The sequence below is a fragment of the Perognathus longimembris genome, chromosome 6 (genome assembly GCF_023159225.1).
Source record: "Perognathus longimembris pacificus isolate PPM17 chromosome 6, ASM2315922v1, whole genome shotgun sequence".
NCBI classification, from domain to species: Eukaryota; Metazoa; Chordata; class Mammalia; order Rodentia; family Heteromyidae; genus Perognathus; species Perognathus longimembris.
In genome coordinates this window covers 4,556,201-4,627,776 of record NC_063166.1, presented here as the reverse complement: position 1 = coordinate 4,627,776, position 71,576 = coordinate 4,556,201, and the positions used below count along the sequence as shown (strand labels likewise).

The 71,576-nt window shown below is 45.3% G+C and overlaps 2 protein-coding genes across 2 annotated transcripts in view; both read left to right on the top strand.

The window, feature by feature from the left end:
- Adgrf4 (adhesion G protein-coupled receptor F4) overlaps nucleotides 1–10,366 on the top strand; it is an 11,744-nt gene extending 1,378 nt beyond the window's left edge. The window contains exons 3-8 of the mRNA XM_048347540.1: nucleotides 1,827–1,978; nucleotides 3,045–3,296; nucleotides 4,768–6,147; nucleotides 8,757–8,798; nucleotides 9,239–9,298; nucleotides 10,319–10,366. Coding sequence (XP_048203497.1) covers nucleotides 1,827–1,978; nucleotides 3,045–3,296; nucleotides 4,768–6,147; nucleotides 8,757–8,798; nucleotides 9,239–9,298; nucleotides 10,319–10,366 — 1,934 coding nt within the window. The remainder of the gene's footprint in view (nucleotides 1–1,826; nucleotides 1,979–3,044; nucleotides 3,297–4,767; nucleotides 6,148–8,756; nucleotides 8,799–9,238; nucleotides 9,299–10,318) is intronic.
- A 17,786-nt stretch (nucleotides 10,367–28,152) lies between these two features.
- Nucleotides 28,153–51,936, top strand: Opn5 (opsin 5). Its single transcript, XM_048347299.1, has 6 exons — nucleotides 28,153–28,282; nucleotides 32,397–32,516; nucleotides 37,073–37,243; nucleotides 40,262–40,596; nucleotides 48,315–48,556; nucleotides 51,876–51,936. Exons 1-6 carry the CDS (start codon nucleotides 28,153–28,155, stop codon nucleotides 51,934–51,936), a joined length of 1,059 nt encoding a protein of 352 aa, XP_048203256.1.
- The last annotated feature ends 19,640 nt before the right edge of the window (nucleotides 51,937–71,576 follow it).

Genomic DNA, 71,576 nt, shown 5'->3' with positions numbered 1-71,576 from the left:
TCTCATAAAGCAGAGTGAGATGAAGAAGATGGCGGTGATGCTCGTCTCTCTACATAAATAGGAAGTGAACGAAAGAGGAAATCCTTAGGAGTAATATAATGAAATAATGTGGCTCTCACCCAAGCACCAGAAAAAACTGAACTATGCACAGCCATGGTCAGGTGTACTTTTGATGGCAAACACATCCCTCTATAACTATGGCACTGGGGAAGCAGAGGTGAGAAAGGTAATTAATCTGCACAAGTAGGCATGACCATATTGATCCACACGATGCTGAATATTTACACACAACCATTTAGATGACCTAAGACTTGGAAGACACTGCATCATCATCTCCGGCTAGATGTAATAATAACTAACTTGCAACAAATAGTAGGTGTGCTTGGTGGCTATCAAGGAAAAGAGTGAGCCCACTGGTTTTCTTTTTCCGGGAACAGAATCATGCGCAGAGCTGTCCAAGTCACGAACACGGGCACACCCCTGGACTCTAAGTCCGTCGGCCACACCAGTTATGGAGTTCAGTGACTTTAGAGCTCTCAGCATCATCTGCTTTCTAATTTTGCTGTCACTGTGATATGACAACTCTCTCAGGATAGCTCCAATGACCTTATTCGTAGACACCCCCTCACCCCGTCTTCTCTCCTGCTAATCCACTCTGTTACATGGGTCAGATTTCAGGTGCCATTAGTGTTTGTGTTATTGCCACACAGCTATTCCCACTCATGTGCATACTGTCTTTGGCTGCTTTCACAATAAAAAGGTCACAGCGGAGTAGATTCTACAGAGCTGCATTAAGAGCCGCAGAGCCTTACCTGTTTATTCTCTGGTTTAGGTGGCCATTCTTAGAAAATTAAAAACAACAACAACATATGGAAACCTAATTAAATTTAGATTTCAGATAAACAGTGAGTAGTACTGCATGGGTCATATAGACACGACTACACGATGCATTACTTAGCTGAAGTTTACCATCCATCCACATTCTCTTCAGATGCTGTGTTTCCAAATCTGCTTCCTACTGACATTGGTTTGTAATGCGCACATCAGTCCTCAGAGTTCGGGTGTCATTCACAGACAGGCGGAGAGCAAGCAGCGAAGGGCATGAAAGTCCCGTCCAGTGTTTTTTAAACCAAAGCTGGCTGTGATACAGTTCATGGAGGAGACAGTGGTGGGAAAACCTGGCGCATGCCCGAGCGCACCCTGCCCATGTGCAGAATCCATCATGCACATTAAACAAAGCGCGCGGACACAGAAACACACATGAAACCAGCCCAGGGGTTGACGAGTCGATGAAAGCATCCACCTTACACTGTCACAGTGGCTCAGCATTTGCTAATTCAGTGTTCATGATGACTGAAAAATAACTCTGGTGAATGGTAAGTGGCCATATCTGAAAAGAAAATTCGTATTTGAAACAGGCCCCCTGTATTTTATCTTCACCCCGTTTTCTGCAGGAAAGCTTGTTGGTTCCTATTGTATGCTACTGTCGATAACAAATCTCGTCATCATTTTCTGGTAGCTCCCATGCTACGTCTTTACGACTTGAACCTTCCTTCTTGTCCTCCCTGCCGTTCCCCCCACTTTGGGCCCTCTGAGCAAGCCCGTCTGATGTCACATGCCACTTTCCCACATGCTGCTTGCTCTGCCTGGCCTCCGGCTCCACCCGCCACCCGAGAGCTCCGGGGTTTGCAGTAGAGATGGTGGAATGTCACTGTCAACCCCCCGGGGGAGCCAACCACAACAATCTCCAGGATGAGGTCCATGCCCTAGTTAGGCGGTGGGCACGCTCATCATGTCTCTCACTTGGTTTTGTGTTCTTCTTTCAGAGAGATGCCACGGGCCCTGCGTCTCCTCCTCCACCTGCAGTCAGCCCTGTGCCAAGCACTTTCGAGGACACGTCGAGTTTACCTGTCATCAAAACAAGTGGCAAAAATCCACTGAGACGTGCACCAGCCTCTCCGTGGAAGCACTTTTTAGGGTGATGACACATTTGCGTATTACTGGGGATACCAGCTAAGACCCCCCGGGAGGTATGGGGACTCTTTCATTCTGATCCATTCTGCATGACAATAAGTCTCAGGAGAGGGCTTCAGAACATCTAGACTGGGTGGAATACACCTCTTCTCCTGCCATCTTTCCTTTCCAGACTCTTCTCTCCCGGATCTTTCCACTGTTCTTCTTCTGATGTGTTTCCTCGAGGGAAGGGGACTTGAGACTTACACTAGTGTTTAAAGTAGTGCTTAGAAGTTAAATAGGCGCTTTTTATTTTTGCAGTAAAATTTGAGCCCAGGGCCTCACCCCTGCTAGACAGGTGTTCTCCCGTTGAGTCATGCCTCCCACTCTACTTTGTGCTAGTTTTTTTGCTATGGGATTCCACATCCTGCCTGAGTTCATGCTTGGATTCCATTCACTTGTTTTATTCTTCCTGTTATTTCTGGGGTAATAGGCAGGGTCCGCTCCATCCAGCTTTTCTCTGTTGAGATGAAGTCTTTTGAGCTTGTCTGCTGGGGACAGGCTTAGAACTGTGATCCACCCAGTTGAAACTTCCGTGTAACTAGGATGGCAGGTGCCTGTCATTTTGCCCAACCCAGCTCTGTGGTTCGAAGGGGTCTTTGCCTTACAGACCTGAGCTGCTGGTGCCCAGCTAAACTGTCACCTTCAAAAGTGAATTCATAGGCTTCTTGTACCAGTTAGTAACCTATCCATCTAGAATTAAATTAGAGATGATGTTTTTCCCTGGTGCTTTCAACACCTTGACCAAAAGAGAGATGTGATCGGAAGGGAACTGTAATCAGTGAATACAAAATATCTCAGTTAAACTATCCACTGTTACGTCTTTCTATTGGGCAATCATTTCTTCTCTCTCCTTTCCTTCTCAGCAGCCAACTTGCCCTTAGGGCCACTTCCTTCTCTACCTGCCTCCTCCATGTGCCTCGTCTGTGCATTTATTTAGTTTCCTCACTCTCACATGTGTTAGGTACACAGTCAGTTGTTGTTTTTTAAAATGACAGCAAGTTTGGTTTTATTTTATTTTCAAACAACAGGACTCAAATGATGCATCACGCCTGTCCTTAGCCTCATCATCGATTCCCCTGCACCTTCTTGACTTTCGAGCTCCTCAGCCCATTGAGAATGTCACCCAGGGAATCCAGAAGAACTGCCCTCTGGATTACTCCTGCATCGTCGATGCTGTGACGTCATCGGAGACCACGTCGGGGAACATTGCCTTTATAGTGGAGTTACTAAAAAACATTTCTGCGGACTTGTCGGATGATGTCACTCCAGAGAAAATGGAGGTATTTTAGTTAATGTTATTAAACCCATTTCTTTGTTTTTCCCCTAAAGATTATGCTTTAGCTGTTCAAACTGTACTTTTTGGGTAAAAACCAGGACAACCATACTGTAGCAACAACCACAGATATTCCACCTCAGTGTTGCACCTGGACTCTTTCTACTTCATGGAAGAATTCAAGAGATGAGAGGATTTCTAAAAATGTATAATGGTAACTCGAGTCGACTCCAGCGTCTCCAAAGGAGTGTTCTGTGGGTCCCAGCTGTGCAGAGAAATGTTCATGGAGAGGCTGGGTTTCAAAGCAGACCTGCAGCCCAGGGTTAAACCAAGTTAGCAGGTGTCCGCATGTCAGGACTCTCCCGTGCCTTGGGTGTGCTAATGAGCACTGTTATCGAAGGGAGGGATGGAGGGGTTCCGTGTGTGGTATTTCTCAGGCTTAGATTGACAGAGAATCTGCTGCCCCGCCCCTCGATGACACGGTAATTCACCCCTCACCTGAGAAACGGGGCTTCTCTGTCCTGCGATTTAGAAATACTGCCTTGGATACAATAGTAAAGTCGGCAAACAAACGTAGGTGTGACACATACATGCGTATATATGTATGTGTATCCGTATGCATGTGTGTATGTGCATATATGTACATATAACATGTGGATATGTGTCTATCACAGCTATGTACACAGTAATCCAACTTTCTTTGTGGATTTATAACATACAGTGTTGACCAAGCATGGCCAAAAAAAACCAACAACACCAAAAACCAAAAAAATTAATGTAAGTTCCAGAGCACGTGCTGCACAGTTCAGTTCACGTGGAGACCCTCCGAGTCAGCCCCACCTCGTCGACAATTGTCTCCATAAAACCCTGGCCCTTAGCAGTGTGAAAATCTGCTTTCCCCCTAGCTAATGGTCTTCCCGAACCTGAGGTAAATGTTAATGTGCTCAGAGTTGGTGGCTGGTGGCAGGTCTTTAGTGGAAGGCAGGTGGATGGTTCTAGGGGGTCAAAAGGACCCCACACATTTGCACTGCAGCACTTAATTCGACATGTTGTCAGGGCAGATGGCTTTTCCTCAGATGTAGCCGCCTTGGAACAATATAGTCATGGATAGCAATAGCATATTGCTTTATAGGAACCTACCACACACAGGCATTCATATTATACCACCCATAGCATATCACCTCTCATGTGATCTACAATACCGTCTATGTATCTAAGTAGTTATGTGTCTATGCATCCATGTATCTATATACTTATCCATCCATCCATCCATCCGCCCGCCTGTCCATCTCAGCAATGGGTGACATCCCTTCCCTACTAATGTCAGATTCGAACACGTGGGGGATGAGGAGGTAAAGATGAAAAGCAGGGGGGACCGTTGCAGATCTCATGATGAAGGCGGGTGGGATGCGTGTCTGGTAACACCACAACGAAGCCCCTTCCTGGGGGCCACTCCATGCTGCTTCTCTCCACCGCAGAGCTACAGCGAGCTGGCCAACCACATCCTCAGCCCGGACGCCCTGGCCAACTGGACCTTCCTGCCGGCGGCGCGCGGGGCGGGCGCCGAGGAGCTGCTGGCGGCGGTGAGCGCCTTCGCGGGGCGCCTGCGGCTGCGCGGCGGGGCGCCCGAGAGCGCGGTGGAGCGGCCGTTCCTGCGCGCGCGGGGCGCGGCCCTGCCCGGCGCCCCCGACGCCGCCCGGGGGCGGAGCTTCGCCTTCCCCGCCGACGCCGCCCGCCCGGGGGGCCGCGAGCTGGGGAGCATCCGCCTCCCCGCGGCGGCGCTGCGCGCGCTGCCCCCCGGGCCGCCGTCCGCGGCCGTGGCCCTGGCCTTCCCCACGCTGGGCGCCGTGCTCCCCGGGGGCCCCGACGGCGCGGTGCTGGCGCTGGCGCTGCCGCGCGGGGCGGGGGAGGCGGCGCCCGGCGGGCCGCGCCACGTGCTGCTCACCTTCCCCGAGGGCCCGGGCGCGCGGGCGCGGTGCGTGGGCTGGCGCGCCCCGGGGGGCCGGTGGGACCCGCGGCCCTGCCGCACGCTGCGGGGCGGCGCGGGGCGCGTGCGCTGCTGCTGCGAGCACGCCGGGGCCGCCATGTCCTTCTCCGTGCTGCTGTCGCCGCGCTCGGTGGCCGAGGAGGCGCTGGGCTACGTGACGCGCGCGGCGCTGGGCGCCTCCATCGCCAGCCTGGCGCTCTGCCTGCTGGTGGAGGCCGCCGTGTGGACGCGCGTGGCCGCCTCCGACGCCGCGCGCGCGCGCCACGTGTGCCTGGTGAACATCGCCGCCTCGCTCCTGGCGGCCGACCTGTGGTTCCTGGTGGGCGCGCACGCCGACATCCGCAGCCACGCGTGGTGCGTGGCCGTGGCCTTCCTCAGCCACCTCTTCTACCTCGCCGCCTTCTTCTGGATGCTCTTCAAGGCGCTGCTCCTCGCCTACGGCGTCCTCGTGGTCTTCCGCACCGCGCTGCCCTCGCGCGTGGCGGCCGCGGGCTGCGCCGTGGGCTACGGCTGCCCGCTGGCCATCGCGCTCGCCACCGTGGCCGTCACCGAGCCCCGCGGCGGCTACGTGCGCTGCGACGCCTGCTGGCTCGACTGGGACCAGAGCCGCGCCCTGCTGGCCTTCGCCGCGCCCGTGCTGGCCATCGTGGCCGTGAACCTGCTGGCCGCGCTGGCCGTGGCCGTGGGCGCGCAGCGGCCGGCCCTGGGCGGCGCCAAGGCGCGGCTGGCCGCCCGGGCGCTGCGCGTCGGCAAGAACGTGGCCCTGCTCACCCCGCTGCTGGGCCTCACCTGGGGCTTCGGCGTGGCCACGCTCGTGGACGGCGCGCCCGCCGCCTTCCACCTCGTCTTCGCCCTGCTCAACGGCCTCCAGGTGCGTGCGCTCCCTCCCTCCCTCTCCCCCAGGGCCTCCCCTCTCCGGCCCCCTCCTCCCCCTCCCTCCCTCCCTCTCCCCCCCCCCGCCCCCCCAGGGCCTCCCCTCTCCTGCCCCCTTCTCCTCCAGGCTGTCAAGTTCATTTCCCACAGTGCCTGGCCAGTGTCACCCCCGAAGTGGTCCCCCCCCCCCTTGTCCCACCATTTCCGTGCTTCCCCTTCGCCCCCCCCCCCCATCAGATCAACTTTGATACAAGACAAAGGGCACAGAAAGTAAAAAAAAACAAACAACAGAGCCGTGACAAAGGGGAACAAACCAAAGGGAAAAAGAAAAGAGCCACAAGCAGAACAGCACACCACCCCTCCTTTCCATTCCTGGAGTTGGCTGTGCTCAGCAGCATTATAGGCCTATTTGACTGTAGTGTCTCTCCGTCTGTCCCTGGGTGGCCGGGTTGGACTTAGCCGATCAGTGCCTATGGGTGAGAATTCCCTTCCTTTCCTCTTCCCTGGCCTGTGTTCTTCCTGCAGGTTCAGTGCCAGAATTAACCTCTCCTTAGGAAGGACTGCTCTTGGGTGAGGGAGGGGTGAAGCTACACTGGCACTGTGCCTTCAGGCATCATTTTATCCTTTCTCAGTAGCTTGGGAGCTTGGGGGAAATAGCCATTTTTCAATAGGATGACCCTGACCATCGGATGTTAACTAATCAGGAGTTCTCCCACCTTGCTATTCCCTGTGAAATACGTGCTGTAAGTCCTTCGTCATGGCAATAGGCCTCACTGTAGGCTCTGGGGTTAGAGGAGAGTCAGTTTTGATCTGCAAAAATAAAAACAGGGATCTAAAATGAATTCTATTGTCTTTTCCTACTCAACCACACAAGGGTTGGCAAGACTGCCTCAAAGTTGTTTCACAGTGGTTTTATTCCTTCCTGCTACTGAGCTTGCACCTTTTGCAAGGCTGTCATTAGCCAGATTGTTTTCTGTATCTATAAGTAATAGAAAATTTGGCATCTCTGTAATCTTAATTATGTTTTAATTAGGGGTTGGGAAACTACAGCCTGCCAACTGTTTTTGTAAATAGGGTTTTTCCTGGAACACACTCCTGTTTGTTTGTTGACCTTTTCTCGTTGATTGCCTTTGAGCAGCAAAAATACATTTCAGTAGTTGCAGTAGTGTAGATCCTTCAAAGCCTGGAATATTCACTATCTGTACCTGGTGGAAAAAGTGTTCTGGCTATTGCTTTAAGTATCCTAACTATTTAAACCAATCGGCAAAGATATTTCCATTATTGTGTCACTAGTACTCAAAGGCGTGGTTCAGAAGGTAAAACAGCCTGGTGGTGATGCTTGTTTGTTTGTTTTTCTCTTTTCTTTTTCTTTCAGGAAGGGTGACAGCGGGGTGTGGAAAGGGAGGGAGGAAAGGAGAACAAACCCAACCACGCAGTTCAGTAGACACTATGTGGAAAGTGGCCTGTTGTGACTCGTGGGCAGGGTTGGGAGGGGGAAACTTGGAGAAAGGAAAGGGTGACGCTGTCCAAAAGAATGTACTCATTCCCTGAACTGTGAGATGGCAGCTCCTCTGCACAACATCTTAATAAGAGCCATGGAATTATTTTTTAAATAATAAAAACACATACGTAAAAATGCCAGGTCCAGACGTTTATCGATCAGGACTCTGCTCATCGTTCTTTGCTAGGTCTAGAGCACATTGATTTTCGTTACCCTCTTGCATTATTGTACAGAGAAAACTTTGGCCTAAGCCTCTCTTTTTTGTTTCCTTGGTGTGCTTTTGTTTATTTTAAACTCAAAAGCTCTTAGATTCACGTAAATTCCCCCACTCTTGAAGATATTGTAGTGACTAATGACAGTCTCATCATTTTTTCCCCTCTTACTTTACAACTTAATGAAGCTGCTGGAAATTGTTGTTCTGTAGTTTTTTGTTCCCCCCCCCCCCAGGGAATTTGTGTTTTTCTTTTCTTCATAGGAAGAAAAAGGCCCAAACAGTTTCAGTTACATGGAAATCTCTCTTCTCAGACTTGTATATTAAAAGACATTGATTTCTGGCCACTTGACCAGGCTTCTTTATCCTTCAATGGCATGGAAACACTCTTGACCAACCAGATTTTTTTTTGTAGATTTCCCTGTCTTTTATGCAGAAAGTTCTCCCACCAGAAAAGAGCCTGGAGCTTCCGATTTAGAGAGTGTTAAGTTCACCTGTAGGAAGCCTAGAACAGAAGGTTCCTTCTCCTAAGACAGTTTCCATGATCACGATTTTTCAGTGTCAAGGCTACTATGACACGTGTATCACCAGGAAGATTAGCTACGTAAATATCTGGGGAGGAAGCGTAACACTTCATCAAGTCAAAGACTGGATGTCTGTAGTCACTTATTTCACAAACCCCCAACAACCCACATGCTCCGTCCCCCGGGGTGGCCCTCACCCAGGGGTGGAGGGAGACTCGAAGGGCATACCCAGCAACGCACCTTTATTCCCGTCTGTGGGTCCGTATTGGGCGCATGCTGCCTTCAAGGTTCATGGAGGAACAGGGTAAAAACAACGGCTGGGATGCTGTCTGAAAAGCGGCCCCTCACGGTTGTGTTGTGTTTCCCCACAGGGCTTCTTCATCTTGCTGTTCGGAACCATCATGGACCACAAGGTAATTTGCATCACTGCTGACATTTCCTGCGGGGGCTGGAGTGGTTTTGACCGGCATGGGGCCCCGGGGCAGCTCGGGGTGTTCAGGATGATGTGGGCACCAGCCCGCGGGCCGGGAGAGAGGTCGAGATTTCTGGAGCGGGCAGGGAGAGCTGTGCCTGAGTGCTGTCCGTGAAAGACTAAAGCCATGGTGACAGTGCAGATCCGTCCTACATCGAGCTAGAACTGCAGCTCGGCTTTCGCCCTACGGGTTACTGTTCACAACCCAAAACCACTGTTCATCCAACAATACGCTGTCCCCAGCGGGAGGAAGTGTGTGCTTTTTAAACCTGAGTGATTCCATCTGATGTCGTCGGCCCCCGAGATTCAGGGGTGGAGTCGGGTCGGGATTCCCGTGGTTTCCCTGGCGTCTGAGGCCCTCCCACGGTCGTTGCTTTTCAGATAAGAGATGCCTTGAGGATGAGGATGTCTTCGCTGAGGAGGCGGAAGGGGGCAGCGGCGGTAAGTTCCCGCTCACCTGCCCACCGCGCCGGAGGCTCGGCGTTTCCCGTTACGCAGACCCCAGCAAGGCAGCTCAGGACTCAGGACTTGCGAGCAAATCGAACGGAGGCATTCTAGGTTCACTGATTTCCTTGTTTTCTCAACTTGAAGTATTCTGCGTCTGCTGAAGATCGGAATGCACACTCTTAAAATGCGTTTATTTTTATTGTAAAGCTGATGCCGTTGGTAAAGGGGTTGCAGTTACCTAGGTCAGGGAGTGAGCACATTTCCTTTGGAACAGTGTCACCTCTTCAGTCCTTTTCGCCCAGGTTTTTTCCCTCCTGACCCCCCCCCCCCACGTTGTACAGTTCATTTTCAGCACAGCGTCTAGTGAGCGTTGCTGCTGCGTTTGTCCTCGAAAATCCCTTTCCGTTCCACGTGTTGAGGGCTCTGCCAGCCCAGGACTCTCCCTTGCATCTGATAACCATGAAGTGACAGATCTTCCAGAACACTTTTGGCCTGGCCATCTGTCTTTTAAGACACAAGCTGTAATTGCCCACATTTCTGTATTATTTGGAAGATATTTTTTCAACTGATAGATTAACATTAAGATCTACTGCTTAGAAACAAACTATTTAAGTACTATGAGAACCACCATTTACAGTAGGATATTGCTTGCTTAGTTGGACCTTTAGTACCACAGCTCATCAGTGTTAAGACAGGCTTGCTCTTCACCTTTTGACAATTCTGAAGTTGGAATGTATCTTGCAATCAATTAAATATGTCATTACTTAACCGACAAGCTCTGCTTCTTTTTCTTTTTGTAAGGCATGAAAATAAGGATGTTGCTCGCAATATAACATCGAGTGACATATGATAATTTGATTCTCTGTGGCCATATCAATTTGGGAGCTTCTTTCTTTATGTCTCCATTTTCTCATGTTTATCCTCAGGCAGGCTGTGTATAAATACCAATAAACATCTTTCCTTTGTCCCAGTATCATTATTCAATGTCAACTCTGCCATTTCCCCCCCATTCAGAATGCATCATTGAGTCCAACCAATGGATCAAGATTAATGAATCATTGAGGGTGAAAATGTGAGTATTAAACACCAGGAGAAGCTTCCTTTGTGAGTTGCCTTGAGTCCTTTACTGTTCCCCTGAGACTGTGCTTGCCTGTCACCTGATGTGGGGGTCAGGGGCGAGGTAGGAGGGTACCAGAGGAACATACCTTTTCAAAATGGACACTTCCTTAGTGCCTTTTGTGCTGAGATGGAAATGTGTCCTTTTCTCTAGGCCTGTGTTCCTTGCGTTCACACGAGTAGATATGTGTGCTTTTATTCCGTGTCCTCTGTGAGAGGATGCCCTGATACAGAACGCACCTGATCTGACGCCCTTGCTCACACACCTGAGTTCCATCTGTCCCTGGATGGTGACGCGTATCATGACCCCATTGTTAACAAGGAGGACTTGATTGAAATCACAGAGCAACAAGGCCCGCCTCTCCCTCATGGGGGAGGGCGGGGGAGGGGGCAGCATCCTTCCTAAGTAAGTTGTGGGCAGGGTTGTGGCCAATTAGCTGGCTACTCACAACCACGCCCTGAAACTGACATCCATGTCGGTGACACCAGGGGGAAAGAATAGCCAGGTCACTACAAAGGGAGTGCCACTAAGCTAAGAAAGGGTCACCGGAAGCATGAGTAGTCGCAGGTAACGGGCAGGGGCCATCAGCCTTGGTAATGGTTCTGTTCTGGAGAAGGTTTCTAGTCTTTCTGCTCTGGTATAAATGAGCGGCAGAGGGTTTATCCCCCCTCACTATTTCGCAGAACTACACACTCTTTTGCATCCCTTCCTTCTCTGAGTTACGGACCAACCATTTCTTGAACGAGGAGTTAACAGAGTGGTTAGTATAGGGTTGAACCATCTCCTGGGGTCAAAGACACCAGGTTGGAAGAGCGATGAAGGTTCCTCTTGCGTTGCAGATCCCACCAGCCTGCACTGCACCGGGTTTAGGGCCGGGGGAGAATGGTGGAGAAGGCCCGGGGCAGATCCTGAGAGCTAGGGGGACAGCTTGCGGGGTGACGCTGGCCAGCTCCACCAGGACCCTGCATCTCGATTCCTCATCTGTCAATCAATCACCATTGCACACGCCTCCCAGGATGCTTGCAGGATGAAATGTACAAATCTTTTAAAACCAACCCAAAAAACAACACCAGCTGTGCTGATGTCCACGTTGCATTCTTACAACTAACAAGCGTTCCAACCATTCCCTCCCCCCGGCCCCCCCCCCCCCCCCCCCGGGATGGAGAGGTGCTCTCCAGAAGGAGGATGTGGCAAACATGCTGGAATGCGCTGGTCAGCCAGGCCTGGGAAAACGCCCTCCCAGGAGGGAGACCTGAGCTGAGGAAACCCGAGCATGACATTTGATCTGTAGGCTGTGAAGAGGTGTCTCTGGTTGGCCTATCCAACACTTGACAAGGATGGCTTCTCTTCAGGCCTTTTATAGCCTGGCTGCCAAGCCCAAAGGCTGGTGAGGCCCTGCTGGATTTGCTCTGCTTTTTTTGGTTGTTGTTGTCCTATGATGTGTGTGTGTGTGTGTGTGTGTGTGTGTGTGTGTGTGAGAGAGAGAGAGACGGGCCTTGAACTCAGGGCCTGGGCACTGTCTCTGAGCTGTTTTCGCTCAAGGCGAGAACCCTACCACTTGAGCCACAGGGCCACTTTCCGTTTTTTTCTGAGTAGTTAATTGGAGATGAGAGTCTCACGGATTTTCCTGCCCAGGCTGGTTTTGAACCACGATCCTCAGATCTCAGCCTCCTGAGTAACTAGGATGACGGGCGTGAGCTGCCAGCACCCCGCACGGGGTCTGTTTTTTAGTTCTGAGGGTACTGACTCTGTGGCCTGTGGCTCAGTTATCTCCTTCTGCGTGGCCCTCTGTGTTTTGGGGCTCCAGAGTCAGGTCCCTCTGTCAGGGGGAGGGCTGGGAGTAGGGATAAGAGTGTGGTCGGAGGAGAAACTGGAGGTGGTTTATTAATAGTAGTTTTCCTAAAGACAAGGAACTGAAGCAAAGTGACTTGAGTTGATTATTTTAGACCTCACATGAATAAAGGTAGCCTCTAGGATTTTAGATGCCTTATTTGTCCACCAGGCAGGATATTCTCATCGGTATTACTATGTGTGTGTTTGTGTGGAGCCACACACAGGGGTGTACATCTTTTTAAACCACTGTACATAAAATGATGGTTGTGATTTTAGCAATAAAAATGACTATATATTTCATGACTTGCTCACGTGTGAGTTCATTCAGGATGGGCTTCTCAGTTGGTCACACAACATTCTTAGGTCTCCATCGTGTGGTTTGTTTTTTTCCCCTCATTTATTGTGCAGACCCACAGAAGGTCTGGAAACGCAGTCCTCACGTGTGTCCATACAGTGGGACTCCAGAAACATCTGTCAAAGAGTACTTCCCTTGAATCTCTCTCTCTTCCTCCTCCTCTCCCTCCCTCCCTCTCTCCCCCTCTCCCTTTCTCCTCTCTCCTCTTTCTCTCCTCCCTCTCTCTCCCTTCCCCCCTCTCCTCCTTCTCTCCTCTCTTCTTTCTCTCTCTCCATTCCTCTTGGACTTCCTTTTGATACCAGGCCAATTTATACTCCTAAAATATTTCCTGTCGAGTGAAAGGAAATACTCTGTGTCTCCTGTGCCATGGGAAAATTTAAAGAAGAAAACATATCACAAGCTGAGGTAGGCTGAGTCGCTCCACCTAGCCACACCGTGAAGGCAAAAGGAAACACTTCTTGAAGGAAATAAACAGTGCTAACGTGGTGAATCCATGAATGGTAAAAAAGCAAAAGCAGCCTTTTTGCTCATCTGGAAAAAAAAAAGTTTGAAGTGGTCCAGACAGATGAGAACACTTCACAATATTCCTTTATCCCAAAGTCTTCCTCTGACTCCACACGAACACGAAGGGCCAACTGTGGTTCGTGGTAGCCACCAGCGATCAGTTGTAAATGTCACACAAATCTTCTCTTCCCTCTCAGCAGTTGCCTGCAGTTGCCAGTGTCCTGCACTGAGCTCGCTCCTGTAAGGAGGAGCACATTGAGAGCTGAGTGCCCGCGTGCTCCGTTTGTATCCATCATCTCACGCGGCCAAGGAGGGGGGATGGGGCTTGCGGCTCCCCTCGACGCCAGGCCCCTTCCGCTTCATTTGGCTCCTGTGTGGCTTCTCTCTCTTTTCAGCCATCGAGGTCTTCCTCTCTTCACCACTTTGTTGTCTTCCTGATAGCAATTAGAGGGCTGCTCGTTGTCGGTGACCGGAACGCATGTGAGCCGTTCATCCACGAGTGTGTGTCCTATTTTAAGAACAAATTAAAAGTGGCCCGGGTTGGGGATGTCTAACTCTTCAACTCGGAGGAGAGCGGACATTAACAGGCGTCGGCGCCGCTCGCTTCGCAGGTCACGCTGGCCCCCCGTGTCCATGGCGACACTGGAGGAGAGGCCGACTCCCTCGAGATGTGTGGAAACACGATCAATAATTTTCAGTAACTGGGGAAGATTACCAGAAGTCGACGAAGCCTTTAAATGAGATGGTGCGGCTGGGAGCCCGGCACTGTCGACACTTGGCAGGCGACCAGGACGCCCGATGGCGGCTGACGATGAGCCATTCGACATGGCTGTCACCCCTTCTCGCCGCGTTCCATTTTAGGAACAGCGTAACTCGCCCAGACAGAGACTGGCTAATTTAAACCCCAATTTACCGATGTGAGTCGAAATGACTCAGAATGTGTAAATAAAATAGCCCCGAGAAGTCGGGGTTATTTCGCCCAACTCCATGGCTGGTCTTCTCAGAACCGAGTCCTTGTGTGAAGAGGATATTTAAGAGCTACAGGACTTACTTGCGGGGGGTCGGGGGTTGGTGTTAAGCAAAAGAAAAGTTTCCAGAAATTTAAAACATTTCTCTTGACAATGAACAGAAAAGATTATTTTATTTATTTCCTTTTTTTTTTTTTTTTTTTTTTTGGCCAGTCCTGGGCCTTGGACTCAGGGCCTGAGCACTGTCCCTGGCTTCTCTTTGCTCAAGGCTAGCACTCTGCCACTTGAGCCACAGCACCTCTTCTGGCCGTTTTCTAGATATGTGGTGCTGGAGAATGGAACCCAGGGCTTCATGTATACGAGGTGAGCTCTCTTGCCACTAGGCCATATCCCCAGCCCAGAAAAGATTATTTTAAAATGAAAGGCAAAACTTTTAACATCACAAAATTAAGTATGGCTTCCTCCCTCCTTCCCTCCCTCCCTCCCTCCCTCCCTCCCTCCCTCCAGCAAGTCTAGGCTGCAGTTGGCCTACTTGTACCTCCATGGATCACTCAGGACACAGCTGGCTGCCACTGCCGCTCTGCTCAGCCACTGACTGAAATCGAGTCTTGCCAACGTTTATGGATGAGTTGGCCTTGGACTGAGATCTCCTGATCTCCATCTTCCAAGTACCAAAGAACGCAGGCTTGAGCCATTGTACTTGAAAGTACTGATTCTTTGCAAGTGAGGAGTTTTGGTTACATGTCGATTGGATTAAATACCCCGGATAGCTTTCCATCCCAAGACTCTTAATGTGAATCGACTATGCTTTTGCTGTGTAACTTTCTTGCGACAAGAATGTAGACGTACAGGAAGTCCTGGTAAATTAGCTGGGAAATTCTTGAGAAAGTAGCTTACAGGAAGAAGGGATTCCATGGACCCGTGCTTTCAGAGGTTTAGGTCTGCATCTGGCTCCGTTGTTTCTGGACCGTGGCGAGGCCGAGCTTCATGGTGGCAGAAGGACAGAGCACGAGGACATCGGGGAAAGACATGGCGGAGTAAAGTGCCTTGCCTGGCGGTGGCTAGGAAACAGGCACAGCCCCAGTGACCCGCAGCCTTTGACTAAATCTTACATCCTAATATCCATGGCCTTCCAATAATGACATCACAGGAAGGATTCATCAGTAGATCAGTCCATTAACAGGTCAGAGTCTTCCTGATCCAGTCATGACTCTAAAGCTGTAACTCAGCATGGCATGGGGGCCCAAGCGCAAAACCCACGAGCCTTTACATCCAAACCCCAACATGGTTGCTCAGTCTGCCACGAGAGATAAGGTGCACTTCGACTTTACATTCTGGCAAGGAGTTTGAAGAACTTCTGCAGACGTTGCTCACGGGAGTTCTGTGTGCTTCAAGGTGCAGGCTGTTGAGGACGTATATATTGAATGCCGATGGGGAAACAGAGGCTGGATGGGGTCATTAGACTTCCATGTTCAATGGCGGGAAGGTGACAAGTCTGCCTCGCAAGTAAGTACATTACCTTTTGGGGTATTTTGTTTTGATTATTATCTATTAGAAATGACTATCAATACCTGCCTCTCCTGGGCCTGACGTTCACCTTGGTGTTCGTCTGTGGCCTAGGCCCCAGGAGACAGGGTGAAGAAGTTGACGATAAGGAACTAAGGGACTCACGAGTGGTCAGGAGATCAGTGTAAGGCAGCACGGTCCCCAGCATTCAACTTGCATTTGGGAACAGAAAGTAAATGAACCCATCCAGAAAAGAATGGCCGCCCTCTAGGGTCAATAGCCATTGTGATGAACTCGTACGATATCCTGTCATTGCAGATGATACCACCCCTGCGAGGAAGCTGAGAGGGAAAAAAAAGCCAACAGGTTATCTGCCGGATAAACCAGCAAATCTTGTACCGGCTTCACCCCTTCATTTTGAGTGTTTCTGTCTCCTTTGAAAATGGTCATGCTCTTTCACAACATTACTTGACACAGCGTAAAGACAAGGCCAAGAAAAATGCCCACTAGTCAAAATAAGGGTAAAAAATTGGATCAGATAGCCAGCCCAGATGGAAGAAGATTCAGAAAATAGAGGGATATGTGTTCTTCACGCTCTTGCAGCCATGGGGAAGGGGTGGACAGCACTCTGGAGGGATGGAAGTTCTCCGTGGATCAGCCTGCAAAGGCTTTGGTTGGTGCTCCGAGCCAGACAGCCCTTCACTCTGCCGCACCAGTCTTGTTAGCTTTTCTTCTTTAGATAAGGATAGTTTTTTTTTTTTTCCTTAACTTACAATATTGAACTTTCTGATGGCTGCAATTGACTTTTTTTTTTTTAGCATCCAATTAAAAGCTGAATCTGCTGGGGACTCTTGGAGCCCAGCAGCCTAAATCCATGCACAAGTGGATGATAGTCGCACATTTTAGGTCTTTAAGAAACAAGTACGGAACGTGCAAATATAAAGCAAAGTGCCAGTTTCCATAATGGCTGATTTCCCATCCTATTTCTTCATGTATTGAACCTAAGTAACCTGTGTGTGTCTTTGTTTTTTCTTTTCCTTTGCTAAAATTATCTTCTATTTTATTTCCTAAAAGAAAAATCAATGAAAGGCTAAGAAAAAGAAGAAAACATTCTCATCTATCCATTACTTAGTCCCAAATTAATGATATTACATATTATCAATAGATAATAGATTGATTTATTTATGAATTATCATTGCTCCCTTCTAGCCTATAATTCTTCCCTTCTATTTCAGTGGTAGATTGTCCTACGGTTTTGTGGTTAAATGCCATGTAGCTTCTGCTTATTTCCTTCCACATGGAATAAATAGATTATCCATCAATAAAGTTGATCCCCCCCCCTTACAGATTAGCAATGCAATCACATTTCTGAATTACCCTTCTTCTAGTGGCTTTTCGTAGGGGAATCTCATTGACTAAATTGGTATATTGTGTGTGTGTGTGTGTGTGTGTGTGTGTGTGTGTGTGTGTGTGTACTTGTAGAAGGGTCAGAGCATAAGATAAACAATCCATAAGACAAAACAGAACGTAATGTGGAAGCACCTTAGGGATGCTGGGGAAAACAGCCACAGTGGACTGGGCCAGTTGGATGCACACAGCCAAGGAGTGACCTGTGGAAAGGAACCTCGACTCTCAGGTGCGATCGCGAGAGACCTGCTGCAAAGCGTCCCCGCCATGCTGCCAGTGCTGACGCCCCAGCCCCCACCAGTGCGGCGGACTCAGCGAGTTGCTGGGCCCATGCTCCGTGACTTTCCCGTGAAAGAGAGAGCCGGCTGGCAGGCCCGATCGAGTCCAGGTGGGAGACCGTCCAAGCCGGGCTGTGAAGACTGAATCACACCAGCGAGTGCAGAGTGAGCCAGGTAATTGGGGCAAAACTACTTTTTCTTCTGATTTCTTTAGGTAATCATCCAAAATGTTCAGCTTCTTTTTTTTTTTCTCTCTGAACACTCTCTTTGATGTGAAAAATCATTACGGGAGTAATGGGCATTTTCAAAAAAGAGAACAAGAATAGAAAGAAAATGAACCAACACTTTACGACCTGGAATCGACTTTTGGCTGTATTTTTGTCTCTAAATACTTGTGACTTTGGTGTTCACAAAGCGTTGAACGCTTTATTCCTATATGTAATGTCACATCCCAAACATTTCTGCATGCCACTTGGCCCCCCCCCCCATGTTCCCTCTTTGTTCTTGGGGTACCAGTGCATAGCGACCTTGAAAGAACAAAGATTAAAGAAAAACAATCCTTGCAGTTTAGAATGACAGCTGGAAACAAAGAAAACTTAATGAGGCTATGAACATGGTTATCTTAGCACATTTCTTTATTCTTTAGATGCCAGAAAGAGACCAGAAGAGCTCACATGGACAGACGATTAGCACGTAACTTCCACTGAAAGGACCGGCGTGGTCGACCGGCGTGGTCACACGTCCCCCGTGACCTGCAGAGTCCCTCAGTAAGAGTCCCGCTCAAACTTTGCTAGGTTTATTTGGTGAAAACAGCCATTTGGAAGTGAAGTAGCCCAGGGAAGTCCACACTTCCCACCGTGCTTGCTCAGCTAGACAAAGATGAGCTTCTGATTCTGACAGACGCGTAAATGTGGGATGGTGAGGAGAGAGCGCAGTCTCCCGTCTCAGGAACAGCATCTTCTAATACCTAGCCACAGGTGTCTGAAGGGCTTTACAACAAAGACACTGTTGGCCAACGATGCGAACTTCCGTTTTTCACATCTGCTGAATAAGGAAACTACCTCCTCAGTGAAAAGCACAGGGCATTACGTAAGACCCAGTAGGATGAGTGACACAGTAGTGAGCACAGTCAATTCTATGAGGACAGATGTTGAATTTAGAGACACACCTTCATAGAATGGTGCTAGGCAGAGGCCCATGAGAGTAGGGTAGGGGCAAGATGGGTCCTGCATTAACTTTTCTTATTTATTTATTTAATGCCAGTCCTGAGGCTTGAACTCAGTGTCTAAGTGATGCCCTTGAGCCTTTTTTTCTTTTTTGGCTTAGGGTTAGTGCTCTATTTCTCGAGCCACAGAAGCTCTACTTTCAGCTTTTTAGTAGTTAATTGGAGATGAGGATCTCACAAACTTTCCTGCCCAGGCTGGCTTCAAACTGTGATTCTCTAATCTCAGCCTCCTGAGCAGCTAGGATCACTGGCGTGAGCCATCAGCATTAGATGAGTTTTCTATTCGCAACAGACAAAACCCCCACAGAGTTGAACATTAATGACTGTTTTCACCATAAGTGACATCTTCTCTCCTTTCAGTGTTGGACACCTGGGCAAATGCTCTTTGATTATATATATTTAAAAGACCTATTTGTTTATCTCTCCTTTGCTTACTGCCAGCTTGTAATACTATTCTTGCTCCTCATTTACAAGTTTTGGCTCGTAGGACAGTTTTAAAGTCACAGGAAAGATGGAGTCGAAGGAGAGTTGTTATAATCCCCAACCTTCCTCTCCTACTCCTCTGCCAGTGCCAGCCTACCAGAATGCTGAACTGGTGAATTCACACTGCCTCGTGCTCATTACTCAGGGTTCATAGTTCACCTCCAGGCTCTCCTTGGTGTTATGTCCACCCTTGTGGTAGCATCAATAAAAACTTCACTGTCTTAAAAAATCCTCTGCACACCCCATTTGTACCCCCTTTTCCCTCCTAATCTTTGGCAATGAGTTAACTTTATTTCCTCCCCCCCCCCCCTACATAATCCTGAGACTTGAACCCGGCCTGGGCACTGTCCCTGAGTTCCTCTTTTGCTTGAGGCCTGCACTCTACCACAGCTCCACTTCCAGCTTTTTCTGTGATGAGTTGGAGATAAGTCTCCCATGGACTTTGCTGCCCAGGCAGCCTTGAACCATGATTCTCAGATCTCAGCCTCCTGAAGAGCTAGGATCATGGGTTTGAGCCACTGGCTCTTGGCTTTTTTGTTTTCTCTATAGTTTTGTCTTTTTCAGAATGTGTTATAGCTCGAACCATGTGCCACAGATCCTTTCATTTTATGTCTTGGCAAGCATCATGAAGTGTTGTGTATTATTTTTTCCACTTTTGTTACGAAGCCTGGATGATTACTTTGCCTTCCTCCTCTGACGATTGCAACTCCTCTAAGCTAGTGAACCTTTTCATGGCGGCTCTTTTCACGTGAACACTTACGTTTTGGCCCTAACTTTTCATGGCTCAACAGCTCATTTCTTTTCAGTACTGAGTTGTCTTCTCTTGTTAAACCATCCCCCCAAATGATCTAATGCCCAGCTAAAATTTTAATTCACTGGTCTACATTTACGGAGCTATAAATATACCCATTCCTACTGTTCAGTATTTCACCAGGGTGCAAATTCACTGGAAACACAGTTCTGCGGACTATTTTTTTTTTCTATTCAGGAAATATTTTAGTGACCATTAATAGTCTTATTGAGTTTTTCTATGTTGGTTTTTTTCTGTGTATATTTCATTGATTCCTATTTTTACATTTAGTACTTCCTTTCTTTTTCTTAAATTTGTTCTTTTAAAATTCAAGTTTCGTAAGGTGGAATCTTAGGTCCTGATGTGAACTTTCTGCCACACTATGTGTGTGTGTGTGTGTGTGTGTCTTTTGGTGAATTATGCCTTTATTCTTGTGAAATAAGGTCCAAAGTGACGATTTACTTTGCTTAGCCATCTATCTTCTCCTGTGTTGATAGAACTACCCCAGATTTCTTTAGATTGGTCTTGGCATGCTATAACACTTTTTTGGAATCTTATTTGTGTCTCTATATTTAAAGGGGTGTTTTGAAGGTACTATGTGTTTAATGAAGCCTTTAATTCTATTTTACATCTGTCTTTTAATGCTGGTGTTTAGACATTCAATGTGATTAGTTGTCTACATTTAAATCTCTTACTTTGTTGTCTACTTATCCCAGTGGTGGTGATTTTATATGCCAACATAGACAAGGGAAAAGATGTCTCTGTATTTGGTTAAGCATTATCCTGGGTATGTCTATGAGGGTGAGTCTGGCTGAGGTTAACATGTGCATAGCAGATGGAGAAAGCGCCTGTCCCCCGTGACATGGGCAGACCCCGCCATTACGTGGAAGAGCTTAGAGGGTCAGGAAGGTCTTCCTGTGCATCGAGGAACGATCTTCAGACTGTCTTTGAGCTGGAATATCAGTCTTCTGCGGACCTAGAGTTTTAAAAACCATTCCCGGTCTTGAATTCAGGACCTTGCCTTACATGTACGCGACACCCACCACTTTACCTACAACTCCAGCCCATTTCTGCTGGCTATTTTTGAGATGGAGTCTTGCCCACGTGGGTGCCCTCGCTGGCTAGGAGCCACACTCCTTCATCTCCCCGCCTCTCCAGTAGCTGGGATCGCAGGCGTCCACCACCAGTGCCCGGCTCAGATTTGATCTTGGACGGGACAGAGAGGGTTAGACAACTGTCGAGGCTGAGACACCCCAGGATCCAGCTGATTGCTCACGATGCGTGAAGTGTGAATTTCTCCTTCCCCTCGGAGGAACAGTTCAGGGTTGCCTGGAAGCCTGAGGTTTGCCTACAGGGTGACTAGTGGAAATCAAGTTCACTGCAGCTGGAGTGGTGGTGTAATAGGTAGTTTAGTTGACAATGCCTGGTGGGCCTGATCATTCTATGGTCACAGGTTCCATTTTGAGGCAAGCACAACTCCACATAGAAGGCATTAGGAGATCTAAACAGGGAATCCACATGCAAGAACAACAAGTCAGAATTCTTTGCACCATTCCCATCTGGGCCTTCCTCCCACCTTACTTAAACATCTCTCGTAACATTTTTCCTTCCAGCAGCTTTAAATTAAAAAAAAATGTTATTTGGAGATTTAAAAACAACATCTCAAAAAACCCAAGAAGGGAACTCTGTGCTTTATGTGTTTGAAAACAAAATATTTTATCTCTAGGTTGGGAGTGTGAGAAATGGGAGATAAGTTGAGGTATGGTTTAGGAGAACCTTTGGGAAAATGGGTTTATATCATCTGAAAAGTATTGTTCTGGGGTTGATAAGATAGGATCTATGGAATCACATTTACATTGGAAGAGGAGGAAACATTTCTTTGTGGAGGGCTGGCCTAAACGAATCATATTTTTTCAGAGGCCTGCTTAAAATGATTGCATTTATTGACACATTGTTTTGTTTATTTTCCTAACAGAAAGATAATCTCTTTCCATTTTCTCCGTGAGCAACATTACTTGAACACAATGCTAGGTGTTGATAAGGGATTCTTCATCGGCTGAATCCACAAACCTGTAATGAAATACGACTGGTAGCTTGTTCACGTTCCGAGCAACTGAGAAAAATCTCTGTGCAGTTCTGTTCAGCTTTCAGCCTCTGCTGACCAGCAGTTCTCCTCGTGGCTGTGAAGAGTCGTCGTGGCAATAAAACCAGCCCTAGACCCTGGCTGCTTCTTGCTGACGACAGTCATAATGTTCAGCAAGCATCAAACGCCAGTACCAACTCCGGGCCACGGGTAGAAATAGAGACTGGCGGAGGCCCAATGCCAAAGAGCAAAAATCACCGATTCAATCCAGGCAGACCTTTAGGGTTGTAAACCAGGTCTGGCCCAGCAGGCATTGACTGTGAGGTTTTAACAATAATGGCCCAGCTTTTCTTTTCTTGTTTGGCCTTTACCAAGCTTTGCTTGGTAACTAAAGACAGTATGACTTCGTGGAAAAGGCGGTGTACGAAGTCAAATAATAAAGCCTTTAAGATTAAATTATTGATTGTGTTAAGAATTAAGCGGAGATTTTAAAGTCTGAAAAGGAAAAATGTAACATATCAAAGATCTGGTGTTTTCAAGTCTAGCTAGCAGACAGCATTATTCTGGCTTCTGATCAATAGAAGTAATCACCGATAAATTAAGCTTCCAAAAATTGCATCTTTCCTCATCATTCAATAAGATGAGATTTTTTTCCCCTCTAAAGATATGATTGGTTCGTTCATCAAAGGGGTGGAGAGAGCGCAACCAAGTCCAGAAAATGAATGCCTTTCACTAGATAATGTTTAAAATCACGGAAGCGCAAAGTAACTACAGTGTTGCTTTGGAAAGATCCAATGAGAAGACGTGGCAAATTGGAGTAAACCCAGCCCAGGAAAGAAACTTCTTTATGTGGCAGGCTCTTAAATTGGTGAGTTTCAATAAGGGGGTGGGAGGGGGGGATACAACTAGGGAACAACAAATTGTTTACTTTCTGGAAAATAGAGCTTTGGGTTGAATGGTGATTTAAGGGAACGAGGGGAGAGTTAATACCAGGATTCATGGAGCAGGTTTTGGGGTCTTTGCACAGTATGTGGAGATCCTTTCTCTTCGTGCTGGTGGTAGAAATGGTTCAGAACCTTTGTTCTGAGTACCACCGGGTAACTGGGGAAGTTCATTGGGTTTATTTTCTCTGTTGAGTTTGGTCTTCTTTCTATCCACTAACACTTATACAAAATGGCTCAGAAACAATTTCAGATCAGAAATAAAATTTGCCAAGTGCCTATCAGTTAAAAATGAGAGATTGTAAAATGGATATTTTTTACTATTTTTTTCTTCTGAAGTACCCTTTCTTTGACTAAGTAAATGAATGATTTTAGTCTATTCATCTCAGCATTTTTAAAGGCTTTGCTTGGTATGGCTTATTCGTTTGAGAAGAAATGAATATATTCTGGGCTTGGAACTTCTGCTGTGTTGCACATTGACTGTTATTATCACTAGCTTTTCTTGATAGTCACTTTACCCCTGAATAAATCAAAGCTGACGTGATTTGTACAGATCTGTGGACCCAGAGCTGGATATTCGAATCTGGGAAGTAAGTTAGGGGAGTTTCTGGACTTTCTGCAGATTTTTTTTTGGTTTTGTTTTGTTTCTGTTCTGGCTCAGGTTTCTTTGTACACCCTTTGAGCACTGGAGAGATAAAATGCCCACAGTGAGGCTGATGTCGAAAGATGCTTCCAGCCTAGAGACAGGTCTCCAGCCCGGCGCCTGAGGTTGCTGGCTGGGGTTTTGAAGTTGCAGTGTCGTCTCTGGGGCTCGCCGCTGGCTGCATGCGCTTGAGCGGGTCTTGGGCCCAGGGTGGCCTTCGTTCACATGCAGAGATGGGGGAGTGACGGGTTCTCCAGCAAGGCCTCTTAGCTGTGTGGCAAGTTTCCTGGGAGAGCAGCCGACGGTGCGTGCTAGAGGTCGGCTACATTGTCAGATAGCTGGGTCAAGTGTCTCTCATGTTCTGTGGATGAGGATTATTGAGACCAGGGAACATAACTACAAATTATTGTATACAATTTGTATCTCACCCATTTTGCTCCGAAGAAGTGGGTGGGAAACACGATGGGCATCCTCTGAAATTTATTTCTTGGAATTCCAGAGGAGAAGATGAATGAAATGGCCGTACTGACTCAGTTGATATTTAAAAAAAATAATTTAACATTGACAATCTAAAGAACATTCAAGCACACTTCTCTATTGCTTATGATATTCAATGACCTTAGATTGACCGAGTTGCTTCATTTGTACTGGTTAGGAATAAATTGACGGGAAGGCTATTACTCTCTGCAGATACTGCTGCTCCTTCTTCCCATGGCTTAGAAGATATCGAATATATTGATCATTGTGTTGCCTTGGTTCTGTGAGGACATATTTTTCTCTTTTCATCTTTTTTTCCCTTCCATTTCTTCCTTCCTCCCTTTCTTCCTTCTTTCTGCCCTTTCTATGTTTGCTACTATCATTTACATGGTTTCAAAAACAATGCTACTCGTACCTTCTTCTCTAGTGTCTTACTGAACCTTGCAGATAAAACCAGATGGGTGTGTATGCAATTCTGTCTGATTGCCAGCCTGTGCTAATAGCTGGTTGGCTTTGTGGCTGTGAACATTTCACCTGTAGAGAAGACAAAGATCTCATTAACACTAGATAATAGATAAAGGCTACCTGTCTGCAGACCTAGATTAGGCTATTCAAGCCCTTAAACTCTTTATTTTGCTTTGCTATGACTACTTCACAAGTCCAGGTGCTTATTGGTTGGCTTTGTTATACAAAAGAAACATAGCATCCTTATGTATACTAAATATTTCCACTGTAATACAGATAGGACCTATAATGGGTGCGCACAAGAACAGTCTTACTGTGGCTTAATACAAATTAAGCATCTGTAGCTGGAAAAAAGTCATCATGAGGAGAGTGGCGAAAGGGTATTGAGTCTGTGGAACACTTTGTAAGCAAGAGAAGACACGGCTACTGAAGGAGAAAACATTTAAGGTGTCCCAGGGCCTTAGACCCTGGCTAATAATGCACACCCAGGTCAGTGCTAGCGTGCGGTTTGGAGCACAGATGTGTAACACATCTTTTATTATTATAAAGGCAGACAGTTAATATTATGAGAGTAATGCTAAACAATTGGAAAATGCCTTTGTTACCCACAATCTTCCCCCACAAATAAAAAGCCCCAGTGCAGGGCACTGCCTCTGAGCAGAGAAGCAAGTGGAAAATGGAGGTCGTGAATGCATGCCCCAGGACTGGCACAAAACCAAACACACACACACACACACACACACACACACACACACACACACACCCCTGAGAAAATGTCACAGGTCCAAGGAAAATGGAATGGATTACTTTTTTTGCCAAACATTTTTGGAAATAATGTTATGAGCTGACACATGTGAACCGAATTGGGCTCTTTTCCTTGATGTTGACTCGAGTTTATTTTGTCTTCGGAGGGGACTCATGTCCGCTGAGCAACATTTTCCAAGTCCCTTCTGTTTGGACATGAGAATTTAGGTCTGATAAAGCCTCAAGTTATTCTTTAATCTTAAATGTGCAATTACAGAGTGTGGAAGATATTTTTTCCAAGCTAGTTCTAGTAGCTCATGAAAGTATTCAAAGCTATTAAGGGGGACACAGAAGTATCTTTAGTTTTTCTGAAAACAGTCTTAGGAAGTTTTGCTCATGGACAAAAGACCACTGGGCAGTGGAGTGTGAGCACTGGAGTGTGTTTTATTGCTAAAGTATCGAGCTAGTGTGAATTATCACGTCTAATTGGCACTGAGAGGTTGAATTTATAACCTGGCACAGGATCATAAGCCCAGAGGATATCATAAAGTCCTTCATTTTATTCTCCCTCTTGAAAAAGCATGCCCTCCTTCAGTTCTTGCCCACCGTGCCCGCGATTTGTGGCCCTCCACGCGTGGGACTTCCCCAGCGCCCGCCCGCAGCTGCTTTCTTGCTGTTCACTGTGAAGTTTCCCTGGATGTGATACACCCCTAGCTCTGTCAGTTGTGTTACTTTAACTCTTTATTCTTTGGTGAATTCATGTGAATACAGCATTGCCTTACGCGTTTGTCCCTCTGAACTCTACGTGCATGAAGCACTGAAGGAGAAAGGGCATTTCCATGGTGACAAGACTTGCCACACCGAATTGTTCTGGGTGCCACAGTCTCTGGACGTTGTGATTAGACCTCAGTATCTAAAGAATAACCAGAGCACATGAGACATAACAATCACAAGACATAGCAAAGCAAAAGATAAGTTTACATAACTCAGATGAAGCTTTACACCCTTATTAGCAAGAACAGCATATTGAGTCAGGTTGTGCAAAGGATCTGGGAACATCTAGATAGAAGACGGATGAGACTTCACACATGCATGTGTGTAACACACACATACACACACACCTACCACTTTTTTTCAATTATTCTTTTGAGAAAATTATGGTCTACAACCAAGTAAGACAATATCCTATTGTCTTATATTTGTCTCATTATTACTTTTCTATTAGTTGTATCTTTTTCTGTTGGTTTGAAATGAATGCTTGTGCTCCTTACGTCTAAATAACATGGTATACATTTCACATCCTATCTCACAGTTCTGTTTGTAGACTCTTGAATTCTCACACACACACTCACACACACACACACACACGTTCCAAATTAGACCCTGAGAAAAGTTGTTATACAGTGGCTACATTTTGTGGCTTGCAAGTTTGGGGAAACTAAGTGTCCTTGTATGTACAAACTAGAAAGGACACCCCTTTCCTCGATTTACAGTTTTCTTCCTAATCCATTTTCTTTCTGATCCATTGTCCTGTTGTGCTACAAGAGGACGCAGGAGCGATGGGTAAGGATAATTCGAAGTGGTTGTACAAACGCCCGGGAGTTTAAGAGATGTGCTCCAGGTCGGAGGGCGAGTGTGAGCGCCGACTCAAGTCCTAACCGTGCGAGCCCGAGTCTCATGGGCGAGAGTGTGGGAGGAGAGCGTTTGTCAGAAAGGGTTGGAGAGGAAAGGTAAGCGTTGACTCCGGGTGCAGCTGGAGTGGAAGGGGAGCCAGCAGCCAGGGGTCTCAGCGTGGTTTTCTGTCACTCCCAGGGAGGAGGCAAGGGCACAAGTATTAACCACAGCCATGGTCTTCTAAGTGTGCCTCGAGGTAGGTGCTGGCCCCTCTCCATCGGAGCGTCCGACGTGAGCTGCCCACCCCTAGGTAGCTGAGGGTGCCGCCTGCCTGTCTCCTTTGGGGGCACTGAATGGCGTCCTTCCACGTCTGCCCATCGCTGGTCCCAGCGGTGAGGCCCAGCACACAGCTCCGGGCGGGCGGAGGTCGCAGCCCTTCCTCCCTGTTCAGAGGTCGCAGGAGTCACTCCCCCAGGCTCCCGACGGCGACACCTGCTGGTTCTGTTTGAAAGAAGACAGTCCACGTGGCTGGAAAAAAAAAAAATCTCCCTTACGATTCCTCCTTTACTGACCACTGGCGCGCTGACAGCCATCATTCTAACAGCAGGGAAAACACTCCACTCCTCAGCCTCCTCCCGAGGCGTCCGTGGGGCTTTTATTTGTACAGGGCACCCACCGAGGGTTTCTTGTAAACCTGTGAGTTTCAAAACTCAAAAGGAACAGTACACAGATCTGGAGATTTTGCTTGTGATGTGAGTGGTAGGAGGAAATAATTAAGTTGCTGTCTGCTTGAGGAAACTCCAGAATCATTTCCCTTCTGTGTAAGCCTCGTCTGTCACAACCAAGATCAAACCCTTTTCTTCAATGGCCCCAAGTTTCAGGATAACCTTGCCAATCAACTCAATGACTCGCGTCAGTTGTTGAAGTGGTTGTCTATCTTTCTGTGTGCTTCGTTAGAGCTGCTTCCTCCATCAGCAAAACTTTAAAGCTCACTGAATGGAGAAATTGTGCTTCTTAGTAACGTGTATGATCAGAACATACTCTGACAGATTAAAATCATCTATGTGCTATCTATACTCAACACTGCATTCTGTTAGCTTACCTCCAGAGAGAAATTGTTAAGAATCACTGCAACTGGCTGGCTTTCAATCTCTTATTCACTCAAGGGAGGTATGAGGTAACTTTGAGCGTCCCTTAACATAGTGCAGTGTTGTTGGTATACATGGGCCTTTGAAGAGAAATGCTCAAGTCTTCACGGGTTATCTAGAGAGAATCATCTAGGACTCTCTGAACCTGCTTAATTACTTTATTATTTTAAGAGCAGGAGGGATGATGAGACGATTCAAACTGACTTAGTCAGGTCTGATGAGGTTTGGATTTGTTTTCCAGACTCCTCCTGGTAGCTCAAGAACAACATGGCATTAAACCACACTTCTGTGCCCCAGGATGAGGGCCTGCCACACTACCTGCGAGACGAGGATCCCTTTGCTTCTAAGCTTTCCTGGGAAGCGGATATAGTGGCTGGCTTTTACCTGACTATAATCGGTAAGCTCCCTTCATTCTTGCGCACGAAGGCTGTTTTTAAACAGTGCACAGGCTGAGATGTAGATTTTGCGAAAATGATGGCAGCACTTGCATGAGTTTTTTGTTGTTGTTGTTGTTGTTTTCTCAGTGGAGCCGAAGTGTGGGAAGATGGCGCGACGTTCTGGCTTTCCATAAATATCATAGAAATGACCGTTATTATCATTCTTGGGGACAAATATTCTGTGGAGCCAAAGAACTTTTACAGGAAAACCATCTTAAGAGTGCATTCGTTTTGGTTGTTTTACTAGTAGGATTCTTGTTAGAACACAAAATAAAAAAAATGATATGTTACTGGTTAAAATACTTTTGAGTTAGTTCTGTGATTTTTAGAAGTTGTCAAGCTCAGCCTCTTCTTCTAGTTGAGGGAACTCTGAAATACGAATTGCAGACACTGTGCATTTACTCTGCCCGAAAGTAATGCTGCATCACCTCAACAGAGACACACCACTGAGGAGGGCTGAAAAAACATACATTTACTGGTCAATGGAAGGCAGGCCAGGGTGGAAAGATGTCTGCATAGAATTCACATGGGGATGCATTTGCTTAATGTAGTGGTCATGGTGGCTCCTGAACTCAGAGGTACTGGTGACTTCCGACTAGAGTGGGCTTGTGGCATGAAAACCCGCTATATTCTGACACCGTAGGATCAGAGAAATACCAAGTTAAAAACATTTCCTTGCTAAAAAAAAATATTGTTTACTGGTTGAACACACATGGTATTTGGGATAGTTCATATTAAATGAAGTAATAAGTAGTTAAAATTAATCTGCCCATAACCTTTCACTTTGCTTAAAATTGTTACACTAGCCCACTTTGCTGGTTCGCATTCTATGTCCTTCGGAGTGCACTAGTACAGACAATTAGGAATTAACTACAGTACTTTTTTTTTTTTAAAGTTTGAAGTTGGTATTTTAAATTTGGGTGACCAGTATGCAGGTGGGTTATATCTTTAGGTTGTTCCACTTTCAGTCTTTCCAGATGTTGAGTCAAGCCTCTCTTTCTTCTTCCCTCTCTCTCTCTCTCATCCTCTCTCTCTCTCTCTTTTCTTCCCTTCCTTGTTCTTTCCACTATTCTCTTTTGTTTTTTTTCCTGCTCATTTATTTATTACTGGCAAAGAATTTCATTTAATTCCTGAAGTTAGAAGAAAAAAATAAAACTCACTAGAAAGTTATTGACATCCCTTTATGGTCAGAGCTTGAGGCCAAAGGAATGTTGGAGATTGAATCAGAGTTTTCCCCTCCATTCCCTGGGTGATTGTGGTTCTTGTTAGTTAGCATTTTACAGATCAAAATGTAACTTAATTTGAAAAAAAAAATATAAGGAGTAACCCTTCTTTGCCATCATGAAATTTCTGGGAATGGAGCAGTAACAGAATGCTGGATTGGAGAGCATTGTGTCATGACATCTACACTGCAATTTTATTAGGCCCAATTGCTGTTGATAATCAGAAAAAGGCAGACAGACAGGCATCTTACAAGTTACATTTAACTGCAGGGAATTCATCAAAAAGTAGCATGTTTAACCTGTCAGAACATCTCCACCAGTACAACATAGAGAGAGTTATCATTCCATTCCCCATACTATGAAGAGGGATGGGTTACAGAGAGCAAGGAAAGCAGGGTGGGTAGGTGGAGGAAATCAGAAGAATTTCTTTCTTGGTGCACATGGGGGTTAGAAGGGAAATCAGAATTATATTTAAATGCCTGCATGCTAGGATGAATCTAGAAAATCGGGTCCAAAAAAAGGCCCCAAACAAATAGAGCATCAGGTGACTCAGGAAGCTGGGGGTGAAATCAAACACAAGAAAAGAATAGAGGGAGGCCGGGTCATCTGGAGGGGTGTTGGTTGAGTCCAAATTCCTCTAGGGTTTGTTTTGACCCCATGTCTGCTAGCCACCTTCCCTTAGGATAGATATCCTTGTATAAATGTGTGTGTGTGTGTGTGTGTGTGTGTGTGTGTGTGTGTGTGTGTGTGTGCTAGTACTGGAGCTGGAATTCAGGGCTTGGAAGCACTGTCTCTCAGCTTTTTCACTCAAGGCTGGCGCTCTACCACTTGGACCACAGCTCTACTTCTAGCTTTTTGATGGTTAAGTATCTTCAGAAAAGTCTTACACAGACTTTTTGCCCAGGCTGGCTTTGAGCTTGCATCTGTAGATTTCAGCCTCCTGAGTAGCTAGGATTACAGGCGGGAGCCATTGGCTACTGGCTAGATTCCTTTTAAGGAGACAGCATAAAAAGAATAATGTTTTGGGTGACCTTCGCCAGAAGTGTCAGGAAAATCAGAAATGAGACTATAAATCTGAATTTGGAATGTAGGAGAAATAAGAGACGATTTCCCTTCTCCATTCTGTTATATCGATATCCCAGTTTATTAATGGCCTCTGTTTGAGATGTTTCTATATGGAATCTGAACTTTTACAGTTTGCAAAATATCTACCCCATAGTCTCTATCTTCTCAATCTTGTTTCCCCTTCACTAGCTTTGTGAAATAAATTTGCTTTCTCTTAATGGTCATCCACAAGTCAAGTTGCCTGTAGAATTTTTACATGATTCCATGACATCTTAGTAGAGAGTTGCTTTGGGCACTGGGTGAAACGCTGTCAAGTAGAGTTCAGAAAGAAAACCCAAGGAGACAAAAGTAGGAAAACAAATAGTCTCAAAAAGATATCTAGATAAAGGGTGGTTAAACGAGCCGTATGTCTGTTGAATGCATATGCACACCTCATGTTTGTAATCTCTTTGTTGGATACAGCCTAGATGGAATTACTTAATTACACACTTCATTTTCCCAGTGTGCCCTGCTGGATGGTTTCCTGTAATGAAACATGAATTTCATTTTAGTTGGTTTGCTTCAGGACTCCATAATCTCCTCTATTTTCCTCCTCTTCTGCTTTTAAGAAAGCAAAAGAGACTTTAAGGGAGCACGAAGCAGCGTTGCCTACAGGGAGGCAGAGTTTCTAGAAGCCCAGTGAAGCCGGTTCTTGGTGGTTTCACACCATCTACGGCATGACTTTCCTCTCCTTGCTTCCCCCGGCTCCCCTCCCTCCCCCCAGTGAATTGTGGTGGAGAAATTAAAATAGAAATTACAGTAGAAAAATCTGGGTTTCTCCTGTTAATACTCTCCTTATTCCTTACTACTAAAGGCAGCTGTACCAGATTCTCATTTACACACAGCTACACTATGAAGCAAGGATTCCTGAGGAAATCTACTCTACATGTTAAGCTTTGGAAGTAGGTGTATTCTTTTCTTAAATACAGTCAGTAGGGATTGGGTCTTATTATTGGATTTAAACTGGGTTTGTAGAAGCTTTGTGAACAGTGTCATTGTTATACCAAAGGCAATAAGTCATTGATAAAATAATATTGAAAAAGTGGGAGCACGTGGATACCATGGTTGATAGGTCTGGTGGGGTGAGGGACGCTTGCTCTCCCCTTTGGGGGGGAGGGGCAATTCTGATGTTACCAATTATCACCGACCTACCCTTGATATCTAGTCCATTAGCAGGCAAAGGCTGTTCTGCTTGCCAGATATCCAGCATGCCTATCTCTCCCCTCAGGGGTCAAAGTCCTGAGACCTGAGTCCAGGAACTGGCCCCTTCCATGCAGGGGATCACACCAGCCTTGTCTGGACCCCAGCCGAAGTCACCTCTGCTGGTTGGCTTCATATTTAGAATTTGCCAAGAGCCTAGGGCCTGACCCCACTGGTAAGAGGGAGGGAACTGTATAAAGCTAATGATCTGTGAAACGGCGGAGGCAAATACTCCAGTCTTGGGGGCCGGTACAAGAACTGACCGTTGGGATCCCCATATCTACGTGAGCCTCACTGGGAAGTTAGTGGTTCCTTTTTCTGGGTAAGTTCAGTTCCTATCCGCTCCAAGGCAATCCATCCCTTGACTGTCACTCACAATTCATCCTTTTTTAAATCTCATCTTCTTAATTTAGATTTTTATCTAGAGTCCTCTCCTTACCCTCTAAACCGAAGGTGTCCATTTTTGAAATTGAGAAGTGTTTCGTACCTGAGTGAACTCGAATTCTAGTTTTTAACAATGGGAATTCTTTTTTGTTTTTCTTTGTAGGGATTCTGTCCACAGTTGGAAATGGATATGTCCTTTATATGTCTTCTAGACGAAAGAAAAAGCTTAGACCTGCTGAGATAATGACGATCAATTTAGCCGTCTGCGATCTGGGGATTTCAGGTAAACTGCTCCTCATTTTAAATCACTCATTGGTCAGAGATCTCCCTTCTCTCCACCCAGTCGTGCTCCTCCCTTCAAAAATCCTATTTACAGTATTCATTCATAGTCAATGGAATGCTGTCTGCAGGAAGTTCATTCATTGCATATTTCCAAGTATTTTTGGTGTACCAGACACATGAGAGGATAAAGATACCATTTATAGCAGCATATTATGTATACATATATATATGTGTGCACATATATATGTATATCTCAAGTGAGTAGTGGGCTCAATGATTCACGAATCAGAAGCTTACAGGAAGCTCCAGGCCACTCCTTTGATGTCCCTAACCCCTCCCACCCACCTCACTATTATGAAAGTCTGGTGAAAATAAACCCTAAGGGGATGGGTGATCTTAAAGGGTGAATGACAACTGAAGACAGGAGAGAAGTGACTGTAAGAGCTGGGAAGAGTCCTTCCTATGTGTTACATTTGATTATGACTTAAGGATCTATCAGTAGCACAGGAAGTTTCTGGTTCCCCAGTTCCCTGTCAGCTACACACAAAAAATTCACTTGGAGGAACCTAAAGTTTTTCATGCCATGGAATTCATAACCAGAAGTTTTGATTTAAGTGGTCGAGAATGTTACCTGAGTGTTCAGATATTTACAGTTAGAATTTCAAAGTAAGTTAACATGTAGACAAAATCAAGAACTATGGATTTCTTTCTTGCTCCTTTGACTTAGCGAGGGGGAATGGCAATAACATTTCTCTTGAACTATAGTGATGTTTGGGTAAGCCACAACCCAATAATTTTCTTCCATACAACTTCAATGTCTATAGCCAGCTGCACCCTGATAATTCCTTTGGATTCCAACCCCTTCTATTTAGCTGGTGGTATTAGGATGTGAGAGTTAGGGAAGCAGAGTTTTTGATTTTGGGGGGAGGAAAGAGTTGTTGTATTAAAAATTAATTGTTATCACATAGATAATGTTCAGGAGGGCTAGGTTACATAAGTATAGAGTACATTCCTTTTTGGACAATGTCACCCCTTCCCTTGCTCTCTCCTTACCCTCCTAACGACTGAGAAACGAACAAACAAGACAAAAAGAAACCCCCTCATTTCCATTTCCCGGAGTTCATTTAGATAAATATGTTTTATACACATAGGCATTGTGCCTTTGTGTTCCTCCCCGAAGAGTATCTCCTCCTTTGCCTCATAGCCTAGAGCCCTGTATAATTTGTCATGTTCTAGTGTATTTTAGGTGTAGCCTCCACATGTAAGAGAAAACAAGTTCGGTAAGCAAAGTTTATTTCATGTAACATGATTTTTTTCTAGGTCTATCCATATATATATATATATATATATATATATACTATATACATATACACTATATATAACATACACACATATACTACATATGTTATATATTATATATGTTACATGTGATATATTTTATATACTATATATGTTATATATATTATATATATGCACACATATGTATCCTCTCACCACTGGAAACCTTTTGTCAATTTTCCATCTAATGCCTCCCTCTCTCTCATCAAAGTGCTTTCTGATCTCATTTCTTCATTGATTTTTTTTTTCTACTGCCACCAGTTTGTCAAAAAAAAACAAGAAGAAAAAACTCCACCACAAGCCTCTTTACTATTGTATGAGCCTAGTTGCTCTTGCATAGCTTTAGCTGTGTTGTCCTTTTATGGAGAGCTCACCCGGTGTTAGTTTTTTGGGAGGTCTTTACTCAGTGAGGACTGGCCAGGAGCTCTTAGTGTGAATGCGTAGAGCCCCAGGCCTCAGTTAGACGATAAGACTGCAGTTTTGACAATGGCCACACGATGGCAGTGCCACAACAGGAATGGTAGCTTTCTGGGTCATCTCACTCCAAAGCCCCTGGAACCTTCTCTCTATGACTAGTATGAAATGCCTGCCTGAATAAAACCTGCCATTTCAGCTACATTCTTCTCCAGTGGATCACACCAGGCAGAGGCTTAAAGCTGAATTGCGTTAAGTTTGAATAAAAATGTCCTTAATTGGTCTGATGAGCTGGAAATACTCGCAGTCGTCAAGTCTGCTTGGCAGTGCGCAAAGAACAGCCCGTCAGCATTTTTTTCTTCCACATGTCAGTTTTCTCTCATTAATCTAGATCACTCTGAGGGAGCATTTATAAGACACCGAGTCTTCCAATAAATCTTACAGTTTCTGTCTGTTTTTCTCCACGCTCACCTCTATTCAATTACAAACATCTGAAAGAATCACCTGCTGGGCATTAGATGTGCAACTGTTCGTTGTCCGTGACTTTCCATCAAGAATATGTGCTAGAAAAACGGGAGAAAGGCAAACAAGTAGCTGATGGCTGGGCACACTCCAGGTGGATTAAACAGGAATCCCAAACGGCTCATGAGAAGTTATACACTAGAAGGAAACTGGAGACAGTGTGTGCTAGCTAACCTATGTCTTTTGCATGCAACAGATGCTAATTCCGCTCCATAGTACACTCTCTCCTGTTTACTGCCTTTCTCGTCATATATTTGCTTGCCTTCCAACTCATTGATTTGAGCATCTCCCTAAATGCTTTCACCTTGGCTCAAACAATGAATTTGAACTCTATATTCTATTTTTCTTCAAACCACTCATCTGTTCTGCCATAGATTATCTGTTTTGGGAGATGGGGGGAAGGGGAAGAGGACACAATCAAGCTTCCGATGCTCCTGAGTCAGCCCCTCAAGGGCTGGACTCCAGGGATGAGCCACCAACCACATGCAGTCTCTGTCACTCTCTATCCTACTATTCAAACGTGTCTTCGAGTTTGCTTTCTGTACTAGAAAACAGATCTGTCAAGCTTGACCTCCCGTAGCTTGTTCTGTGCTTGTCAGTAGAAGGTGCTTTCTTTTTCTTTGTGCTCCTCTTCCTCCATTTCCTCTTTCTTCCAATGGTAGATTCTTTTGTGGAAAGTTTAATTCTAAAGAGCACTGCATGTCTCAGGAATGTACACAGGGGTCACTAGGATAAATCTATTAAGAATCTTTTAAATAAATTCAATGAGGAGGAAAAAAGTCCAGTTGCTTTAGTAGGTTCAGAGAAAACCTTTGGTAAAAGCACACATTTCTAGTAAAGAAACACTATCAAACTCTCACTGGACAGGACTTTCCTTGCCTAATGAATGCCAGCGACGATGTCACAGTCACTGACATGATGTCACAAAGGTTTCTTTTCAATTACTCACATACAAGGATGCCCATTGCCATGACTTCCATTCAGTGTCGTACTGGGAATGGTAGACACTGTGATAAAATAAGAAAACAAATGAGTTAAAAACTATAATTATTAGTAAATCACTAAAACTACATAGTAGCCTGTCATTATTCATGAAATTATCAGATGTGGGGCAGTAATTCTGACCAGATGTCTGTATTCCATGCACACTCTAAGAACACCTTGCACCAAATTCATCCTTAGTCCAGGACTCGGGTCTTTTTATTCTAAGGATATAGTTTTTCAAGTTCAACAAGACTATACTTCATAATCTGAGGGGTAATCGATATCATATGAGCTGGGTTCTATTGTGAACACATTTGGAAAACACCATGACATGTAATGTTAGCTTCTTTCCTGACTTTAGAATCAGAAAACATTTAGAGTGCTAGATTTTTTTTTTTGTTTTGTTTTTTGGCCAGTCCTGGGGCCTTGGACTCAGGGCCTGAGCACTGTCCCTGGCTTCTTCCCGCTCAAGGCTAGCACTCTGCCACTTGAGCCACAGCGCCGCTTCTGGCCATTCTCTGCACATGTGGTGCTGGGGAATCGAACCCAGGGCCTCGTGTATCCGAGGCAGGCACTCTTGCCACTAGGCCATATCCCCAGCCCCTAGAGTGCTAAATTTTGAATGCTGAGAACTGCATATAGTAGGTCACTTTACCCAGCATGATCAGATAATCTGTGTGTATTGGCTTATTTGTTTGTTCTGGAGGCCAATTGATGAGCTCCCAGTTGAGATGAACTTCAGTGTGCGATGCACTTGTGTGGGCTGAATGAAAGTATTCTACATAATACCTGGTTCTTATGGATTGTGTTGGTAACTTAGACTTGGATATCTAATTTTGAAGAGAGAAATGAGTGGAGCATTGGAGGAAATCAGTGGAGAAAATCTCTACTTAGGATGGCATTTTCTCTCACACGATTCACCATGACTATGTTGCCCTTTTCTTGTCGCTGTTGAATGGGCCACCTTAGGAAAACACTGGGCGTGAACTGGTTGTTTCCCTGTCCATTGCAATGACATCTCTCCCCCGCTCGCCAAAGCTGCCATCTTTGAATGAGTCTCTGCAGTAATAATTACTCAAAAGCATTTTTGTTTCTAGACTCTCCTCTCTCGATCATTGGCTCTTGGGATGATTTAAATCCACGTTGGGTGTTATCAAGCTCAGTTTGTGTTCAGAGATACCTACCGGAATGCTATTAACAGGGAACTTTTGTGCTTCAGGGGTAGAGGAACCCAGTGAGGTGAGTAGGAGGGCAGGTTTGAACTCGGAGGAACTTTTGGTGACACGCTCTTTGTTTTAGTTGTAGGCAAGCCGTTCACCATCATCTCTTGTTTCTGTCACCGCTGGGTGTTTGGCTGGATTGGCTGTCGCTGGTATGGGTGGGCTGGATTTTTCTTTGGCTGTGGAAGTCTCATCACCATGACTGCTGTTAGTCTGGATCGATACCTGAAAATCTGCTATCTCTCTTATGGTAAGTCACAATGTTTCTCATCCTCCCCCGGTAATCAAAGTTGACTGAGTGTCAAACCTGTATGTATTTCACAAGTTAAATAAAGATTGTTAATGACCTCAGAAACCCAGGCGATTTCTATTTATAGTCTCTCCTGTTCTATTATGTGTTGTAGGATTTGACCTGTACCAACATAGATTTCTTCTACTACTGCTTTTATAATACTGTATGAGTTTTGGCCGTACTACTTTTTTCCTTGTATAAAGCAGAAGCGTCTATTACACTGTGTCATGCAAGCAATCGGACAAACAAAAAGCTGCATTGATGGGATGTTAGGTCTGATGTAGTGAACAATGATAAGCAAAGCTGTTTGTGGTTCTTCTTTAGGACTCAAGCTCTTATGATTTTTAGAGATAAGTCATTCCAACATTTTCACCTTCAAATTTTGTAAGCGAGGTAGCTGCTCCTACATGAACACACACACACACACACACACGCACACACACACACACACACTTACACAGAAACATTGCGTTAGGACTATTTTTTGGTGAGGTTTTTTTTTTTTTATGTGGGAAGATGACTAAGAAAACTGGTGAAGGTGAGGCACATTTTTTTTTTTCAGAGACCAAATATTGTAAATCATCTTACTGTTAAGAATAACTTACGTTCACTTTTGGGTGTTCTGGAAATTTATGGCATCAGCCAGAGAAAGCTTGGGGCATTGACATTTCGTATTGAGAATGGAACACAGTCAGCGAGGAGTTGTGGTTCTCTCTGTATCCATCTGCTTTGACGATCAAGCTAATAATCAGAGCCTCTGGAACTGTGGGGAGAGATTATATCCAGGAAATGAAGGCGTGGATAATCACCCATCCCTCTCGGTATGGCAGGATTTCCCTTTATATTATTAGAAAACCTCGCAGGCCCCAAGCTTCATGAATGAGACAGGTGTTGGGGGGTGGGGGGCGCTCACGAACTCCTGTCTCCATGATCCAGTGCTCATCAAAATAACACCTGCATCTCTTTCCCTAAACATTTAAAACTTCAAATAGAACCAGCCGGAATGAAAGTTTCCAGTAAGACGTCCTTCCGCACATTCTAGCCGACATCGGGGCCTCTTTCCTTTTCAGCATCTTAGTTTTTGGTCACGCCAAACCTATTTCAGATTTAACGATGCACTTTATAGACAAGGAAGTGAAAGAAAGAAAAATAAGAGCTCCACTTCCCAAGGCTGTGTGAGGAACAGTAAACATGGATGTCTCTATATTTTTTTGCAATCTTTTCCTGAGCTTAAGCTTTAGCGTCAGCTAAAGAGAGGATGCCGCCCGCCCACCCAGAACCCCCGCAGGTGGGAGCTGCATGGGTGCCCCCCCCCCCGCTCCCCTCCCCTCCGCCCGAGGCTGAGCCGCAGTCCTCGTCCATCATTAATCTGATGAACTCTTAAGCTCCCCCCGCCCAGTGTCCTAGAATGTTGGAGTCGGCAGGTGACTAGGGGGCACAAAAGCCTTTCTCCTGGGGTGTGGTGAACCGGTTGAAGGCCCCCCCGCCCCGAGAGATGCCCACTGGCCTTCTTCCTGCCACATCCCAGCCACCGGTGCTCAGGAGCTTCCTCCCGCACAGGGCAGCCCGTCCTCTGAGCGGTCTGCTCTCGTTGTGACAATGTTATTCCTTATATTGAGACAAACACTGCCTCCCAGTAACCTCCACCCATTGGTCCTAGTTTTGACTTCCGGAGCAACACAGAACCAATCTGCTAATCTCCTCCCTCCTGTACTTGACAGCCTTTCACCCTCCTCGAACGTAAGTATGAAAACGCCTCACCAAGTAGCGTCACCCTCGCTGGGAACGCGCTTTATACGTCTGACTGTGCACATTCTTCTCCGTCTGTATGATTATCTCTGCCAACCATTTCTGCATTGTGATGGAAAACCAAAAGTTGACCAAGGTGGTGACTCCGTAATTGCTATCCTAACTTACTTCGTTGTTCTTGAGAAATTCGCATTTCAGAAAACCAAATGCCATGTATTTGAAAAAAAAAAATGGAGACAAGAGAGCTTAGGAACATTCTATTGTGTTTATTGCTAGTGCTAAATGATAAACACTTACATAAACAGAACTTTATAGTTTGCAAAGTAGGCTCCTTAAACTACTTCTTTTAACCTTTACCAAAACCTGTAAGCACTGTATTAGCATTTCTTCCCCTAGGAGAAAAGATTGAATACCAGAATTAAAGAATTAGGGTCTTCTAACTTCAATCTTCCTAAGCACAGCTAAACTGTGAGGTTACACTGAAGAAATAATTGAACTTTCATTGATATTATAAAACCAAAGCAATACGATGCCACACCCCAGCCTTCTTTATGAGAGGCAATAAGAGAGATGAGGGACTCATGGAGGTAGATTTGTCTTCAGTGGTTGAGTTGAATTTGGAAAATGATCACTGGTGCTTTTTTCTTTCACGTTTTCAAGTTGACTGCCCTATTTCTTCCCATTGGAATTCCCTTTTGGCTAAGGAGACTAGTGCTGAACATAAAAATGGAGTTCGCTTTCTGCCTTCCTGAAAATATGTTCACAGAAGGACCTTGGCAGCAGCCGATGTGCTCTGTTTAGGTTCTTAGCCCCCCTCCCCGCAGTGGTCTGTCAAGAACATAGGAGGATTGCAAGTCTCTAAGAACCACGAAGTGCAGCCATTCTCTTTAGCTGGGATCCTGTCTTCATCAGTCCCCGCCCCGCCCCCCAAGGATATGAGACACACAACAGCTTTGGGGAAGAAGGGTGTTTTAAGGAAATAAGATGCCAGGTGTCGGTGACTCATGCTTATCCTAGCTACTCAGGAGGCTGAGGTCTGAGAATCGTGGTTCAAAGCCAACCCAGGCAGGAGAGTCTGTGAGACTCTTAGCTCCAATTAATGACCGGAAACCTACAAGTGACACCGCGTGGCCCAAAGCGGTAGACCGCTTGCCTTAAGCAATTCGAGGGGCGGTATTGGGGTGCAGGGCAGATGACACCGGGGTCACTTGTGCTTTCCACCCCCAGGGGTCTGGCTGAAGCGGAAGCATGCCTACATCTGCCTGGCGGTCATCTGGGCCTACGCTTCCTTCTGGACCACCATGCCGCTGGTGGGCCTCGGGGACTACGCGCCCGAGCCCTTCGGCACCTCGTGCACGCTGGACTGGTGGCTGGCGCAGACCTCGCTGGGCGGCCAGGTGTTCATCCTCAACATCCTCTTCTTCTGCCTCCTGCTCCCCACGGCTGTCATCGTGTTCTCCTACGCCAAGATCATCGCCAAGGTCAAGTCCTCCTCCAAGGAGGTGGCTCACTTCGACAGCCGGGTCCACGGTAGCCACGTGCTGGAGATGAAGCTGACCAAGGTAAGGGCGGCCACGGCTCCAGCCCCGCGCCCACGTCCAGGGCCAAGGAGCCAGGGGAGGCTGGGAACGAGAAGACAAACAGAGCCCGTGCCATTGCTGAGCTCCTCTGTCTCCGTCTGTCCCCTGCTCATGCTCTCTGCTTCGCTACCCCTCTGCCTACTCCACCACTCAAACGACTCACGGAGGAATGGGGATCGCAGGATGTGCATGGATGGGGAGAGGAGGTTTTCTTAACCCAAGAACGATTTCTGCAGGACTGAGTCCCCGGGGTAAATCCTAGTTTTAGACTTGGCAGTGTCTTAGAAATTGCCATGCAAGGAAAAGAGCACCCGATGTGATGCAATCAGGCTTTATTTAATCCTATCGTGAACTTCTCATTGGTGACCCAGAGGTAGATACTTAGCTTCCTTGAATTTCCAATTTCCTCTCTTGTGCGACAACAATAGTCATCCCTATTTTGTTGAGTTATTGTAGAAATTCAGCTAGATAACGCCCACTGTTCTGTTTGTGGTTGCCTAGTAGGTGTTAAAGAAATCATGGTTTCTCATTTTCCCTACAGATTTAAGAAATTCTTGCTAAAGACTAGAACAGTGGCTTAATTAAAATATAAACAAATTTATAGTGTGACATCTGCCCTAAAATTCAACTACTTTTAATCGCTGTTCACACATCTGACCCTGGATTTCTTTCTACTAAGTGAAAAGAAGAACTCATAGTAGAACTTTTTATTCTTTTGCCAGTCCCAAGGCTTGGACTCAGGGCCTGAGCACTGTCCCTGGCTTCTTTTTGCTCAAGGCTAGCACTCTACCACTTGAGCCACAGTGCCACTTCTGGCCTTTTCTGTTTATGTGGTACTGAGGAATTGAACCCAGGGCTTCATGCATGCTAGGCAAGCACTCTACCACTAAGCCACATTTCCAGCCCCACAGTGGAACTTTTAAAAGTCTTAGAAGTCTTTTTCTTAACTCAACTGCTGCCTGGGGGTTGATTGTTGCTTATTTACTTGCTGTTTCTGATCTATTCAACAGTCTAGTCTAAAAGCTTATTGCTTAAATAGCCAAGATTCTAGGACTAAAATTCTTTTTTTTTCATGGTCAAACTTAACTATTTATTAGGCTTTTTTCTTACAAACATTCAGTTTCTTCTTTAAAAAAAAACTAGAATTTAAATACTTCCCAACCCATCACATACAAGTTTGTGTACATTATTTACATCTTTCAAATAGAACATAGTACAGATCTTCTGACATTCGTCAATATCCTCTTTAAAATAGTGAAGCAATTACACTTTGATTAGTAACTACAACTTGCATAACAGTGGCACAGCTTACAACACAGCGCCCAGGTTACATTTCCTATTTTAGACCATTTGTCTCAAACATAGAAATTGCCTTTCTCCACAAGGGCCGGATAGGACTGAAATTCTTTACTCTCCTGTGCACTTTAAGTATTTCTAGCTGGGTTATTTTCTAGGCCTGCCTTCTGCTGGTCTGATCTGGTCAAGCTAAAAGTTAACGCTGGTCTATAACCCCAACCTGTAGCTTTTTCACGTTGGTCATTTCCCTCTAATGGTTTCTTAAAAATGATGGTTTTGCTGATTTTCATAGCAGACTGAAATTTCATGGCCTGTAGACAGAGAAACAGGCAGACAAGCATCGACGCAGACTTTCTTTATATTTCTGATTCAACATAATCTCACTTTCACACCTCCACATGATTCTGTTACACAAGTTGCACTGTGAGTCATCAGGATAAACGAAATAGAACCCGGGATCTTCTGTTCCAGGTTGATTTTCACCAGATGATGATGGGGGTGGGCTGTTGATCCTGGCTTGGTAGGCCCATCCACTGGCCTGGCCATTTTGCTGAGATTTTTACTTCCTTCTGATCTCAGTAGCCGTTATTATGGAGGCCATCGCACATTCCTTAGCCCAGTGATGAGGTAGCTTTAGAGGATCTAATTGACCTTCTCAAGGTCAACTGCGAGCTCCTCTTATGTCCCATCTTGCTTTGGGGCTGTCGACCCTTTATTGAATCGAATGGAAAATTGGTTCTGATCACTATGTGCGTCATGTAAATTATTCAGAACAATTTTTTTTAAAATTTTATTTTTATTGAAAAGGTGATGGTGGGGTCCAGTTACATAAGTAAGGTAATGAGGACATTTGTTTTCAATCATTGTTACCCTAACCCTCATTATCTCCCACTTACCCCTCCCTGTTTCCCGCCCCCCACCCCCCAAGTTGTAAGGTTCCTATCCAACATGAGGATCAAGGGGGCATGGATTCATCCTTTGTTCTGCTGTTTCTGTGATTCCCCTTCCCTTCCATGTATCACAAAATCTTATATACAAGGCACAAGGTACAGAAAACTAAGAGAAATGAGGGGAAAAAAAAACTACATACAGGCCAGATTAATCTTAATGCTCACAATTCTTTAAGATTCTAGCTGTGGATATTCAAAGAATTTCCCCACTCCACTCAAAACCCTTTATGTTTGACTCTTCCTCTCTCTCCTGGGTTTAGATTTATATTTTGAAATGATATTTATATTTTTGATTTATTTTGAAACTGAGAAGCTGATAAGTAAGTGTTTTATGGCGCTGGGTATTTCCCTTCGTAAAGAAGTGTTCATACCGTGTAGAGCACGCAGGCTGCTGAATGGTGGCGAGATGGAAAAACGGCACTAAGAGTCTACATTATTTTTTCCAAATATTATCATGCTGTAGATGCTGGCTTTGATTTACCTTCATTTAACACACATCAACCACCCACAATGCCTGGCCCTCCAGTGAGAACCCAGATCTAGCGGGCCGCTGGATAGCTCTCCGTGTTCCTCCTTTCTGTAAGGAGGGCTCCCCGATCCTCTCTGACCACTGAAATCCCACTGCCATCGGAGTGCTCCGCATGTTTCCTCTGGTGGCACTTTTCACCCAGAGTCATGTGCTCGCCACCCTTTTTCTTTTTCTTGCAAGACGTAATGTAAAAGACGTGATGTAAAAGTAAGTGTGTTATATATTCTATTTGCTCCTGTGCCCTACAGCCCGGCACCGCTCAATGCTTAATCAAGATGGCTTGCACGAATAGTAATGAAATACGTTAATCTAATTGCCTTGATAACTGATGACTGTGCTTCTGTTGCAACTTCAGAACATAGGTGCTCACAGTGGCATGACCTCATTTGGCTCTTCTCACTCCAGTTGCAGCTTTTGCTTGTTTTCAGAGTAGTTTATTTTAAGATTTGAGAAAATAGCAACTGGAGAATGTAGAGTTCTTCCTTTTTTCTTTTTTTAGTAGGAATTCATATTCTCTGCTTGGTTAACATCAGGGTAACATATGGCAGGTGAAGCGAAGATCTTGGGGTGTGTGTGTGTGTGTGTGTGTGTGTGTGTGTGTGTGTGCTTTGTGTAAGTTTTATGGAGGAGGCTGAGATAGAATGAACTCTTGTTATTATTCCATGGGGGAAGGAGAAGAAAGGAAAAACATAAAAGTACATATGCTTAGGTTGTTGAAATGGTTACTATAGCTCAAAAACATCACCCTCAGTTTGCATACATACGAATGGAGGGCCCCACTGATTAAGTACAGTTGTCAAGTACCAACGTTCTGCCGGCGCTGTGTCTCCGGGACAGACCCTGCCACCGGGGGAAGGCCACAGTCTCAGCATTGATGACTGCTTCCCCCCTGCTCTCTTTTAACAACATTTCCCCAAGGGTGCGGAGTAAATCCACCTACTGGGTAAGTGGACCCAAGGGCGCAGCCTCTAATGATTGCATCCTGGTGCTCCTGCCAATCACACGCTCCCCAGAGGCAGGCCGGGACCCGCCCCCTGTGCCCTTCTCTTTTGCTATCCACCTGTCTGTCACTGCTCCATCTGGTTCTGCGATGTGACTCACTGTTGTTAGGGGTGGGGAATTCATTCCATCACCGTGGCCTCCCCTTTCAGCCTTTCCTTTCCCATCCGTTCCCTTCCCGGCTTCCCATCCACTTGTTATTCAAGGTGTCTTGGGGATGAAGTCTGACTCGCACCTGGGTGAAGGAACCCGGAGGGCGGGGCTGGGCTACCTGGCTCAAACATGGCGCACAGGGCAACAGGGATTTTCTCTTTTGTCCCACTGTCATGAATGGGGCCGAGCCGTGACTGAGTTCACGGGGTATCTGGGAGCCAGTGACATTTCCCCACTTCCATACTATCTCACACACCCAGAAAGGCTGGGCTAGGGGGGACCCCCTCCTCAGAGCCCGTGCCTGCTGCCCTGCCCCGGCGAAGCGGTTCACTCACTGGGCTTGGGTGAGGATGGAGAACAGTGCTTTGGGGATCCTTCGTGCCGGTTTGAACTAGAGTCGGAACATATGGCTGCGCTCTCCAGGTCCTCTGTAGCAGGGTGGGTGACTCTTTTGTAGCAGCACTGAGCACACGTGCTGCCCATTTCCTCCCACGAAGCTGCCTGCTTCAGGAATTTGATGGGTTACTGCTTTGTCCGTGAACCGGAAGGCAGCGATGGGAATGAAATGATTAGAAAATAATAGAACTGGAAAAGTCGGAGGTTGCAAGGGCCTTTGTTGGAACTGCTCCAAATGCTGTCTGGGAGATAACTTTGGGGAATTTAAAACAGTTCTAGAATTCACAAGAGTGAGGGACAGACTTACAAGAAGATGAAGTCCAGAAGAAAGCTGTGGAAAATAAAAAGAATGCAATATGAAAGTTTTGAAACACTTGTGCAGTATATCTTGGAAGAGTTCTAATATTCAACTGTTGGGTATTTTGTGCAATTGGTCTTAAAATGAGGTGGTAGAAAAGAAATGTGTCTCATTTAACATTTCCTTCATGCCAGGAAGATAAACAATATTGTGCAGCACCTTTCAGATCTCGCCTTTTCTCCCTGGCTCTGCTTTGAATGTGTGTGTGTGTGTGTGTGTGTGTGTGTGTGTGTGTGTGTGTGTGTGCTCTGGACTTTGACATCAGTGCTTTGTACTGGCTAGGCAGGGGCTCGACCTCTTGTGCCTGAAAGTTCCCTAGTTCCATTTTCATTTGTGCATGTTGAGTATTATGGCTGTCTTTCCCACCATACCTCTCTCCATTCATCCACCCTGACCCTTCCCTTCCTCACACTGGCCACATTTCTGGTATTCATTCAGTTAAGACATAGCTATCCACGTGTCAGTCCTAGGGCATTGGGGCTGTTTCCATCACTCAGCTACGGCGAGTAGTACTGTGATCAACATGGATCTCCTGGTGCCTTTACTGTGTCCTGACGTACAATCTTCGGGAACTGCTCCATCATACGGTCATTCTATTTTTCATTCTTTTGGAGAGAACTCCATACTGACTTCCATAGTATTTGGTTTATTTGCTTTTTAGTGGTGCTGGGGCCCCAACCCAATGCACCTGCTAGGTAAGTGCTGTACCACCGAGCTCAATCCCCAGGCTTATTCTTACTCACCACAGACAGATCGTTTCATGGGCCACAGAATGGGGCTATGGAAGCCTCCTTGAGTTAATAACTCTGCTTCTGCTAATGCTTATATTAAAATACAGACACCACTTTTTCTGTAACAAAACTATGTCCCATTGACTCTGAAAATAAAAAGTAAAGCATCACAACTGCTGTTTTCACTGCTGTCTTACCTCTTAACCACTGGCTTTCCATATAGCATGTCACCACCCAGAGCTGAGGATTGCTATTCTCCCCCCCCCCCCCCCGCCCGTGCGCTTAAATTAGGGAGTTAGAGAAAGAGGGAGCAATGTGGCCTCAGATAGTGTCATTCTGACACCTTCCAAAGGTTTTAGGGAACTCAAAGACAAATGGAAGTTTTAAAGTTCCAGAAATGAAACTGGTCGAGCTCACTGTTTAATTATGGTAGCCGGGTGCAAGTAGTTCTCTGATCGGGCAGACTTAAGTCCCATGATGCCTATGACATCAGCTCCATTAAACTCTTGGGAGGTAGAGACAAGCTGGGGTTGCTAATATAGATAACCCACTGGACAGATGAAAGTAAATGCAAACAAAAATGTGAAAATCAATGGATGTCTATGAGGTAGGAGGCTGATTTCAATAGTTTCATTGCTTATCTTACAGAGACTAGGCACAGATACTCAGTAGGTTGCAGTACATGACAGTGACTATGCTGTTGGTTGGGGACTAAAACATACATCAAGCTTCATATGAAAGTCAAAAAGCTTCAACTTTATTTGATCTTTTTGTACTCTAGGTAACTCCCCGGCCTCTCTTATCTTGTTTAGAGAGTTGTCTGAACAAATCTGCTGAGAATGGAAATTCCACTCTTGAGGGGAGAAATGTGCCTCTTCGTTCATTGGTTTGCACATGGCACAGAATATGTCCAATGAAACCTGTTGACTAGAGAAGGGAATAATGATCTTTTTACCTGCTAGTTCCTTTTCCTGCTCCACTTGGCTTTCTGGGTCAAGCTCCCTGAGCAGAGGCCTCGTCATGTGTTCGGCGCATAGATCTTGTCGTGCCTGAAAGCATCAAGGGCCGGCCAGCTCAGTAATGTGCTATACGGAACCCTCAGTACGTGAATGTCGTTTTTCTTTGCAGCCTCATCCCCCTTTGTTGCTTTCTAATATCAAAGTGAGTTGCTCATGAGTTTCTGCACAAACCTCCCTCGTTCTTCTCCGATCATGGTGAAATCAGCGTTGTTACTTTCACATACTTTTGGGACAGTACCAAGAATATGCTACATCTTCTATGGAACTTCTTAATTTTCCCAATGGGCTATCATTTTGTTCTCTGATCTGGTATTTAACTCATAGTTATTTGCGTTCTACAAGGAGACCACTCTAGTATTGAGGACCACTGGACTTTCCTACGGCCGTTGACATAGAGCTTTGCTGAAAGCATTTATTAAAAGGTTTTGCTGGCCCAAAGTGAGATATTTTATAGGGGCCAAGTAGGTAGCCAGAGGCCAGTAATTAGAATTACATTATTGAATGGATTGTTAGAGACGATGAATATTTATGTAGGTGTTCAATATTGCATTTCTAATTACTTCTTGGTCCAAAAACGAAGAGGCCCTCAGGTGATTATAATTTTGCATGGGAGAAGAATACTTTCTGGAAAAGTCTCATTTTTATAGAACTACGCCACTTTGGTTGAAGCTGTATAACTCTGTTTTGTTGGGTAGCCAGTGAATTTCCACAGTCTGAGACTCAAACTTAAAGAAAAACTTTACCCAAGAGAAATAATATTTAATAGGAACCCCCGAAGAAAATGTGTATTAGAATTTCAAAGCGCAAGCCGTGGTTCTCGGTTTCCTCAGGCAAGTGGAGATGATTTAAAATTTCATTGTGGTGAACATATTTTCTGCCAAGTCTTTGAGCGAATGTGGATTGAACAGACTGGAAAGCCCAGGAGAACTGGTGTCCTTTTGTTTATTATGGGTTTTTTTTTTGCCAATAAAATGCAGATGAAACCCTGACAGTTATTATCGGGTGGTTATCTTGAGTTTTTGGTACCTTCAATGTGTGGAGCCTGGAGTAGATGGAATGTGGTAAGGGAAGAATTCAGATGATGCATCTGGATGAACTCAGAAGTGCCTATCAAATGGTTCCCCTGGGTAAAACCCATGGGGAAACCGGAGGTAGAGTTCCTGGGGGGTGGGAGGGAGGGAGGGAGCGTCCTGGTCCTTCTCCCCCGCTGTTCCTGCAGAATCTTTCCACTCACAGGTCTCTCCATGCCCTTGCCCTTTGCCGTGTCAGGTGGCCATGCTGATCTGTGCTGGCTTCCTGATCGCCTGGATCCCGTACGCCGTGGTGTCCGTGTGGTCGGCCTTCGGAAGGCCCGACTCCATCCCCATCCAGCTGTCCGTGGTGCCAGCCCTGCTGGCCAAGTCGGCCGCCATGTACAACCCCATCATCTACCAGATCATCGACTACAGGTTTGCCTGCTGCCAAAACAGTCGTTTGAAAGCGACCAAGAAGAAATCTTTGGAAGACTTTAGGTAATTTTATTTGTTTATTTGTTGGTTTTTTTTTTTTAGCAGTTGGAAGTGAATCTTATTTTCTGGGTTTCCAAAACCTGTGGTGGCTCAAACCCCTTCAGAGTGCAGGCATCACCAGGAGCAGCTCCAGGAGGACTTCCTTGTTCTCTTTACCCGAAGTTTCTGAAACCAACTAGCCTGATGGTAGGGGTTGGATGATAGTGAGAAAAGTGATTCTAGTTTTTCCCTATGTCTAAAATTACAACTGCCTATTTTTGTTATTGATTGATTCATTGTCATTAGAAATGTGATTCTGTTTTTGATCTGGAAACAACCAAAATACCACACTGCCTCTGTTGGAACAAGCTACAACGTGTCATCAGTGGCTCTGAATGACTTCCTTATCTGGGGCAGAGCCCATTTTACTTCAGAAGTAGCTCTTGCGCATGGCATTGATGGAAAATTAAGTTTTCAGAGAAGAAGGATTTTCTTTTTGTTCTTGTGGGCATGCATCACAAACAATAGCTGAGAGCACAGGGGAGTGGTGCTGTTTTTGCTGTGTGCAAGGTTTCTCATTTTATGCTCACAAGATCCCGGTTATTCTTTCTTCTTGTCAGATGAGGAAATTGAGATTCAAGTAATGTTATGGTTCAAGTCCACTGTCATTGATTACTGAGTAAACCAAGAATTTTTCCTTCTGTGCAATGAACAAGATGGCTCAGGGAGGCACAGATGGGGAGAGGAAGAGAGAGAGGGAGGGAGAGAGAGAAAGAGAGAGAGAGAGAGAGAGAGAGAGAGAGAGAGAGAATATCCTAGAGATGAATCTCTGTGACTACTGAGGCTGGTTTTGAATCAAATGTGAAACAGCCAGCCCATTTCTTTGAGTTGAAGATGGGGTAGGGGGAGGGGAGATGGTCCCAGGATTCTTTGCACCAACGTGGTGTCTAGATATCTGTCAATTCTTCTTTCTTTGAATACGTAGGGAACAGTAGAGAAACAAAAGAACTAGCCACAAAGCTACAAGAAGGATAGAGTTTGTCTTGTCCCATCTCTGTGCTTGAGCAAGTGACAAAAACTCATGAAATTTAGTTCCTTATCGTGTGAACATATGAAAAAGATGATAAAAATGTACCAAGAAAAGTGATATTGTCATTGTTGCGGTGATGCAGGGGACAAGAGCTACAATTTGGAGATAAAAGCCCAGTGTGACTGTAGCTATTTGTGATAGCTCTTTCTTTTTGGACAAATTCACTGCGTACAGCCTAGGCTCAGGACTAGCTACAACGGTAGCAAACTGTAACCAATAAATAATGGATATGTGAAAAAGGTCTAGGTGACAATTGTTGGTATAAATATTTTTTACTGTCTTTTGAGTGGTTAATGCCTTTTATGTTGAACTGAATAGTTAAGTCCAAATGCTAGACTATCTGTTTTAGGAAGCAATAACATTTTGCCTTTATCAGTTATTGATACTTTATTATGAATGCAGGCAGAGAGAACAATTTTAGAAGAGCGATTTGAGGAGAAAATAATGCATACTTCTTCATTTAAAGGAGAGGCGAACTTGACAGGAATAGCTGGAAGCAAATTTCACCTAGCTCATAATTTCACTTCATACTGGCCCTGTGTTCTGTACATTCACTCTCAAATGTGAGCAGCCCATAAATATTCAAAATCCAGGAAGGAGAAGAGGGAAATTTATGTGGAGGAAAGTGACTCAGGGCCACAAAACTATGGAAAAACTCAGCCAGGCGAGAGACAGCTCAGCTCCCCTCTCCTCATTATCCCCTTTATATGAAATTCAGCCGTTGCTCTGCTGAACAAGGCAAAGGCTCCTAAGGAATGTCTGTTGGGAAGTAGTGCGGAATCAGCAAGGAGATTTGCGATACTAGACATAGAAGCATCTTCCAGGAAGTAAGCCTGCAGGGGTGTCGCGATACAGAATTTGGAAGGGCCTATCTTAGGAAGAAGCAGAGAATGGAAGTTGGTCATCAGAGGTTTATTTTTCATCTTTGTAAAGAATAAAATGGAATGTAATTGATCATGGTTGTCATTAAGAGGTAGACCAAGTAAGAACTGTGGAGGACCTTAGCATGCCATGAACCGACAGGAAGCTAGGCCCAGAGTGGTTGATAAACTACCAGACGATTCCATGGAATCAATCAATCAATCAATCAATCAATGTTTGTCTTTCCTTTTCATGTGGTGCTGGGGACTGAGCCCTCATTCTTCCATGTGGGAGGGAAGAGCTTTGCTATTTGCCCTATGGCCCCAGCCCTGTGTATTTCTGAGCTCTGAAAAAGAAATATTTGAAATTCAAATAACCAAAGCAAATTTATGAAATATGAACTTAGGAAAACGTGTTTTGAGCAACTTCAGCAGTTCCTGAACAGATACACTCACTGAGTGTATTTGTGTTGAGCTTGGGGAGACCTTGGCAGAAGCTGTCGAGCCAAAGGAAAAGATGTAGCCACACTTCCTGTTTGAAATTCTGTCCTTCTTCCCACCCCGGGGGGGGGGGGCCGGATATCATTTCTTGTCACCCCTGTTTCCATCCCAGCCCTGGGGTTCAGGCAGCTGGGAATCTGTAGAGATTCAGAACAGGTCTGTGTAGCTTGGGCCTGGTCTGATTCTCCCAGGGTATTCTCCTCAGTCATTGTTGGAAGTCAGCGAGGCAGAGGCTGAGAAGGGAAAACATGGCGGGTGGGGAGGGGTGGGCACTGTCCACAGGCCCACTCTTTGTCTTGGCCTCCACAGAAACCCGTGAGGCTGTGTGTGGTTAGTGACAGGGCTGATCTGAGATGGAAGAGAAAGGTCCAGAAGACACAAGGGGGTAGCATGAATGATAGAGGTTCTCTTTTGTGGTTGAACAAAGACTTAAACTCTGCCATTATCATCACTGACTGCTTCAGTCCGCAACACTGCCTCTCTGGAACATTCTCTTTCGGTTGCTCTGCCACAGGGCCTGGCTGAGGGGCAGGTGCATCTATGACAAATTTTGTTCTAGAGAATGCTCATGGCAGGGAAATATCATAAACAAGTGGCTTGGTTTGGGATAGCTCTGCCCTAGAGAATTATTTGATTTTTGTGTATTCTCAATTGAATGATTTTACAAAAGTCTCTAATTCTTCTAATGTGAGTCTTATGCATAAAGACTCCATGGCAGTCAAGCTGACAGGGTGCATATACATACAGGAATATGGTATAAGATATATGTCTGCATACCTATTCTCTTGTCTGTCTATCTATCTATCTATCTATCTATCCATCTATCCATCTATTTATCTATCTATCTATCTGTTCTTCCATCTATCTCAACTTGCATTTCTCTTATTTCTAGGCTGCATACCTTGACCACAGACAGGAAGTCTGCTGTGCTGGAGATCCATCAAGAGGTATGAAGATGGACACGGCATCACTCGTGGACACATTAATTCACTTATTTGCCTCTTTCCTGCTGTTAACATCATCGTATTGTGCCCCCACTTTCCTCTTTATATTATATTTTTATATTATGTACACTTTTTTTTGTTTCTCCATAAGCCAGCTTTTCTAGGATATTCCAGTGGCCAGACAGAAACTAGTCGATAGGACCCTCCTTGAGGGCATATTGGCAGGGGACCAATCCTGGAACTTGAAGTTTCACTTTAAAAACCCATTGGTACACCAACCAGTATTAAGTCTTGGAAGTTTTCTTTATTAGGATGTGATGTGATCTTACTCCCCCATCAGCAGCGTTTCCTAGAGTAGGGGAGGGGTGCAGTCTCGGGTTCATTTCGTGGGACCGTTTGTGTGGGTGTTTGGTTGGTGCTTCTGGTTTTCATAGGAATTCTCTGCTCATTCTGGCTGAAGGCTGGACTCTATTTGGCAATAATTCTTTAGAGGAGTCCACCAGGGGAACAAGCTTTGTCTGAAATCCCTACATGGAAAATTCTGTTGTACCTTTGTACTGAGGACAAAATAATTCCCACTGTTGGTAAAGTTCCCCACATGGGTTTTCCCTCCACTCATGAAGTTCTAGTGACTGCAAGAATAGCTCTAACAGGACTCTTAGCTGTAATGCTTAAGAAATGAATCCAGTGGAAATTGCTGTTTGCAAGGACTATTTCTTTGTGATCTTGCTTCTTTCATTCATTCATTTGTTTCAACAAAGGGATGCAAATATGAAGATGAGATAACTGATGGATTGATCCCAAAGGCAAGATCCTAATCCTGTGAAAGCCAATGAAAGGGGAAAGCATAAATACTAGTAAATACTAGGTCTGCCTAGGACTCCATTCCCACTTCTCTCTCATCCTCTCCTCCGTCTCATCGCCCTCCACTTGTGCTGTGAACTGTAGACTTGCTCATCAACTCCCATGCTACACTTTTGGTAGCTTCTCATGAGGAAAGTGAATCAGGGAAGGAAATGGCTGCTCTTGTGCCGACGTGAGGAGACCTCAAAGGTCTCTTTACTCCTGTAAGGCTCAGCCCTCTGCATTTTGGTGCCTTTGGTTCCTTGGTCCTTTGATTTTCTTGAGAATTGGAGTAGAGGATCAAGAAGAAGTTGATGTGTGCTATTGCTTTAGGGTAACTGTAAAATAGATGCCAATTAAAAAAACAACCAACCCTTACTCTATGATAAAAGCAAAAAAAAAAAAAAGTTAACAACTCTGTGCTTGTTACTGAATATCAAAGTCCAGAGAGAAAAGACAGAAAAATCATCATTAGGTTATAGAGGCAAGCTATTAGTGGCCACAGACTTGCAAAATGGGGACAAGAGCAACAGTATCTCAGGCTCCTTGTGAGGCGTGGGCGAGATAATATACGTAGTGGTCAGGTAGGACAAGTTTCTGCTTGGGAATGACAGGAGAAAGGAAATGTTGCCGGCTTCAAAAGCTGTGTGTCTGTTGGTGGAAGTGGATGGTGGAGAGACTGGAGGGAAGAAGGAGGAAAGAACATTTGGGTTAGTATAGACTTGTCTGGAAGGCGAAGCTTGGCATTGCACAGAAGCTCCCCAAAGGCAGTCTGTGCGCTGTCATTTAGTCACTGTGTAGTAGATGAAGTGTGGCCTTTCACACAACTTCAAGAAGCATGCACGAGAAAGGATGCACATAATGAGGAGGGAAGAGAGTTTAGATATAGGGTGTTTTGGGAGAGGGATCCTAGAGCCCATTTCTGCTTCTGATTTGAATGTAGGATTTAAATCCTCCTTGCTTGGATTCCACCTGAATCTGAGATGCCCAGAGAGCTGGGATGCGCCAGGAATGCCACCAGGATTGGTACGGGATGAGGGTGTTAGCTCTTGGGGTGGAATTCAGGGCTGGCTGCATAAACCAGCCTTCAGTGGACACTTGTTGAGTATCCGGTGATTTGAGAAAACACTGGGCTGTCACCGAACACATACTTTTAGATCAAATTAGCTTTGAATGAAAGACACTGCACGTGGTGTGTTGTTGAGAGAGAGAGAGAGAGAGAGAGAGAGAAGATTACAAAGTCCCTGAACTGGCCGCTCATATAGCCTTCGAGGTCTCATAGCTTCTGGGTCTGGTACAGGAATGCTCTGGAAGCTGAATCATGGGAATCAAATAAGTAACTCCCAGCTGAAGATGGAGGGTGGGGGGAGGTTGCAAAGAAAAGATAGGCGAATCTAGCAGAGAATGCGAAGTTCTTGATCTCACGTTTAAAACTCCTTTGTTTCGAAGGGACTCTGTTTAAACATTATCCGTCCCATCATTAAAAAGATGAACAAATCAACGTGTGAAATAGGGATGGGGATTCGAAAGATGGATTGGAAGAATCATACTACTATGATGCAGGATGCACAGACAGAGGATTAAGGTCTAAAGGTAGCCTAGGCAAAGTTAGTGTGAGATTCTACCCCCAAAAAACAACAAACCTAAGAACAAAATGCCTGGGAGTGTGTAGTTCAAGTGAGAGCATGTTTGACTAGCAAACTGCAAAATAAAACAAGCAGGAGAATCATAATAAGCATCATAATAAAATCCAAATATGTTTTGATACTTCCCAAGTAGAGCGAGGTAATTGAAATATATTTTACAGTGAAATCCAATTATTTGATTCTTAAAATGCTATTTTCTCAAGGATCAAATATTATACCTATTTACCACTGAAATGGCACCTAAACAACGTGTCTCATTTAATTTAGTTGAAAAACATACGACTGCCTTTGATAGTCTTTTGCAACAGGAACCACAAATCCCTGACTGGGAATAGAATGCGTGTCCATAAGCAGTACAAACGAAGGAGAGAAGGCAAGAGGGAGGAAGGTAAAGAGCTTAGCACTGATAAGAGTTTCCATGGGATAATGCAGGTCAAAATATCAGCGGACATGGGAGAATGAAGATGCGTATTATCACGGAAAAAAGATGTCCGTGAAGGCAGCTTTTGAGTTCATAATTAGGCTTATTGAGAAGGAACCAGGCCTCGTGGTACAGAACTGTTTTCTGTCTGCCCTTTTCATTGTTGGTGGATGGGGATCGGTTGTATATATCAGTAGGGCTCCCCAGATGGCTGGGGGCGTGTGTGCAGCTGTCTGGGAAGGTGACACCACTGTTTCAGCAGCAGCAGTAATTTGTAGCTTGGCTGCAGGAAATCACGTGTGTTAGAAATCCATCCGTGGCGAAGATGCCCACGTGAGCCGTGGTTCGGCAGTTCACCAGCAGGAGAATGGAGGTATGCTCCATGCTTCTGAGAACCTTCTGGAAGCAGAAAGGGGGCTGAGGTGAGAAGACCCTTCTCTGCTATAAAATCTTGGGATACCAGCGGCTGAATTAGAAAAGCTGTTGGTGGGTTAGGGACACTTGAAGCAATGTTCAGTTGGGTTTCTAGTTGGAGACTATATTTAAAGGACAGATTGATTCTATTTTGAAGCCGGTGGTATCTGTGTCGGGTGATTTAAATCCTTACCACCCAGATGTAGTCTAAAGATCCAGGGTTGGAGAGTCTCCTGAAGGCTGGTTAGACATGTTGCACTTGAGTCCTCTGTGAACCGGACACAATTCAGAAAGGATAGTCATCCTTCACTTGAAGCTATAGTATTCTACATTAGATTATTCTATGCTATGTTCTGTTGCTATCCACTTCTAACACCTACCTACCCCACATAACACACGCTCAAGTGAACAAAACCTGCAAACCAAGCTAACGTCTCAGAGGAAACGCAAAGAAAGCATCAGATCCATTTGAACAAAACGAGCCAAGTTTGCCAAGGAGCCCATGGTGTTTGCCCAGAATCGGATCTAATTCTTCACGTTTCTGATACTCCATCCTTGTAGAACCAAACCCTGGAGGGAACACAGGTTGGCGACTGGTTTCCAGGGCTTGGAAGTGAGGAATGAAGACAGTAAATCAGCGAGTGACTCTCCACAGTCCCCAGGCAGGGGGCCTTGGCGCCTTCTTCTCAATACAGGACCACTGAAATCTGTATTGCACTTCCAGGCCAGTGGAGACTCGGCAGGGTAGCCTTCGAAAAGAGAATCTCACTCTTCAGTTGAGGCCAAAGGTGGGGCATGCGTGGGGCCCTTCCTTCAGGATGGGAATGGAACAGGCTTGCTGCCAAGGTGACTTTCACCACACAAGGAAAGGTGCCTCAAGGCAAGAAACCACGCAGCCTCCTCCTCCTGAGCCCGTTCCTGTGATGGGGTAGGGGACAGAGGCAGGCCGGGGAATCAGCAGTCAGGTGACACCGCTGGCTCAGAGGAATTGTTCGGGACAAGAGTTAAGAGCAACGGTAGCATCTAGAGGCCGAACACATAAGGCGGAGCTAGGACAGAGAGGGGAGGCCCACCTGAGCGCTGGGAGAGCTCAGGGGCCGGTGCGGTCCCCAGTCTGCTCTGGTGGTTAGCGGGATGGCTGGCACAGGCCCCGCCAGGGCGGACAGTCCTTGGCAGGCCTCTAAGATAAAGGTGGGCACTAGGGGGGCAGAGGAGAGCAACAACTTCTTCTAGATAAATCGCCCCCCCCCCACAATATTCACTTGCAAACATTAATATAGAAAGGAAGCAGGTGTATGTTCCTTGAATTCCTATCAAATATTTGTTTTTACCTCCTGGAGAAAATTCCAGAAGCCGTGACGTTATTGTACAATGTAGTGGCACAGGGACTACATGAGAACATCTAACTGTTGGTCCCAATCTCAGGCCACCTTGAGTTTACTGGGGAGTGAGAGGAGCGCCGGGAACTTGTCAATTAGAAACGCCTAAACAATTCTAAAGGAGGAATTGCCTTTTCATTTCGGTGCTATCAACAGGCATGGCGTGGTAGAGGGAGAAAGAAGGAGTCATTTATTCCATACTTAGCAAGTCCGTACTTTTCCTTCATCCAGTATGGTCCCTGGATTTAATTCAACGCGATTATTAATTAGCAGCTTATCACTCAATTCAAGTGATTTTCAGGTGAACAAAATTCTTCACACCAGCCAAGCTGCTAATATCAGTACGTTTCCCATTATGCTGTCTTCCAGGGTTTTCTCAATTAAGTTCTGTGCCTCGGAGTGTTGGTAATTACAGGGAAGGCTGTACATTTCCCGGGAAATATGTGACCGGTTTTATTTCGGATGACAAACACGAATGGAGAATGGAGAGAAGTCTTCTGAGTTCATCAGCCCCATGCATTCTCTTTAGAGTGGGGAAATAATTAAAGCTGGTACAAGAGGTTGAGACTCGGGTTATTTACCAGAAAGAAAATGTCCCTAAAAAAAAAATCACAGCAGCTACAGTATTATTAAGTCCTGTGCATCGCTCTTGGGCAAACCACAAATGCTGAGTCACATCTAGCTCCTTGCCTGTTTTCATAAGCAAAGGATTTTTAAAAATTGAAATGCAACCATGCCTATTTATTCCGACATTAATTATAGCTATTTGTCTTTCTGAGCCATTGGGAAGATATTGTGTATTGCAAAATATGAAATATGAATTTTCTGGTACTTACAGAAAAAAACACCACATTGCCAAAATCTATTTGACTGCTTAAAGTATCTAACAATCCAGAAGGTTATTTTTTTTAATCCCTTATTTGGAAACTGAGGCATAGAGAATTTATATAGCCTGCTCAGCATCACACACAGCCTGTCAGTAAAAAAGCCAGGCTCACTAGCTCTTAGTTGTCTCTGCCTCTTATTGCTTTGATGTATGGTTATTGAGAAGTATTCTGTATTTAAATTTACCTCCTCTCTTTTGCTTGCTTTAAAAGCCTAGTCTATTTCCTTGCTTGATTTACAAATGGGATGGAGAATTAGAAATGATTGCTGTTGCTTTTAAGGCAGTCAGGAGAGCCTGGACTACGAATAAGGAACCTTTTTGTTGTGTGGAGTTTCCGTTACGGCTGAGGGTAAATTCAAATCGTCTGTCAAGTGCTTCCAGTGGAGTAGACAGGTAAAAGTATGTGACGGTCTTTTGATTTGAGGAGAGGCAAAGGTGTGTTGGGAAAAAATAGACGAGGACATAGATTTTGGAGACTGCTGGGGCCCAGGCTCTGCACAGGGCACCGTGAGAGCGTTAGATACCGTCTTCAGTGACATGGGCGTGGTTGGGACCAGGGTTATTCCTGTAAGGGGGAATCCTTGGTCTGAGTGGGGCAGGGGCATTTTCCAGCACGTTCTTCAGCCCAGTGTCTCCAGAGACTCTGCGAGGCCTGGTAGTAGGAGACAAGGAAGAACAGGCATCTGAAGGCCTCTGAGTATTATGCCGCCATGACTAAGAACTTGGACTGTTCCCAGGTACCTATGGAAAACTATGGAGGGGTGCTGAGGTCAGGTAAACTGCTGTCACCTCTCAATTCTGGGCCATCGCGTCTGAGGCCGGCTCCGCGTACCGTCACGACGCGGCATTTTGGAGGACCTGTAGCAGAGTTGCCAGGGCTGCCTGTGTAAGAGGAACGTGGCCGACTCCCCTCTGCATCCACCCTCCGTGAGGGTCTCTACGGAACGGGGCCAGGGACCCCGCATGGAAATGGGGGCGCTCGTTCTCATACACTCCAGGACTGGGAGAGCCCGGGAGGGACGGTTTCAAGACGTAACAGGGCAAGCTCCATCGAGGGCGAGGGGCGGGGGGGCCCGAAGAGTAGGGGGTGGGCTGCAGAAGATGGGCCGTTGGAATCTAGAGATAGTTTGGAAACAAAAATTCATAAGCGTGAGTGGACCTTGCTGCCTGGCTTGGCTTTGAACCGTGATCCCCATTGCTCAGCCTCCCAAGGAGCTAGGATGACAGGTGAAAGCCACAGGAACCTGGCCCAACGCACTCTTCTTGGTGAACAAAAACTCTGCTTCAGGTTACAGAGATGAGATAGAGAAGACTTATTTTTTCTTTCAACCAAAATCATACTGCCTCCTGCCTTTTTGCCTAGGTCAACTCATGAATTTGCTGGGGTTTTTTTTGTTGCTGTTGTTGTTGTTTTTGCCAGTCCTGGGCCTTGAACTCAGGGCCTGAGCACTGTCCCTGGCTTCCTTTTGCTCAAGGCTAAAACTCTGTCACTTGAGCCACAGCACCACGTCTGGCCATTTTCTATATATGTGGTACTTGGGAACCGAACCCAGGTCTTCATGTATACGAGGCAAGCACTCTTGCCACTAGGCCATATTCCTGGCCATGAATTTGCTCTTTAACTTCCCTGCTGTTCATTCTGAAATAAAACATATCAGTTTGTTCTACAACAAATGCCCAATCTACGTGCCCAGAAATCAAAAGCTATATCCAGAATTGTTGGATGCAATATATATATATATATATATGTATATATGTATATATGTATATTTGCAGTGATGCCTGACACACAGATGGCATATTTTGCAATGGATATGTCAACTGTGACATGAAATGCAGCAATTTGATTCAATTAAGATATCTGTTTTGTGGGAAGATTGGCTACCAGAGAGATTATGAGGGAGTCTGTCTATAAACCTGCATCATAATAGCATTTGTTTTCCTGTGAGAAAATGTTATTTGGTTGATGGTTTTATCATTTCATACTTTTTGTTGAAATCCTCCAAATGAAATCCTCAGACTTAACAGCACCACATGGTTAATCTATTATAGAAAATTCAATAGTGGTATATAGAAGCCTCTCTCTCTCTCTCTCTCTCTCTCTCTCTCTCTCTCTCTCCTCTCTCTCTCTCTTTCTCTGTCTCTCTCCATTCCCTAGTTCTGCCTTTCATGTTGAGAACAGTGTTCCACGTTACTTCCTATTCCCATTACAGTCTGGTTGGTCCGGTTTGAGGGACGCGTATTTGATGATTCCATTCATTGTGGCTGTTCTGAGCTCCCAAGAGAATACCACAGATTCCCATTGTCACTCCAGCAAAGTCCAAGGGACATGCCTATGGGAGCGAACACTAAAGAATCACCCGAACTGGGATACACCTTGCTTAATGGCCTATCCCAGTCACTGGCTGGATGGTGATGTGGAATCAGCTATGGCCTGAGACCCCAGGAAGCATATTCTCCAAGAAGAAAGCCAGTGCCAGGAATGACAGAGCAACATGGTTTCTAGGAAAAAGTGGGATTTCTGCAGAATATTGAAGAAGAAATCAGGAGTCTTTTGGAGTCCTCAGGGCCTGGCTTTTGCCAGGAAGGCACTTGACTGCTTACGCCACACTGTACGCTCTAAGATTTCAGTTTCCAGATAGAGGAGGAGGTAGACCAGCGGATCTCAGCAGAGGAGAGGCGAGAGCAAGCTTGACGTCGAATGCATTCAAGAGCGCCGTGAGTTGGAGAAGAACAGAACAGAAGGAGAAGCTCTCTCGATGAGCCCGCAGCCCAGTCTTTGCAGGGTGCATGTGGTTATAGTAACAGTTAGATGACAGTCAAATGCGTCAGTGGACTGTGAGGCTGGGGTGGTTGGAGCCTGAACCAGCATGCTGGCAGGTAGAACCTTCAGGAAGGAAATAGGATGAGAAACAACCAGAAAGGAGAATCCCCAGGATGGATGGGAGGCGGAGGAGCTGGGAGGAGCTGTCCTGGACCATCGATGCCAGTCCCTCCTTTTGAGGTATGTATGGTATGTTTAGCGTCTCCTTTAGTTTTGGCCGCCCTCCAGGAAGCCCGACGTCATCTTCTCTGTAACAGGAATGACAAGCCTGCTGGCCGTGAAGAGGAGAAACGGCAGAGTTTACATGGTGCCTCGTGCGTTCAGAGAACTTGCTTTACGGATGCTACTTGCCTGCCCACCTCCCTCCACACAATTACCGGTTAAGAGAGAAGGAATTCACAAGGACTACCAAAACCAAGGTGAACCCAAACCCAGGACGACTGGTACTTTCTGTCATGGCCGCAGTGTTTCAGTCTGGGAGAGTGGAAGAATTTCCCAAGTGGAGAGCCATTCCCCTGTCCTTTCGGTGCTTGCTCTCTTCAGTCTATGGAGGAAGGACTTGGCCTGGTGCTCACACCGGGCCCACCCCAGCCGGGCTCCATCTCATGCTCCGGAGTCAGGCTGGCTCTCCCCCGGGGGCAGCTGCCCTCCGCCCCCATGGCCGGCTTGTCCTAGTGAGGATCAAGGGACGCGGGCGCCACTGCTGCTTTCTCCATGGCCACGGGCACCTCGGCGTGTTTGCGCTCTCTCCGAGCAAGCGTGGGATACACGAACCGTTCTTACCCCTTACAGTTAGTGTGGACGTCAATGTCTGCTCCAGACAGACACACAGACACCGTCCAGTCCTGACAAATGGAATTATTTCTTTTAAAGACTTCTGGGAGCACTTAGAACACGGGCCCCTCTCAGAGGTGGGCTGACTTCCTCGATGATGAGAAAATGGTGGCCATTCTTTCCAGCGGGAAAGTGGGATTCATGATACAGATGGTATTTAAAATACTGAAATTGCAAACCTTAAATAATAATAGTAATCGTAATAATAATAACAATAGCCAGTGCTAGGGCTTGAACTCAGGTCCTGGGTGCTGTTCTTGAGCCTCTTTGTGCTCAGGGCTAGCGCTTTGCCGCATGAATGACAGCGCCATTGCTGGCTTTTTCCAAGTAGGTATTAGAGATGAGAGTCTCATGGACTTTCCTGCTTGGCCTGGCTTTGTACCATGATCCTCAGTTCTCAGTCTCCTGAGAAGCTAGGATTACAGATGCGAGCTACCAGTGCCTGGGTAAATTATGAAATTTTAATACAAAAAAAGCAAACCAACCCCAGATTCCCGGAGATCTTCCTCTAATACATCTGGAGAAGATGAAGTCAAACCAAATAAACCTGAATCCTGTTTCTGTTATTGTAAAGAGAGCAATTCTTCCCATCACTCAACAGAATAACTCTCTTTCCTTCTTTGCTCAAGACTCTAAAACAGAAGCAACACTATTCTTAGAGTCTAATTTTTAAAGGTGACTCTTAAGCAAAGGAGAAAGGCATTGTGCCCGGGCCGAGAGCGGAAACGGGAAGGCTAGAGGGCGGAAACAAACCAAAGCACCTTGTAAACCTTGAATGGACTAGAGGCACGAAGTAGATGAATGGAAAGGGCCAGCCGGGTGGAATTGCCCATCTGGGAGATGACGAATGCAGAAACACAAATCTTGCTGACAGGCAGGTGAGCGATGGGCGCCCTTTCAAAAGGTTAAATGAACAATAATAGGATTGTGTTAATGCATCAAAGTGAGCTGAAACCCTAAAATCTACAATTCGAATATTAAAGTACCTATAATTGAGCATAATTAAGAATAATGTGGAATGCTTAAAATAATGACATTTAGAACAAAAGAGCAGTTCAGGAGAATTTATCTGGAAAGGGTGATTTCACAGTTACCATGCTCTCATGATATCTCCTCCTCCTCCCTCCTCTATCACCTCTCTTCCCTTTTCCTCCTTCCTCTTTTTTTTTCTCCCCTCCCTTTCTGTCCCCTCCCCTCTTCTTCCCTTTCCTCACCCTTTCCCTTCTCCTCATCTTCCTCTTTATTCCCCTTCTCTTCCTCCTCCTTCTCCTCCTCCTCCCTTCATTATGGGCATGAACTCTTGAGTCCTGTGCTTGCAACGCTCTACTACTTGAGCCATGCAGTGAGCCCTTTGGTGCACTGGTTATTTTCATCATAGGTCTCACCTTATGCCTAGGCCTGCGTTGGGTGGGGATCCTTCTACTTGTGCTTCTCCACTTAGCTGGGAAGAGAGAGGTGAAGGCCACTGCATACAGCTAATGGTTGGCTGAGGTGAATGACATTACACACGGCTATTGGTTGAGGTGAATGACATTACACACAGCTATTGGTTGAGGTGAATGACATTATACACAGCTATTGGTTGAGGTGAATGACATTACACACAGCTATTGGTTGAGGTGAATGACACTGCACACAGCTATTGGTTGAGGTGAATGACACTGCCTACAGCTACTGAACTCCAGCTGTCCAGCCTTTACCTCACAAGTAGCTTGGATAATAAACTTGAGCCACCATATCTGGTTAGCATAAATACTTCCTTTAGTTTCAAAATCAGGCTCTTTGGCCAATCTATAGGTCTCTTTGGATTCCCTTGCATCTGAGCACCTTGGTAATCTAGAAGAATAGTTTCCATGCAAAGGGAGGTTGAACACGAGTCTTCAGATGAAGTTCCCGATTGTCTGAGGCCCATTGAGAGCCACATTCAACTTTGTGATCCAGGCACTGATTCCAAAATTTCTCCTGTCCAACTACTGGTTGATTTTGGCAGTTGGATCACAAATCAAAGGCACGTAAAAAAACAGTGACATGAAAAGCGCAATTTGTGTTCTGTGTTTTGTTGTGATGCAGAGGGGCTTGGTGGGGAAAAGGCTAAGACGATGACCAAAAGTGGGACTTGCCTAAGAAGTGCCCAGCCCCCGTCTCCGTGAAGGGCCGCAGTTCACAGGGAGAACATCACCTCTAAGAGCCCATCATTTGCCTTTGTCTGAATGGATGTGCCAATCTCAGAGCGGAGCTAGTTTTCTTAGGTTGTTTTTATTAAGTGATATTGCGTGTATACGTGCACAGGACATGGCTTTCTGGGTTGTTTAATATGTTTGCGACCGCTTTTAGGGAAAAAGTCAAATATGTACAAAAGGGGATGAACCATGTCTCCTGACATGGATCCCAGTGTCGGCACTGACCAACCTCACGGATGTTGTCACCTTTTTCCATCTCTGTCATCTACCTCTGGTATTTTGAAGAAAACAATGTCCTGGGATTTCGTCAGATATTAAGATGTCTGGTTTGTGGGAACAAGATTTCCCAAATTACGATGCCTGGACACTCTAGAAAGCAATAGAAAAATAAAGGGTTCTGATCTTCAGATACCTTGGGCAAATGTTAAGACACCATCTCTTTCCTTGAAAGACAGTCTTTCTATGTGAACATACGAATGGTTCTCAAGTGATGGCATATAGAAGCTTATTTTAACCAAAACTTTCCAAGGTTAATTTATCTCTTTGTATCTAGGAGATTTTATTCACCACATCTGAAAGAGAGAGAGAGAGAGAGAAGGAGAGAGAGAGAGAGAGAGAGAGAGAGAGAGAGAGAGAGAGAGAGAGAGAGAGTACCAGGGTTTGAACTCAGGGCTTCCCACACTTTCCCAGCTTTCTAGCTCATCGTGGGTGCTGTACCACGTGAGCCAGGACTCTAGCCCAGCAATTTATTAGTCAATTGGAGATGGAATCTGACAGACTCTTTGGCCAGCGCGGTATCTGAACCATGATCCTCTAGGTCTCTGCCTCCTCGGTAGCTGGGAGTGGCATCTGCCTTTGGAGGCGGCAAGGGGGTTTTAAGAGGCAGTATTTATAGCATCCCTCAGGCACCTGCTGGGTGCCAGGTTTCCTGCGTGTAGATGGGCTGCTTCCTTTAGTTCTTATAAAAACCTCTGGAGGTGGGATTTGCATATGAGTATATTCCTCCATTTTCAGAAGAGGAAATGAAGGCTCACAAACTTAAAGTAACGTGGCAGAGCCACCTAGCGGGGGGGCAGGTGTGGGCTTCACCGGGTCCGTGGCCTCTGTACCTGAATGCGTCCTGGCCTCTGGGCATTGGAAGGGGGCATTGTGGCCAGCAGCAACTTGTAGAGACAAGAGGCACAGCAGGACCGCGAAACAAACTTGGTCACATACTAGGCCAGGGATTTTCTTGAGTAATGAGAGTCTGTTTTTATCCTTCAAAAATGAAAAACAAATCACCCTTATGTAGATGTATAAAGGGGTTACAACTCAACATGTCAGTTTATTCGCACCACGTGTCTTGATCCTCTTGTTTGTATCGTGCGTTGGAATGGTTAGCTTACTTTCTCCTGTGTTGTCTTAAAATTTCCAATGCCTTGGAGAAAGCGGAGGGAATGATTTTCCAGCAACTAAGCACAGCGAATGTAGGTGTGCTGCCCAAAGTCACAAGTTCATAACAGAGCTGGGGCTCGAATCGAATTATTAATGTCCAGAGAAATTACATTTGACAGTACGGTGGTATAGGATTGACGAACCCGGATAGAACCCCAACTCTTGGATTTTTCCGGAGGAACGGGAGGCGGAGGGACCTGAACTGGCCCAGCACGACGTGGCCTGAGGTATTGCCCTTTCAGAATGTTGTGAAGGCAGGTTCTGGTGCTTTCCTTAGCTTCCCTGTCATGGTTTTTGTGTTTGGGGGTAGGTTTCGGCCCACGGGAAACCTGCCGCTGCTTACTGTGTTGCCCACGCACATCCTCCCTGATTTGGGAGTTGGGGTCCGTCTTCCCTGTGGGGTTTGGTGGGAGGAGCTGTGTCTCTGCACACCCCACTGGGCAGTATTTGTTTTCATTGGCGGTGCCCATGCCGTGGAGAGGGTTGGATGGAATATCGGAAGAGCCACTAGGAGCTGCCCTTCCCACTCTTGTGGTCAAGGTCAGAGAGTATTGGTTTCTACACGACCCGTTAGGTGTTTATCCTCTGAGTATAAAATTATGCAAAGAATTACCAATAATTATGCAATTATTTTCTGATGTGTCACGGGAAGCTGGACAGTTTTATAATAGCTACAGAGAATTAAACACCAGCATTCTCAGCGCTTTTGCAAGGCAAAAACCAAACGACTGTTATTAACTGGACGTTTATTCTGGCTGAGATGCCCTTGCTTGGAGATGGGGAACATTTGAATGTGTGGCAGCTAATACACAACATTATCTCTTCATTAAATAGGCCAAGGTAAGCAAATGTGATAGGGTCTTTTTTCCCGCATGCTGTAATTACCCAGGGTAATTCAATAGACTTCAGGCCTGTGTATATCTGGACCACAGAATTATATAATACGCCATCATTCATTGCAGGTGATTAAAAAATGTCTCTGGACAGATTAAAGCAGGAAAGACCCAGAGTGAAGCACTGTTATCTTACTATCTGTAAAACTCACTCTCATAATTAAGGAAGGTATAAAATTAAAGCTTAGACTGAAAAATAGGGAGTACAGTAACAAGTGTGAAGAAATGATCACCTGCTAGGTGACCTTATAATTTGCTAATGTGGCCTCAGGAAAATAATCTCTTCAAGACTTTGGTTTGCTTATTCAAAAATGAGGATCATAAGAATTCCTTCAATGGTGTTTTTTTGTGTTGATATAATAATATAATGCATGAATTTCTTTTGTCCTAAATATATAATTATTAATAATAATGGTTCAAAAATGGGAACAAATAAAGCCAGAGTAGAAAGGCTGCAACAAACAACAACAGTCTCCAAAATACTTGTTGTGTTTTGAGGTGCTTGCTGGCTCCATGGGGAATTTCCTCTGTGGCTTGGGTGGGAAGCGTAGGAGGTCTTTCTGGCCCTGGAACAAGTGCAGTCATATTTCTAGCCACTGTTTTATGTTACCATCACGTTGTTCTGGAGGAATTTGCCATTTGAGATTTTCTATTGTCTCTAAAATGACATTTTCAGTTCTTCAGAGACAGGGTGTCACAGATTACAAATATCTAAAATGGCAGAATGAATTGTTGCTGGAGAGGTATAACCTCTCAAATGAACTTTGTTATTATGTAAATATATAGGAAATGTATATATATATGTATGTATATATAGAAGAATATATACATTCCTCTCTATAGAATATGTGTATATAATAGAGAAAATGTATATATACACACATATATGTATACATAATACAGAAAATGTATATATATAAATATGTATGTATATATAGGATATACAGACAGATTTCAGTGCACTCTAAAACTAGTAATGATACCAGAGCAATACTAGGAAGAATTTTTTTAATGTTCTTTTTAAACGTTCTTTTCTTGAAGTGTTCAAATTACAGCAGTAACTCAGTCTTACTGGAGCAATTAGAATGATATCGCACAGATGTGGAAAAGCAAGCATGATCACTTCTCTTCCAGTATTAGTTCAGTGATATTATTATATGCATCCTTCTACTTGATTCCTTATTCACACAGGGGAATTTTGAGAGAATTTAAAATTTTTGTCTTTGCTTTTTCAAAGAGACAAACCTATTGGGCAAAACCAGATAAACCAGATAATCTCACAATGCTTGAGACTTTTCAGTAGACTCAGTCACTACCAGGATTACTTTTCTGACTGTGTTGAATCTTAGTATACAAGAATCTAGCTGAAAGGTTTGGGTTTAGAGTGTGGGATCGGTAAGGGGTTGAAGGACAGACAAAATGCATGTGTCTGTCATGATGGATTTCTAGAACATCAGTGCCGGGCGGGGGAGCGGGGCGGAGATTCTAGCTGCTTTCAGCCCTTGTTCACATTTCTTTAAGCAAGCTCAACAGTCAGTCAGCAATGGCGACACACCCATTATTGGTGGTCCTTACCCTTAGGGCAATGCTGGTCCTCATAGCAATTGAATATACATCTTTGTGGGCATGTTGGTGCGATGCAAGGGTTAGGGAAATCAAGCTTAAGAGTCACGGTCCTTGCTTCTAAGTGAGTTGGTAGGTAGAGGTAGGATTATGGTTCAAGGTCAGTTTAGAGAAAGGAACTATCACTGAGACCCTGTCTCAAAGAAAACTCAGGCCTGTGCCATCCTTCCGTAATCCAAGCTAGGTGGGAAGGATAGGCAGGAGAATGGCAGCCTGAGGCTAACCTAGGCCAAAAAGCACGAGACCCAATCTCAAAGATAGCGAAAGCCGAGGCTTGGCTGAAGCGATAGAGCACCTGCAAGCAGGAAGCCTTGAGTTAAATTAAAAAAAAAAAAAAAAAGCACCCAGGAGCAGACTAATAAAATAGGTCTCAGAAGGAGGGAAGGACGTGTGTGGTTTGCAGTGTGTGGGAGGCTTTCCTGGCACTCATGCGCCCGAGGGCAAGCTGGGCCTAGAGGCGGGGGTCGCCGGACTCCCCGACAGGGTCACAGCTTCGCCTGCGGACGGCAACGGGGGGAAGGGGCGTTTTCCCCAGGCAGAGATGAGACTTCAGTGAAAACTCCACGATGAGTGAGCGCATCATTCCAGGGGTCCCTTACCAGATCTTGACAAACAAATGCCGTTCTAGCTGTGTAACATGTCTGTCTACTTCATGGGATAATTGAAGAAACCCCTATCTGTCTCTATCTATCTATCTATCTATCTATCTATCTATCTATCTATCTATCTATCTATCTATCCAACTATCTATCATCTATCTTATGCATCTCTATATATGTTCATCATTTAAATATCATATGTATGTATCTGTATACATGTGTATGCCTGAGTCAAACAGACCTAACACTTGTCGGAAGTTCTGTGTGGTGAGTAATAATTGCATTCTGTCTGGAGTTCTCGGAAATGGGAAAATAGGCTGTCTTCTAATGGTTATTGGTTTCATTTTAAAAAAAATCAGTACATAATTTGTTGTGGTACACAATACCAGCTTATAGCCATTCTGGCTCTGCGTTTAATTGAGCTTAGGCACTGTCCTTGAAGCCTTTTCCCATTGGGCTTTCAACTTTAGGATCTCTCTGTATTTGCCCATGACAAACATTGACCTGCCCTGCTATAAAAGAACAAACAGCCTCCCCCCCCAACCCCCCCTCTTCCCACCCCCCGACATGAGCACTCTAGTTTCCATTGCTGAGATGTGTTTAAATGAGTAGATACGTAAATCTAGGCTTAGAGAGTGCGGTTCAGGGACTGTCATCCAAACCCATGGTTCTGAGTCTGTGGGTCATTAACATAGAACAATGTTGAACAGGAGCTGAAACCCGTGGACAGGATGCACCTCAAAAATGTTGTTGTTTTCTTGAACAGAGCAGTTCCAGATTTGCTAGCACCCATGTTATGGATGGAGAGTCACGCTAATGGTGGTGACTGTGGCGAGAAATATGCACCTGTATTGGGAGGCCGAGAAACCGCCACGCCTGTTCACCCGGGCTTCAGAAATAAGTGGCAAGCTCCAGTGTATGTTTTGAAACATGCTGACAAAGAAGGTAGTGGCTTCCTGGTGTTTATTCTTTGAAGCTTGAGAACATACATGTTCAGATGCCGAAGTGTTCATACTGAAGTGTATTCCTGAGTGTACAACCTAGAGTAAGTGCTCCCTCCTCAACCCTCATAGATGACTCCTGAAACGAGTGAACCCCGAGATGCAAATCGCATCTTAAACAATGGGAAGGCCCAGCGTAGCTTCAAGCTTTTCATTCGTTGTGTTAGCTATAGAACTTGATGCTTTTAACATTGTAAAAACGTCCCAGAAACTGCCACCAATCAATTCTTCCTGTAGACAGTTAGCATTTTGAATATTACCTGGGACACTTGTAGACGCATACTCTGTCTGGTCAGCTTGTACACAGCATTTGTAAGAACGCTCTATGACAATGTGCAAAAGATGTGTGGCCCATTTCCTCCAGCCCAGTTGCATGTGAACTGAAGGACACTTTAACCACTGTGTTGGGAATGAATGGCTTAAACCTTTTTATCTCTGTCAGTTTCTCTTTATCCACACATTTAAAATAATTTCTCTCCCTTTTCTTTTCAAGCCACAGCTGTGTTATTCAAGTACATTTTTTTCAATAAAGAAAATATATTGCACTGGTATTTGGAATCATTTTGGCTTTGTTGGTATTGTTTATTTTAAATCTGAAGATTCAGGAACACAGTGGGTAATAAATGTGAGACTTTGACGGATTTAAAATAGGGTTCCTTACATTAAAGAAACCAGGCAAATTGCACCATTCAGTAATTCTCCATTTGCTCATAATAGTGATTTGTGTGGACTTTTCTAACACCACAAGGCTTAGGTAAAAATGCTCACTGGTTGGGAATATTTTTGAACATTGGCAGTGCTGGGAGTTTTCCAAGCAACTCAGAATATCTCTGTGAGTTATGTCACTGATTTCCTTGTCTAAACAAGAGGAAATGTCCCAAGGTCAAACTCCAAAAAAGTAGAACAACCAATAAATATTCTATTGCACCCTTTATCGCTCCTCCTTCTCCTTAGCAACATTGTCTAGCTAGAATAACTGGTTGTCTCATCTATTGTATGTGTTTACATCAAGCATTGTGTATTTCAACAAGGGCTCCAGAAGGTTAAAGGGGCTACTACTACCCAGTGCACGAACACCACAGCAAACAATTCAATCCTAAATCGTGGGTGTTTAAGGAAGACACAAAAAAGCATGAGAGAGAAAGTACGATAGAAATGCTGAAAAAACAAACCGAACCAAAACAGAGGGTACATGGGAGCATGCGTTTGTGCTTCTGTATGTTGAGAGAGAGGAAAGGAGGGACTAAATACAGACTCACAGAAGTCAGGCGATTCTCACAAAGTGTCAGTTACATTTTAAACCCATTGAGAATATTGCTACACGCAAGTGGGTCTCTTTCTCAAAAGCTGCGCAGAGCAAAAGCTATGCTGTTCTGCAGTAACAGCACCAAACACCCAAACACATATGAAGTGGGCATGGGAATCCTCACAGCCGCACACACGCGTCGATGCAAACTAGGACACGTTCCCTCTCTCAACTTTGATTTCCTCCCCCACAAAATGCATGAGGTTAGCCCAGTGCCCTCAGAGGCCTCCCTCTGGCAAGTCAAAAAGGGCTAGAGGAATGGGGTAGAGGGCTTGCCTAGCAAGTGGGCTGCCCCGAGTTCAAACCCCAGGATGTCGAAGGTCCTAAAGACAAAAAGATAGAAACATCTAGCTCTCCCTGAAGGAAATTTTGACAGCCTTTGAAAAATCCTAAAGGAACACAGTAGTGTTCGTTTTCTTTTACATTTGAAAACTGTCTGCAAGGAGTAAAAGACAACCTTCTTACTACTATATTTTAAGGGGTAAAATCTTAGAACATTAACAAACTATCATTTAAAAGTTCTTTTTCAATCTGGATGCTGGTTTCTCACACCTGTAATCCTCGCTACTCAGGAAGCTGAGACCTGAGGATTGCAGATGGAAGCCAGCCTAGGCAGAAAAGTCCCTGTGAGACTCTTATCTCCAATTAACCATTCAAATACCAGAAATGGGAACTGTGGCTCAAAGTGGTAACTCAGGGACAGGGCCCAGGCCTTGGGTTCAAGCCCTACAGCCTATAAGAAAAAAATATTTCTCTACTTGCATATTTTACTGAGCTCTTTTTCTACTAGATATCCAATAATGGGTGATTAAAAGTATCTTCTATTAAATATATATAAAAGACCACCCTCTTGGTTTTTATAATTTTAACGTATAAATTATATAAATATATATATATATATATATGTCTGTTATATATCATTTGAAGATCAAGTTGGAGGTGAAATGCAATCACTACTTTTTCTTAAAAATAGCTGCAACTATTTTCTCACTCTCCGGTTCAAACTCATGATGGGTTGATGGGGAAATGACTTCCTCTCACTAGGCAAAGCGAGAGGGGATGTCTTAGGACAATCTCTTTGCCATAGTACATTTTCAGCCCCAGCACCACACCTCCTCTGGCAGATTTCACGCTTTAGTAATTCATTATGTCACAGGTTCCTCTTGGTGTGAAATTCCTCTGATTAAACCCAGCTGACTGACTGAGACTGGAGCCTGAAGCTCCTCCCTGCTGAACAAGTCAAATGTAATACTTCCTCAAGGTCAAGTTAAATGGAAACTAGGACAGGGTAAGAGGACCTGAGATTTGCACTAACAACTACCTGGGTATTCTCAGCAGAGGCCACTTGGCAGAAACCCAGACTAAA

Coding starts and splice junctions, on each gene's coding strand:
- Opn5 (XM_048347299.1), top strand. CDS start 28,153: ATGGCATTAAACCACACTTCTGTGCCCCAGGATGAGGGCCTGCCACAC. Junction 28,283..32,396: donor CTTTTACCTGACTATAATCG/GTAAGCTCCCTT, acceptor TTTTCTTTGTAG/GGATTCTGTCCACAGTTGGA. Junction 37,244..40,261: donor AATCTGCTATCTCTCTTATG/GTAAGTCACAAT, acceptor TTCCACCCCCAG/GGGTCTGGCTGAAGCGGAAG.